The sequence below is a fragment of the Lactuca sativa genome, chromosome 7 (assembly GCF_002870075.4).
Source record: "Lactuca sativa cultivar Salinas chromosome 7, Lsat_Salinas_v11, whole genome shotgun sequence".
NCBI classification, from domain to species: domain Eukaryota; kingdom Viridiplantae; phylum Streptophyta; class Magnoliopsida; order Asterales; family Asteraceae; genus Lactuca; species Lactuca sativa.
The window spans coordinates 158,364,610-158,436,698 of NC_056629.2; the positions used below are offsets into that span (position 1 = coordinate 158,364,610).

The 72,089-nt window shown below is 39.4% G+C and overlaps 1 protein-coding gene across 1 annotated transcript; it reads left to right on the forward strand.

The window, feature by feature from the left end:
- The first annotated feature begins 11,364 nt into the window (after positions 1–11,364).
- LOC128127359 (uncharacterized) lies at positions 11,365–40,815 on the forward strand. The gene is made up of 2 exons (XM_052765832.1): positions 11,365–12,876; positions 40,738–40,815. The coding sequence occupies exons 1-2, from the start codon at positions 11,365–11,367 to the stop codon at positions 40,813–40,815; spliced, it is 1,590 nt and encodes a 529-aa protein (XP_052621792.1).
- The last annotated feature ends 31,274 nt before the right edge of the window (positions 40,816–72,089 follow it).

Genomic DNA, 72,089 nt, shown 5'->3' on the forward strand with positions numbered 1-72,089 from the left:
CATAAAGCCTCTCCGATCTCAGAACTCCTAGAATCTCCCTCAAATGCTCCTCATGCTTCTCTCTAGATCTCGAATACACCAAAATGTCGTTGATGAATACGATCACCGAGAGATCTAACATCGTCCTGCACACTCTGTTCATGAGGTCCATGAACACTGCCAGGGCATTGGTGAGTTCGAAAGGCATCACCACAAACTCGTAATGTCCATAACGAGTCCTGAACGCTATCTTCTGGATGTCCTCATCTCGCACCCTTACCTGATGATACCCAGACCTCAAATCGATCTTGGAGAACCAAGATGCTCCCTGCAACTGATCGAACAAATCGTCGATCCTCGACAACGGGTAACGGTTCTTGATCGTCAGCTTGTTCAACTCCCGGTAATCAATGCACATCCGGTGTGAACCATCCTTTTTCTTGACAAAAAGGATAGGCACTCCCCACGGCGAGCTGCTCGGCCGAATAAACCCCTTTCCCAGCAACTCCTGAAGTTGCAAGGATAACTGCTGCATCTCTGGAGGCGCAAGGCGATAGGGCACCTTGGCGATAGGCGCGGCCCCCGGAACCAAATCGATACTGAACTCCACTTGCCTCATGGAGGCACGCCCGGAAACTCCTCTGGAAATACGTCCGAGAACTCACGCACTATCGGAACCTCATCAACTGACCTCGGTCTCTCTGAATCGACCCACGTATCCATCACATACGCTACAAAGCCCTTACAGCCCTGCTGTAGACACTGTCTTGCCCTAGCGTCCGAACAAAATGCTGACCCAGCACGCGTACCCTCGGCATACACTGTAATAACTCCTCCACTAGGGTCTCGTATGGTCACCAGCTGTCGCTCGCAGTCGATAACCACTCCGATTCTGCTCAACCAGTCCATGCCTACGATGATACAGACATCTCCCATCGCAATAGGAACTAAATCAATCGGGAACTCAACACCGAAAATCTCGAGTACACACCCTCGGATCACCTCTGTGGCATATACCGCCCTCTCGGTAGCTATGGAAACTCTCAGAGGTCGACTTAACGCGTCACGACTAACACTGATGTGCTGATTAAAAGCCAAAGATACAAAAGACCGACTCGTACCTGAGTCAAATAACACCAAGGCAGGTACATAACTCACAAGAAAAGTACCTACACATAACATAATATAAACGCAATATCTCAACATCAAAATAAATATATGAAAGAATACATACCAGCCACGACATCAGGCGCTGCGCGGACCTCCTCCACGGTCAACTGAAAGGCTCTCCATCGTGCCTTCGGTGCCTCGGCCTTCACTGGCCGACTCTCAGTAACTCTGATAGCAGCAGGGGCAGATCCCTGAGATGCTCCCTATGCCGATCCCTGCAGATGCGGACACTCTGCCTTCCGGTGTCTGGTCTGGTTGCAATGAAAACATACTGCAAACCCCTTGGGGAAATCCTTGGCCATATGCCCCTCCTTGCCACATTTGTAGCAAGACCCTGCTGTGCACACCCCATCGTGGCTCTTGCCGCACTTGCCACAAGTGCGGCCCCTCTGGTTCCCTGATCTCGAATCAGCAGGCTTGGCCCACTTGGCTACCGGCTGAGACTGTACCGGTCGCCGATCCCTCCCCTGAGACTCAGCCTCTTCCCTAGCCTGGGTCTCCAGCTCTATCTCCCTCTTCCGGGCATTTGCCTGAAGCTCGGAAAACGACCGATACGTCGAGTTCGCCACAAACTCTCGTATGTCCCTCCTCAAAATGCTCAGATATCGGCTCATACGTGCCTGCTCGGAGGACACGTGCTCTGGGCAGAACATCGCCCGCTCATGAAACATCCTCGTAATCACTGTAACAGACTCGGTACCCTGCTTGAGGGTCAGAAACTCCTGGGCCAAACGCTCCCTCTCCACCTGGGGAACGTACTCATCTCGGAACATAGCAATGAACCTCTCCCAGGTCACTGCAGCAAGCTCAGCAGGCGTATAGTGTGCCGTCACAAACTTCCACCAATCCTTCGCTCCCAAGCAAAGCTGGTTCAGCGCGAACCGAACTCTCAAATGCTCTAGAGATGAGCAAGTAAAGAAACACCCCTCTATGTCTGAAATCCACCTCATCGCCTCAATCAGATCCTGGGTCTCGTCAAACTCCGGTGGTTTTGTGTTGCTGAACTCTCGGAACAGCAACACATCACCACCCTGCGGCCTAGTCGCAGCTATAGCTGCAGTGGCCGCAGCAACAACAGCCTCAGAAAGAGCAGCGTATCTCTCATCAAATGTATCTATCAGTGTGGTCTTGATAGACCCGAACATCTCTGGTATCTCTGCCCTGATGGCCGCAGCCACCTCCTCATGGATGATCCTACGGATCTCCTCGTCACTCGTACCGCTGCTCTCTGGTGTGTGGCGTGTCCCAACCATGATCTCCCTCTCTCTGAAATACAACATAAATATTAGGGACTCGCTCGAGTATACTCACGCTCGAATACTCCACCCTACTTGTTCCTTGGTACTCTAAGGATTCTTACTTGGACTGTGCACTGACCCGGTGTCTTCAGTAGTACGGGCCCAATACTACCGTCCACACCGCATCAGCATTCACCCCAAGTCCTCCTCCCAGAGTCCCAAGTCCCAAGTACTCTATACTCTCCAATCATGTGCTACTCACTAGCAGATCTCTAATAAGCTCCTTGCTGCTATCTAATTACTCTCAAGCATCTCTAGCAGCAAAACCCCTAGACTAAGGCATCACATATCAGGCCACCCTAGTCCTAATAAGAATACCTAGTCTACTCTAGCATGCAGAACATAATTCATCATACAGCATAACATAACATATCTTGTAACACTTATTGTAAGGCTATTTTGGGAAATCACCGTTCGGGCGCTGGCTGATCGTACACACGGCTCTACTCTGTTTGTCTCAAAACTCTTTTTGCTCTTTAAAAATTTTTACTTTATTTTCAAAAACTTTTCCTCAAATCCTCGGTTTGAGTTCAAATACGCCCGAAGATGCATCCGAATCCCTCAAACCAAGGCTCTGATATCAACTTGTAACACCGTAAAAATTAAAACAATTTTTCGCATTTTCAAACACATTTTTACAAACTCATTCATTTATAAAATGTCATAGTATCATGTCGTTGTTTCACAAAATATCTCCCAAGATCAAAATACATAAAATCCCATGTGTGTGTACGAATCAAGTCGGCGCCTTCCCGCGGTCATCACTGGTACCTGAAACACATAACACGTAACATTGTCAGCATACGCTTAGTGAGTTCCCCAAAATACCACTCTAACACATAATAGCCACTCGAGGCTGTAACTCTATTGACCCTCTGGTCAATGTGTCTCAGTGGGGCCCTCCAGCCCCAACTCTCTGTGGGCCCTCTGGCCCTAACTCTAGGGACCTGAAAGTCCCAACTCTGTAACTCTGAATCATGCATATCACATATCACAATAAATCACAACACATAAATAATGTGCAAATACACTGGCATATAACTCTATAGTACTCTGTCACATAACTCTGTTACCACACCGGGTAAAGTATAGTGAGAAGACTCACCTCTGGTATCTCGGTAAACCTCTGACTCGGTAAACGCTGGCCTAGCCTCCGCCTAATCATATGAAATAAATACTCTGTTTAATATAACTCTCAAAGGCTAGACTATGTCCTATTATGACACTCTCAAAAGGGTAAAAGACCATTTTACCCCTCTCATAACTCAAAGGCCCCACAATAGACCATACCCTAAAAGTCAACCAAAAGTCAACTTTCCGGGTTACGCTGCGCATACCAGATGTGTACGCTGAGCGTACCCGGCTGCATCTCAGAATCGGGGAACGCCACCTAGTACGCGGCGCGTACTCGGATTACGCCCAACGTACTCCCTAGCTTCAGCCCCTTAGCTCTTGAGGTCTTAAACAGTTAAGACCCACGTCCAATTTCTAGATCTGACCACATCTAAGCCTCTTAATCCATAAAGTTGATGACTTTAAGCCTTTGCATGGCTGAACAAGCCACCAACTCCCATAATGTTCCATCCTTTAACTCTAAAAGGCTTATTACACAAGCATGACCTCAAACCAACATCCAAGATGGAAACTTTATGGTTCTGAATCACTAATACCACTAAAAAGGGACATATCTCGGACCATGGAGCACTTTACACTCATAAAGTCTCCACCTTTGGGGTTTTTAGCCCTAGAAATGGCACATGCAAAAACAACCAAAAGAAGAGGAAAGTTTTGAACTTTATACCTCTAAGTGTAGCTCTTTTCTCTGTAGATCTCAGATCCAAAATGGCACCTCAATCTTTAGCTTCCAAGAGCTCCTTTCCTTCTTCTTCACTAAGTCACCAAAGCACAATTAGCTCCAACAACACTCTCACACACTAAGGACGATGGAAGGCTCTCTCTTAGGGTTTCACTCACTGATATGGAGGCTGAGAAATGAGCCTTAGTACCCTTTAAATAGTACACAAGACAGATTAGGGTGTTTGCACCTGGGCCGGGTACGCCCGACGTAACTCTGGGTATGCCCAACATACCTTGGCGACTCCGCGTCCAATTTAAGCGCATGAGTACGCGCAGCGTACCCCTCCGATACGCCCAACGTACTCACTTGCTATATTCCCTCCACTCAAGGACTAATGATGACCAATTGACAAAGAATAAGGGTCAAGGAAATGCACTTGAATCTCGGGGTGTTACAAGTCTTTCTAGAAAGAGAACTCATATTCAAAGAGGACAGTGGGAGTACCATTGACCATGAAGAGATTCAAGAGTTAACTACTGAAGGAACCTTAGATGACACTATCACTCAACTAGAGGAAATAGTTCCTTTTGAACAGTTGATAAATCATTACCTCTTCGAAGATCCACTAGGGTGTGTGTGCCACTTGAGTTGTATGGTTTTCATATTACATCAGACGGCGACACATTCATCAGTGATAGGACACTGGTAAATTTAGATGAACCAGTCTCTTATAAGGAAGCAATGGCAGGCCTAGAGGCTTCCAAGTGGAAAGAGGCAATGAACAGCGAGATAAAGTCCATGTGTGACAACCAAGTTTGGAATTTGGTTGATAATGCACCACGTCGTAAGACAGTTGGGTGCAAATGGATCTTCAAGAAGAAGACAAACATGGATGGGAATGTACAGACATTAAAGGCTAGACTAGTTACGAAAGGTTTCACACAAACCCTAGGGGTTGAATATGATGAAACCTTCTCGCCAGTAGCCAAGATTAAATCTATCAGGATATTGCTTGCCATAGCTGCCTTTCATGAATATGAAATCTGGCAGATGGATGTCAAGACTGCTTTCCTTAACGAGAAGTTGGCTGAGGATGTTTACATGAATCAGCCAGAGGGTTTTGTTGATGGAAAGTTTCCCAATAGAATGTGTAAGCTTGAGAAATCCATTTATGGATTGAAACAAGCATCTCGCAGTTGTAATCTTTGCTTCCATGAGAAAGTCAAAGAGTTTGGCTTCTCTAGGAGTGAAGATGAGTTTTTTGTGTATATCAAGGCTAGTGGAAGTATAGTGACTTTTCTGGTGTTATATGACGATGACATATTACTCATTGGTAATGACATTCCAACCTTGAAAGAAGTTAAGTCTTGGCTTGGAAAGTGTTTTGCCATGAAAGACCTTGGAGAAGCTGCCTATATTCTTAGGATTAGAATATTGAGAGATAGAAAGAAGAGACTAATTGGACTTAGTCAGAGCACATACTTGGATAAGGTACTAAAGAGGTTTAGTATGGAAAATTCCAAGAAGGGAGAGTTACCTATCCAGAGCAATACCAAATTGAGTAAGACTCAATGCCCTAGTACAGATGAGGAAATAGCTGACATGAGTCGTGTACCATATGCTTCCGTTGTCGGATCGATCATGTACCCTATGACATGTACTCGCCCGGATGTGGCCTTTGCTTTAAGCATGGTCAGTCGCGATTAGGGAAACCCGGGTAGAGCTCATTGGATAGCAGTAAAGAATATACTTAAGTATTTGCGATGAACGAAGGACTGGGTCCTTGTACTTGGTGGCAATGATACTTTGAGAGTAGATCTTTAAGTGATGCCAGCTTTCAAACGGATAGAGATAACTTCCGTTCTCAATCTGGCTGGGTATTTCTACTGAATGGCGGAGCAGTTACTCTGAAAAGTTCCAAGCAAGATACAGTGGATGATTCTACTTGTGAATCAGAGTACATAGCAGTGAGTGAAGCATCTAAAGAAGCAACTTGGTTAAGGAACTTCATCGGGGATCTTGGAGTTTTTCCAACCATCCGGGAGCCAATGGAACTGTTCTGTGATAATGAGGGAGCGGTTTCCTTAACTAAGGAACCCAGAGATCATGGTAAAACCAGGCATATTGACAGAAAGTACCATTTCATCAGACATAGGGTAGAAGAAGGCCATCTTGTTGTAAAGAGGATGTCATCTGAAGATAACCCAACAGACCCCCTAACAAAGGGTCTGAGTAGGGCTAAGCATATTCAACATGGTCGGAGCATAGCGCTGAAAGATGATATTAGTTTTAGTAGTTAGATTAGTCTAGTTCAGAAACTTGTTACAAAGTAAATGTAATTGAATTTTGGTGATTAAATAATAAAGTATTATTTATGAGTTTGTTTACTGCCTTTTGTCAATTATTTATTATTGTGTTTCATATTTTGCATTTTTTACTTTCCGAATAATATGATTATTCAAACTCCACAGTCACTCGTACTTTTGGAAGTAAGTAGTGAATTAAGACTGTCATGAATTGGATTGCAGATTGTCTAAGGATAGACATAGCAATAGAATTGCTGCAATGTTCATGAGTACTCAGAAAATCGAGATTTGAGTATTGGATAAACCCACGCTCAGAGTATTACTTCATGGAATTCATCACGAGTAATACTGAGACGATAATATATATGATCTTGAAACAAAGATACATGAGTTGTAATTTGCAAGTCGGCTATACATTGGTGATACGAAAACGCATCAGTAACTTGGTGTTATAAAACGTATTGTCATGTGTAATTTGATGAGTAAAAGATACAAGCATATGAGTCAATGTTTATTCGTTCCTTTTACCCTAACCGAAAAAGTGATATACATGGGCCCCTCGATGATTTGGTGTTGACTTATGTGTTGGGCCCAGCCAGGATTAAATTGAGGTGTTCAATTAGAAGTCCAATATCATCGCAAATCTGAAATAAGAAAACATAGATTCTGGACAAAGAGACTGATTATATTCCATGTCTTATGTCTAGGGATATTGTAACACTAGTCAAAATAGGTCAATAGATAATCACATGTGATTATGCCAATCATGTAATGTGATTATGTTAACCTAGTAATGTGGTAAGAATGTTATGTACTTCATGATAAATTCTAATACAAATATGAACTTTGTTTATGATACAACTCAAAGTATATGTCCATACGATTCCAAAAATATAGAGAACGTCTGAATCTTACTTCTCATGAAGAAGTTATGATAAACCGAACACTATAAATCTCTATAATAAGAGGAATTTAAAATAGACTTAGAATTAGCTATTTAAGTCTAAAAGAGAGTTGTAGTACTCGTAAATACCTACGCGTGCATATAAAGAAAGTCAAAAAACAGAGTTCGTATGCAAAAGTTATGGCCTTCCGAAGATTCAGCTTTCAGAAACCCTAGGCTAACTAAACTCACGACGTCAACAAGGGTTTATTCACGACCTGAGGAGTCACTTTGCCACATTTCGGAATCTAGAAGGTGTGACGAGGCTGCGAGGGGATAGGATCCAAACTCACGACGTGAACAAGGAGTTTTTCACGACGTGAGGAGTCACATGGCCACCATCCGAAGCTAGGGACGCAAATGGCAAGTCTACGGGGTGATCATGCAAGACTCACGACGTGAGCCTTATGAAACTCACGACGTGAGAGTCCAAAATCCTTACCACAAATAGCAGGTCCGACTTCAGCTATTCCTTACACCATTTCCTTATCTCCTCGCTCCCTTGCGGAAGCCATCTTGCATCTCGAGCCCCGACGATCTCGCACGCTGACTGTTTTGCTTAGATAACATAAAATCACGCTACTAGGGTGAGTTTCACGGCCCCACTTTCTATTATTTCGGGGGAAAACGCATGCTAGTTATTATATATATATATATGTTATTATTATGTCTATATGATAGTATATAGTTATGATAATCGAGATATGATTGTTCTAAATATAACATTTTGAGTACATACAACCATTATTAACTTATCAGTATGTTAATTTACTAATGTAGATCTTGAGTTATACTTAGGATTCTACATATATGTTGTGTGCGATATAATACCGAAGCAATATTCGAAAGTTCTAAATGTTAAGTTATATAGTATGTTGCTATTAATAGTTTTGATGTCAAGATAAAACTGGATATGTTATATGTTATTATTATTAGTTTTATGTCAAGATAAAATTGGATATGTTATATGTTGTTATTGTTAGTTTTATGTCAAGATAAAACTTGGTATTGTTATTGATAGTTTTATGTCAAGATAAAACTAGAAACGTTATATGTTGTTATTATTGGTTTTAGGTCAAGATAAAACATGGTTTTTACTTCAAGATATAGCTGTTATACTGGCTAAATATTATGAAGTTAGGAGTAATGTTTAAAAGCATAGTCTAGTAACTTAAGGTTTTAGACATGAAGATGCTTTTGTTGTTAGAGCTATAGGAAGCCGTCAAAGTCTACATGAGTAATTGTATTCATCAACTAAGATTGGGGATCTTAGCGGAAATCCTCTGAACTGTAACCGTTAATCCCGTGTGAGCAAGGAAGTCGTGTATAATTAGTATACGGGCTGACCACCCCACTTGTGACTATTAGCTATAGTCAACCAAAACAAGTGATGAACTATCCTTTTATTTGTTATTATTCCGGCGTCGATGAAGCGTACAGTGTTGTTTCTCATGGTAAATCATGAGTGTGTTTGTCTCTTATGGTAAATCATGAATGTATTCTATCAGAGGTATTATGTCATAGCAGCGGTTACAGGCTCATGGTAGCAAATTGTTAGAAACATTATACCTTGTCGTATACAAGTATTAATGTTAAGTATAAGTTTTCCCCTACTTATACCTTAAGATTAAGAAATGTTTAGGTATAACACTTAATTGATAAGTATACTATTATACCTAATGTTCGAGAGTCAAAATGATACTTTCAAAACTATACTTTTGAATGTGTAAAAATGTATTATTTTATGGAGTCAAAACATGTGGACTCACCAACTTTATGTTGACGTATTTTAAAATGCATGTGTTTTCAGGAACTTGAAAAGCTGGTATGTATTCGAACAGGAGAAGTTTTACTGTTATCTTTATGTTTATTAAGAAGTATGTCACAGTCGGATATTATGTAATAAATACTAGGAAAACTATAATGTAACTTTCAATCATCAATAAAGGTATGTATTTTCTTTAAGTATTGTTCAATGTATGTTATATAACCGTGATACGAAAAATGACGTTACACTACCCGGTGCTTCCGCCGACGGCCGGGGTGTGACAGATTGGTATCAAAGCTATTAACTATAGTGAACTAGTCCTTTCTTAGGAAATCACGTCTATAGTTTAGGACTTACTCTATTAGGTTTAGGTATATCCCTTAGCCTATAAATAAAAATTATTATTAATTATACTACTGAAGGACTACTTACGGGAGCGGTGACAAGGATAGACCTGTCGATTTGGGTTGCTGGATTTCAGAACGGCTATATGCTAAAATGATCCTGCCCTTTCGACAGTCCTGACTGGCCGGAGCCTTATCAGATAGACCTGAAGTAACAAACAATAGTAAAAGTGTGAATACAATAAATAAGAATATAGAGTCATATATAAAGACTCAGACCCACGATGAGAATACACCTTAATACCCGGAATGTTTTTGATCTCAAGGATTTAGATCAAATATTCCAACTAAAGTTTAAATGTGCATAGATCCTATCACAACTAGGTGTAGGTGCGCAACTACATTTTATTATGATCAGATCATATGAAATATTTAATTTGGGAGAAATATTTGTTAGACTAAACTCTTGGAGATCCAAAATGTATAGGAATCCGACATGGCACATTCACGAGAATGGATAATCATCGAGGATACGGATGAAGAAGAGGAACTTTCATTCCCTATGATGTTAGGCGATCCTTACTATCCTGTAACTCCAACCACCTTTCATCCAATACCTTCTGACGATGGAGCACTTTTACCCTCCAACGAATGGGAAGAGAGTGAACCAATGGAAGAAAGCGAATCCATGGAGGAGACAGAGTCGGTGGCATCATCTCTACCACCACTGAAAACTATTTACCGTAAAGTTCCAGGAGGAGTAAAAATGAAATGCACTGCACGTAAATCTATACCGATATGGCAAAAGCTTAAGAAGAATCAGAAGGCAACATCTTCAGGAAGTCATAGAGTTCAAGATGAACCTGCACGGATTGCACAAATAGTTGATAAATGGGTGGCGGAAGAAAAAGCTGCCAAGATGTATGAGACTGGTCAGTCAACTCGACCACATCTCCCACATTCTTCTGAAGATAACACTTTATCTCAATTGTTTGAGAAAAGTGTGAAAATTGAAGATAAGATGGAAATTGTCGAAGGGAGGGCTACTCATCTCTCTGGAAGAGTGCGAAGGCTAGAAGGACAAAGGACACGAGATCAAGAATCGGTGATGGATGTCCATCATCGTATAAATTTTGCTTATAATGACATGATTGCTCACGATGCCAGGATTGCAGAGTTAGAGCTCTACAATCAAACCTCAAGAAATGAAGAACGCACAGGAAGTCTTGTGCAGAGAACTCAAGCACTTGAAGAGCAAGTGGTTAATGTCACTGACGTGCTAGGTCATCACTTAGTTTTTTGGTAGATAAGCTACAACTAGTGGTTATGTAAATAGAGAAAATCAGACTAGTTAAGGCGAAAAGAGGAAATTTTATAGCAAGGATGTAGAAAACCTTGCAAATTTTGCAATGTTTATAGAAACTTTTCTCTTATAAACCTAAATAAACTGATGTAACCACTGGTAATAACATGAAGCATACGTTATAGTAATCATTATGTTGTCTATTATGTTTTACGTTGTGAATAATAACTAGAGTATTTAGTACTCGTGTATTAAATGATCAACAAAACTCATAAAAATTCTTATTATTTATAATCGGAACTAAAACAAAATGCCTAGTAGGAGTAATCGGCTAAACCCCAACTGACCATCAACACCACAACAACAACCACAACCATCGCCAGAAATAAACCCCTCATTAAGTACAATGCAACTTGAAGAAATCATAGCTCAAAGAATTGTTGCGGCTCTATCTAATGTCAAGAGATGGAGTTAGAAATGAAGGCCATGTAGGGACCGCTAGAACATGTACCTACAAAGATTTTATGAATTGTAGGCCAAAAATCTTTCATGGAAATGAAAGGGTAGTGAATTTGACAAGGTGGATAGAAAAGACAAAATCCGTCTTTCAAATAAGCTTTTGTCCAGATGATTGTAAAGTACGATTTACAGCATGTACTTTCGCTGACGCAGCACTTACATGGTGGAATATCCATGTGAATACAATGGGAATTGATACTGCAAATTCCATGAAATGGGAGGAGCTAAAAATGATGCTAGTAGAGGAGTATTGTCCTAGGGAGGAAATACATAAACTGGAGCAAGAACTGTGGACCCTAACCATGAAGGGTTCAGAGATAAAAGCTTATACCGCTAGATTTAATTATCTTGCTGTAATGTGTCCAGCACTTGTGACCCCTGAATATAAAAAGATTGAGCGATATATCTGGGGTTTAGCATCACAAATCAAAGGCATGGTGATCGCATCAAAGCCTACGACTTATGACAGCACCAAGAGGATAACTCATCAGCTAACCCTCACAGAGATCCAAGGAACAGAAGTGGTCTCAAAGGCTGAGTCTCCCAAAGCTAGAACAAACAAGCGCAAGTTTAATAAGAAGAATCCTAAACAATCATCTAAGAAAAGACAAGAAGTGGCAACCAACTACGCAGCCACAACAACAATACCTACTCAACCAAAGTCTGCATGGTGCAACCACTGCAACCGTCATCACCCAGGTGACTGTTTTGTTTGCACGAAATGCAAAAAGAAGGGGCATACTGCTAGTTACTGCAGGAGCACAACACATGCAACAGTCAATCAACAAACAAATACTAGAACAGGTCGTGGTGAAGAAAGAAAGTGTTATGAGTGTGGAGAGGTTGGACACATCAAGAAAGAATGTCCAAAGTTAAGGAGTCAAGGAGGCATAGGGCGTGGCAGGGCATTTGTGATCGGAAGCAGAGAGGCTATCCAGGACCCTTTGGTTGTATCCGGTACGTTTCTCATATTTAATTTATACGCTAGCATACTCTTCGACTCTAGAGCAGATCGAAGTTTTATAACTCCGACATTTAGAAAATTGTTAAGTCATAAGTCTAGCATATTAAAAGAAATCTATGAAATAGAAATCGCTAACGGTCAAACTGAGAAAACACATGAAATCCTAGAAAACTGTCTGTTAACTCTTAATAACTACCTTTTTCACGTCAACCTCATGCCAATGCCTATCGATAGTTTTGATGTCATAATTGGCATGGATTGGTTATCTTCACACCGCGCCGAAATTCTATGTCATGAGAAAGCCATACGACTACCCTTACCAAATGGAGAAGCCCTGATTATCTATGGTGATAAGTCTGGGAAAAACCTCAAAGTCATCTCTTGTACCAAGACACATAAATATCTATATAAGAAATGTAGCGCATTCTTAGCCCACATTGTAGATAAGAGAAGAAAGATAAAAGAAATCAAGGACATACCTCAAGTATGTGATTTCCCTGACGTATTTCCTAAAGATCTACCTAGAATACCTCCCGTCCGACAAGTCGAGTTTCGAATCGACTTAATTCCAGGAGCAACACCAGTAGTGAAATCTCCTTATCGGTTGGCTCCATCCGAAATGCAAGAATTATCTAGTCAACTACAAGAACTTCTTGACAAAGGCTTTATCCGACCAAGTTTTTCACCTTGGGGAGCACCAATCTTGTTTTTCAAGAAGAAGGACGGTTCCTTTCGAATGTGTATTGATTATCGGGAGCTGAACAAGCTAACGATCAAGAATCGTTATCCGCTTCCAAGAATTGATGATTTATTCGATCAACTGCAAGGATCTAGCTACTACTCAAAGATAGATCTTAGATCAGGATAATATCAACTCAGAGTACAAGATGACGACATTCCAAAAACAACATTTAGAACTCGTTATGGTCATTATGAGTTCTTAGTTATGTCTTTTGGATTAACCAATGCCCCAGCAGTGTTTATGGATCTCATGAATCGTGTTTGCAAACCATACTTGGATAAATTCGTGATCGTATTTATCGATGATATATTGATATATTCACGAACGAAGGAAGAACATGGTCAACACCTGCAAATAATCTTGGAACTACTAAGAAAAGAAAAGTTGTACGCTAAATTCTCCAAATGTGAGTTTTGGAATAGAGAAGTACAATTTTTAGGTCATGTAGTTAGCAAGGAAGGAATTCATGTTGACCCATCCAAAGTTGAAGCAATCAGTAATTGGGAAGCACCAAAGATGCCAACAGAGGCACGTCAATTCCTAGGACTTGCTGGCTATTACCACAGATTCATAGAGAATTTCTCCAAAATAGCCAAGCCACTTACAACACTAACCCAGAAGGATATGAAGTTCAACTGGGTAGACAAACAAGAAGATTCTTTTTAGAAACTGAAGCAAATGTTGTTAGGGATGAGCAAAAAGACCGAACCAGCCCAAACCAGCCCGAACCGGACCGGAACCTGGAACCGGCTTCGGCCAAAATCAAGAACCGGCCCGGTGGTTCTACCGGCTCCGGTGTTACCGGTTTCCAGTTCCTACCGGTTCTTGTCGTGTCTTCAAATGTTGGAACCTGTCCTCAAAAAATAGCATCATACGGTTCCGATTTTTGCCGCTCTACCGGTTCCCAGTTCCAAAAATCCATAAAAATAACGTCCCGGTCCCGCCCGACCGGTTCTATTGGGTTCTGGTTCCGGTACCGGTTCCGGCCGGTCCATATGCTCATCCCTAAATGTTGTGTAATGCCCCAATCCTATCCCTTCCAGAGGGGACAGAAGATTTCGTCGTATACTGCGACACATCAAATCAAGGATTGGGATGTGTGTTGATGCAAAGAGGAAAATTTATCGCCTATGCATCACGACAACTTAAGGTGCATGAGAATAATTACACTACCCATGATCTTGAATTGGGAGCTGTAGTTTTTGCACTAAAAATCTGGAGACATTACCTATACAGTACTAAGTGTACTATTTTTACCGACCACAAGACTCTCTAGCACATCTTCGACCAAAAAGATCTTAATATGAGACATCGAAGATGGGTCGAATTGTTGAATGATTACGAATGTGAGATTCGTTATCATCCTGGAAAGGCAAACGTGATAGCAGATGCCTTGAGCCGGAAAGAATATATTAAACCTCGTCGGGTACGAGCATTAACCATAACTATCCATTCTAACCTTGCCGCACAAATTAGAGAAGCTCAACTTGAGGCTCTAAAAGAAGATAACATCAAGAACGAAGCCTTGCGAGGAATGGAAAAGCAACTTATACAAAAAGATGACGGAACGCGACACTTTATGAACCGAATTTGGACGCCTGAGTTCGGTGGAGTCAGGGACTTGGTCTTAGAAGAAGCCCACAAGTCAAAATATTCCCTGCATCCAGGTTCTGACAAAATGTACTTAGACATACAAATACATTATTGGTGGCCAAACATGAAGGCAGAAATTGCTACTTATGTGAGCAAATGTTTGACTTATTCTAGAGTGAAGGCAGAACATCAAAAGCCTTCAGGTTTACTTCAACAACCGGAAATACCTGAATGGAAATGGGAGCAGATATCAATGGACTTCATCACTAAGTTACCTAAAAATCCTAGTGGGTTCGACACTATTTGGGTAATAGTCGATAGATTGACTAAGTCTGCCCATTTCTTACCAATTAAGGAGAACGACAAGATGGAGAACGACAAGATGGAGAAGCTGACTAGAGTTTATCTTAAGGAAATTGTTACATTGCATGGAGTTCCAAGTTCTATTATTTTTGACCGAGATAGTAGATTCACTTCATGATTTTGGCAATCTCTACAAAAATCCTTAGGAACACGTCTAGACATGAGTACAGCTTACCATCCACAGACTGATGGTCAGAGTGAGAGAACCATTCAGACTTTAGAAGATATGCTCCGAGCCTATGTAATAGACTTTGGAAATGCGTGGGATACTCATTTACCGTTAATTGAGTTTTCCTACAACAATAGTCATCACACCAGCATCAATGTTGCACCATTTGAGGCTCTTTATGGACGAAAATGTCGTTCCCCAGTATGTTGGGCAGAAGTTGGAGATACGCAGATGGCCAGAGAACATAGAGGCGATACCTTACGTACTGGACCAAAAATAATCCACGAGACAACTGAAAAGATCGTGCAAATTAAGGATCGATTAAAGGTTGCACGTGATCGTCAAAAGAGCTATGCTGACGTAAGACGTAAGCCTTTAGAATTCCAAGTTGGAGATAAAGTAATGTTGAAGGTCTCTCCTTGGAAAGGTGTAATTCGATTCGGTAAGTGAGGCAAAATAAATCAACGGTATATAGGACCTTTTGAAATTCTAGCTAGAGTTGGTTCTGTCGCATACCAACTCAAGTTGCCTCAAGAGCTAAGTAATGTACACGATGTTTTTCACGTATCAAATCTCAAAATATGTCTATCCGATGACACTCTTATGGTACCTCTCGAGGAGATACAAGTCAATACCAAACTCAACTTTGTAGAAGAACCTGTTGAGATCATGGATCGAGAAGTCAAACGATTAAAGCAAAGTCGTATTCCCATAGTGAAAGTTCGATGGAACTCTTTGCGAGGATCTGAATTTACTTGGGAATATGAAGATCAGATGAAAGAAAAATACCCCCAACTGTTTGACAAAACCCTATCCACAAGATAAATTTCGGGATGAAATTGTTCTAACGGGGGGAGAATGTAACACTAGTCAAAATAGGTCAATAGACAATCACATGTGATTATGCCAATCATGTAATGTGATTATGTTAACCTAGTAATGTGTTAAGAGTGTTATGTAGTTCATGATAAATTCTAATACAAATATGAACTTTCTTTATGATACAACTCAAAGTATACGTACATACAATTCCAAAAATATAGAGAACGTCTGAATCTGACTTCGCATGAAGAAGTTATGATAAACCAAACACAATAAATCTATATAATAATAGGAATTTAAAATAGACTTAGAATTAGCTATTTAAGTCTAAAAGAGAGTTGTAGTACTCGTACATACCTACACGTGCATATAAAGAACGTCATAAACGGAGTTCGTATGCAAAAGTTATGGCCTTCCAAAGATTCAGCTTTTAGAAACCCTAAGCAAACTAAACTCACGACGTGAACAAGGGTTTATTCACGACGTGAGGAGTCCTTTTGCCACATTTCAGAATCTAGAAGGTGTGACGAGGCTGCGAGGGGATAGGATCCAAACTCACGACGTGAACAAGGAGTTTTTCACGACGTGAAGAGTCACATGGCCACCTTCCGAAGCTAGGGACGTAAATGGCAAGTCTACGGGGTGATCATGCAAGACTCACGACGTGAGCCTTATGAAACTCACGACGTGAGAGTCCAAAATCCTTACTATAAATAGCAAGTCCGACTTCAGCTATTCCTTACACCATTTCCTTATCTCCTCTCTCCCTTGCTGAAGCCATCTTGCATCCTGAGCCCCGACTGTAGCACCTGGTTCTTGGTACGTGTTCTTGTTATTAAATCTTTATATATTTTGCATTTGGTCTTGGACTCGGCGAGTTGAAGGACCAACTCGCCGAGTAGAAGCGGGATGAGGAGCGGAGTTTAAGTTGTGGACTCGGCGAGTAGACCCTGTTTGGACAAAAACCGTAATTTAGGGTTTGCACCCTATTTAAACACCTTAACTCGGCCTCCTTAGTCCCATTTGCTCCCAGAAGACCCCCGTAGCAAACCCAAGCCATTATTGAAGCAATCTAAGGCTTTTGGAGTGATTTTGGTGCTTTTGTGATCCAAGGAAGGAAGGATCAAGAGGAGGCTAGAAGGATTCGGTTTTGAGCATCATTTGCTGACTTCAGAAGGTATAAAGTCTATACCTTGCTTGCTCTTTTGATAGATCCCATTTTGTGGAGTTTTAGGGCTTTTCTAAGCCATTTTGGTCACCAACCATGATTGCAAGCATGGTTTGAGGTTGATGTTTCGGATCTAGGTCCTTTGAGGGGTTACAAGGCAGAAAAGTGGCTTTTGCACTCAAAGAAGGCCCCATGCATTGTGAGAGCTTGTTTTAGGACCTTTTGACCTTAAAGTCCCATGCAAGCACGTAAAGGTTGTAACTTTACATGCTAGATCGATTGTAGAAGCATAGATCTACATTTTGATCAAGTGTTGTACATCAGAAAGCAAAGATTCAGTGAGTGGTTGTGACCAACTCAGCGAGTCCGTTCTTGGAATCGGCGAGTCCAAGGTTCTGTCCCATATCAGTTGAGGGTCATAAGGACCCAGTTGAGTAGGGAAAGGTTTTAAGGGGATCCCAAGGGGTGACCCAACGTTCTGGACTAAGCCATTGTTCTGGAAATTCATGGGACTCGGCGAGTGCATGAACAGACTTGATGAGTCCAAGGCAATCTTCTTAAGAATGAAGATGAACTCGACGAGTTGTTTATACAACTCGGCGAGTCGGATGAGGATTCCGTCGATGTTCATTTAGAAGGAAAACTCGTCGAGTCATCGCTTAACTCGACGAGTGGAGACGGGTATGAGGTCTAATGGAAGGATAGGGACTCGACGAGTTAGCGAGCCAACTCGGCGAGTCAGGTCAACTAGAAGTTGACTTTGACTTTGACTTGGTCAGGGGTAAAATGGTCATTTTACCCTAAGAGTAGGTGTCAGTTTCTGACTAAGTGTTTTGTGGGAGTTATAGCCGGAAGATTTTCGGAGCAGCAGCGGCGGCAGTTAGAGGATTCCCATACAGTTCAGCAACTACTACGAGGTGAGTTACCTTCCAGTAGAGGTCGGTCTACGGCCACAATTCCGGCCCACCAGTAGGGATCGTATGCTAGATGTTTGTCTTTGTGAAATGCATCCGTGTTGTTACTACCTGATATGTTATATGCTAGCGTGATATGGTATGTGATAGTGATAGAGTTCGGTTGTTAGGGCCGAAGGGTAGGTTAGGTACCCCAGATATGCCTAACAGTATGTTATGACATGTTTAGCTGCTAGCATGATATGTTACAAGAGATAGAGGTAGTAGGAGGGGGAAGAGTCCCTGAGATGCGGTTGTTAGGACCGAAGGGTAGGTCGGACACCCCATATATGTCTGACAGTAGATTATGCTATGATATATGTGATAGTAGTAGTAGGGGGTGAAACAGTCCCCGAGGTTCGGTTGTTAGGACCGAAGGGTAGTCAGCACCCCAGAATGGCTCGACATGGGTAGGCCAGCGCCCCAAAATGGATTGACACGGGTAGTACGGCACCCCAGACTGGCCGCATGGGTAGGTCGGCACCCCAGAATGGCCGTACCGGTAGGTTGGCACCCCCAAATGGTCGTACCGGGTAGGTCGGGCACCCCAGAAACGCCTGACAATATGTATGTGATATGATTGTATGGTATGTGGTACGATGGGGGAACTCACTAAGCTTCGTGCTTACAGTTTTCAGTTTTGGTTTCAGGTACCCCTTCAGTGAAGGGGAAGGAGTTGGCGCGATAGATAACATAAAATCACGCTACTAGGGCGAGTTTCACGGCCCCACTTTCTATTATTTCGGGGGAAAACGCATGCTAGTTATTGTATATATGTTATTATTATATCTATATGATAGTATATAGTTATGATAATCGAGATATGATTGTTCTAAATATAACATTTTGAATACATACAACTATTATTAACTTATCAGTATGTTAATTTACTAATGTAGATCTTGAGTTATACTTAGGATTCTACATATATGTTGTGTGCGATATAATACCGAAGTAATATTCGAAAGTTCTGAATGTTAAGTTATATAGTATGATGATATTAATAGTTTTATGTCAAGATAAAACTGGATAGGTTATATGTTGTTATTATTAGTTTTATGTCAAGATAAAACTGGATATGTTATATGTTGTTATTGTTAGTTTTATGTCAAGATAAAACTTGGTATTGTTATTGATAGTTTTATGTCAAGATAAAACTAGAAACGTTATATGTTGTTATTATTGGTTTTAGGTCAAGATAAAACATGGTTTTTACTTCAAGATATAGCTGTTATACTGCCTAAATATTATGAAGTTAGGAGTAATGTTTAAAAGCATAGTCTAGTAACTTAATGTTTTAGACATGAAGATGCTTTTGTTGTTAGAGCTATAGGAAGCCGCCAAAGTCTACATGAGTAATTGTATTCATCAACTAAGATTGGGGATCTTAGCGGAAATCCTCTGAACTGTAACCGTTAATCCCGTGTGAGCAAGGAAGTCGTGTATAATTAGTATACGGGCTGACCACCCCACTTGTGACTGTTAGCTACAGTCAACTAAAAACAAGTGATGAACTATCCTTTTATTTGTTATTATTCCGGCGTCGATGAAGCGTACAGTGTTGTTTCTCATGGTAAATCATGAGTGTGTTTGTTTCTTAGGGTAAATCATGAGTGTATTCTATCAGAGTTATTATGTCATAGCAGGGGTTACAGGCTCATGGTAGCAAATTGTTAGAAACATTATACCTTGTCGTATACAAGTATTAATGTTAAGCATAAGTTTTCCCCTACTTATACCTTAAGATTAAGAAATGTTTAGGTATAACACTTAATTGATAAGTATACTATTATAACTAATGTTGGAGAATCAAAATGATACTTTCAAAACTATACTTTTGAATGTGTAAAAATGTATTATTTTATGGAGTCAAAACCTGTGGACTCACCAACTTTATGTTGACGTATTTTAAAATGCATGTGTTTTCAGGAACTTGAAAAGCTGGTATGTATTCGAACAGGAGAAGTTTTACTATTATCTTTCTGTTTATTAAGAAGTATGTCATAGTCGGATATTATGTAATAAATACTAGGAAAACAATAATGTAACTTTCAATCATCAATAAAGGTATGTATTTTCTTTAAGTATTGTTCAATGTATGTTATATAACTGTGATACGTAAAATGACGTTACACTACCCGGTGTTTCCGCCGACGGCCGGGGTGTGACAGATATCTAGTAGAACGAAAGGTCATGTGATCACTTATCTTAGGACACGTAACTAACTGGGTCAGAGTTCGACAACAGCTTTTGGAAACTACAATTTGCTGTTCAAATTTAGAAGTCATACTAGCAATTATAGTTACTAAATTATGAAAGTGGGAGACTATTGGATTAGGTGTCTAAGCCCATAACTATAATTTGTATGTACTTGAATTGAGAGCAGCATAGTCCTTTTGGGTTTCCCTCAAACCTAGCAACTGGACAAGGAAATTATGAAATGAGAGATATGGATTTATGATAAGATTAATAAATTAATATAAATTATTTATTAATATTTTAAAAAGATTAATATATTAATTAGAAATCATAATATTTAATTAATAGTTAGCCTGAAATTAATTAGAACTGATTTTGGGGTTAACTGTGTTAATTATAAATTGTAGGGACTAGTTTGCAATTATCCAATTGTTGAGTGGAAGGTTCCAGATCTCCTTGGAAGGGGAAGGACGAAATCTACAGGGGAAACCCTAATGATTTCGTCCATGGGGCTTGGATAAGGCCTTTGGATAAGCTTAGGCCCCAAGCTAAGGAACATTAGGGTTTTCCCTTAACCCTAGATCCCTCAGCTATATAAGGAGCCTCCTGGCTCTCAAAATTTGCCACTCTTACCTTGGTGAAACCCTAGGGCCGAAAATTGCATACCCTACTCTCTCTCTCTCTCTCTCTCTCTCTCTCTCTCTTTCTCTCTCTCTTTCTCTCCTCACAAGTTTTCTTCTTGCTAGCTCTTGGGTGTGATTCCATTAGAGGCATTGCATTTGTGGTGCTAGGCTTCCAAGAAGATCAAGATTAAAGGATTACCAATTATTTGCTGTAACAATTTAAAGGTATGTAACTCTAAACCCTAATTTGTTATTTTCAAAATAGCCTCTCTCCTTAGGGTTCTTGTTTTGCAATTCAAAGTTATATGTTCAATAGTTAAAACAAAGATCCAAAGTAGGTTCCATGTGAACTTAGGAATTGTTTTCTAGTTTATTTGTTTTACCTAAAACCCATCATCTATCTGGGTCATTATTGATAGATTGACCAAGAGTGTTCATTTCATCTCTATAGGAACATGAATAACATTCTTAAGAAGAAGAGTTTTTCCAGAACTAAAACATAAAGAAACACAGCCATGACCCACAATAGGTACTTTGTTATGGTCTCCCATGTACAAAACGGATCCATTATTAAATACTTCATAATTCTTGAACCAAGAGTGATCTTTACAAACTATAATTGTCTCCCTGAGTCTATCCACTATGCATGATCATTGTCTTGAACATAAAATGATTCAGGAATACGTGTTACATGATATATAACATCAATAATTGTAATTTCAAAAATTAAATTTTAACCTTGTGGTTTTGGACCTTGATCATTAGATCCTTGTCTAGAAGCACTTGCACCATTTTTGTTCTTCTTTGAACGACAATATCATTTCATGTGACCAGGTTTGTTGCAATTCCAACGTATATGTTTTGCTTTCTTGTTTGAAACTTTGTGATAGACATCTTTTTTTTCCTTTTTCCTTTGTTATTTTTCTAATGTTTGTCATCTTCAACCATGTTCACTGAAGATCCAGGAACTTACTTTTCTTTTCCCTTTCCACTTTCTTGAGCCTGAAGATCCTCTTCAATTCTCAAGTGACTGCCAATTTGTACTAGAGAAAACTATTATTTTTGGCGTTTCAGTGTGTGTTTAATGTCTTTCCAGGATGGGGGCAATTTTTTAATAACACTTGAAACATAAATGGATTCATCCTTTGCATTTTGTGTTGTTCAAATTGTCCCAAAATCCTCATGAATTCATTATACTGCTCCGTGACAGGCCTTGAATCCACCATCTTGTAATTATTGAAATTACTAACAAGGAATTTCTTACTTGAGGCATCCTATGTCATTTCTTTGGTTTCAAGGGCATCCAATAGATCTTTTGTAGATTCTTGATTTTGATAGATATCAAAGAAAGAGTCAAACATACCATTTAAGATGTGACCATGTAACGCCCCAAAATCATGAATTAATTTTTTTTAGATTAATAAATCGTCAGTACACGCCTTTCCCATAAAAACCAAGGTAAATTAATTTTTAACATAGCATTGTCAATCAGAGTGTTTCACAGAAAACATAAACATGTGGTGTGTGCTCATCAATCATCTTGAGCCCTTCCATATGAAAACCAAAGTGCCTGAAACATAACTGAAAACCGTAAGCACAAAGCTTAGTGAGTTTCCCAAAACACCACACAATATACAACCACATAATATCAAGCAACGTACATATAGTTGCCATGGGCTACCCTATGGTCTTTATCTGATATGCGATGGACTCCCCCCATGGTCTTTACCTGCAATGTCATGGGCTCCCCCCCATGGTCTGATATCCAAATGCTACGGGCTCCCCCCCCCCCCCCCCCCCCGCAGGGTCTTCCATGCAAGCATCACAGAGACAACTAGCATACCACATATCACATAAACAACTAGCCTACCACATAACACATAATGGGCCGACAGTGGTGCCTTCGACCCATGGATATAGTAAGGAGACTCACCTCGAATGCAGAAGCTTTCTGAAAGAAATCCCTAGCTATTGCCCTGACAACTTCCAGAGCTAACAATACCAAAAGACACCCCAATTAGCAATTGGGTTCTAATCCATAACTATAACTTAATACCTGGGGTAAAAAGACCATTTTACCACTAACCTATCCTCGTCCAAAACTATGGCCCAAACTATAATCTGAAAGGCCCAAAGGCCACTTAATCAATCAATGGCTCAATTTTCCAAATTGGGCCCAAAACTCTACATGGGCCTTACCTTAAGGCCCAAACATTCTTTCTAGTCCAAACACTGGGCATTCTGATGTCCCATTAACCCATAATCATCAAAACCCACATATGGCCCACTTATGGCCCAATTTTCCAAATTAGGCCCAGACCTTTCCAATGGGCCTTATGCTAAAGCCCTAATAATTTCCTTAGTCCATAAATCTGTTTCCAATTGGTCCATGAAGGTCCATAGCAACTTAGTCCAAGAAATGTCCCAATCCGAGGCCCACAAATGCGAAGTCCATTTCTATATTGGGCCACAAGGCCCAATAGGCCTAACCATATCAACATTGGTGCAAAGATACTTTCTGGTCCAAACACCAGCAAGTCCAGGCCCAAAACCATTAGGGCCTAAAGGTTCGAAGTCCGCTAAGGCCCAAGTCTTCCTGAGAGCGTACTCTCAACGTACCTCTTCTGTACGCTTAGCGTATTGAGCAAAAGGGTTGTATGCGCAACGTACTACATAGTACGCCCAATGTACAAACAACTCATGCACAAAATCCATTAAGTGCTTAATGCATGCAGGCTCAACACTCAAATTCCAAAACTTGGTCAATTAAATGATTCTGAGGCATAAAGTTGGCAACTTTATGCCTTTACATGCTATGAAAAGTACCAACAAGTCATTCTTCCTCATTAACACCTTTCCAAAGGTCTTAACTCATGAGTGAAACCATAGAAGACATCAATATTGCATTTTGATACAATAAACAAGTCCAAGAGTTCCATATCCAGCCTTCCTAACCTCTAGAGTTGCCCAAACTCACAAGAGATGATTTATGGACTCACAAATGGACTCTAGAAAACCCTAACTCAACTAGCAAGGATGATAGGCAAGATGCAAGTTTTTTACCTTCAAAATATCTCGAAGAGGCTCTAGATGCAGGATCCAAAAGCTCCTTCCATGATCCAAACTTGAACACCACCTTCTTCTTCTTGAGCACCTTTAAGAAAGGCCACTAAACACACTTTTAAGCTCAAATCTCACACTTCCTTGCAAAACAAGGGTTTTAAGACGAACAGAGGTTATAGAGGCTGATTAGAGTTAGGTTCTAATGACATAAGGTTGTTAAAATAAGGTACAAGACATGAAATTAGGGTTTTACTATGAAGGCAGTATGCCTCACGTACCCCTTAGTACGCCCGACGTACTCACAAACCATCTGCGACCGTGCAACCCTCTACGCCCTGCGTTCCTCCCAGCTATGCTTCGTGTAACTTCTTTTCCTTGGTATGCCTTGTGTACTACCATTGTACGCCCCGCATACTAGGGTTTTCCTCTAAAACCCTAATTCTTACGAAGGCTATAACTCATTCGATACAGCCCCGATTTTGATCATTCATACATCCATAGAAAGGTATCGAGACGCTCAACACTATTATCAATTCATACTCGCCACAAGATATCTTGAACTAAAATCTACTTTCCATAAAAACCCGAGCTGAAAATTTACCGAAATACCCCTTTGACCTAAAAACTCAAACTGAATACCCGAGCAACCAAAATATATTAACCAACTCCAACTGGGTCCAAAACCCAATCCCTCGAAGATCCGAAGCCTGATAATAATTGGTCCTTGATTTCCATCCTCAAAACGGAACAATTCAAAACAAGATGTTATAGACCAATTCAAATGTAATCATCATTTTCCCATTTGCATCTTCTTTGGGTATGTTCAAGGGTTTCATCTTCAATTGGTTCTAGTATAGGAGTGCTCAAAACATGAACAACTTTCAGGGTAGTAAGAAGGAAATGCATCTTCTTCTGCTAGCGATGAAAATTTGTGCATTCAAACTTATCCAACTTCCCAAATTTGGAAGTGATGTCTTTCAGAGACTCTGCCATTGATATTCTTCACAAAATCATAGATTTTGAATGTAAGATTTTGGGGTCTTAGAATATCAATTAATTTGGATAATTTATGGGATTGTGATTGCAATCACTTTCCAAAATATTTGATTTCGACCCTTATGCCTGGGGTATCACAAAATTTGATTTGGGATAATCCAAGAAATGCAATTTGGAAATTAGGCCACTTCCAAATTTGAAACACATAAAAATATACCTTGTTGTTTTGTGTTCTTTGGAGATCGAGAGAACCAAAATTATAATTTTTGAGAGAAAGTTTTGTATATCCGTTTTCTGGAACATGCAATATGTTCTTATACAAGATGGACAAGAAGTTTGTGTTAGTTACATGCAATTTTGGCACCACAACAAGTGTTTGGATATATGGTTATAAGACATAACTGATTCTGACCCCACTAAGGGGTTGCAGCCCCTTGGAATCCTGCACCCAGGGGCGTTACCCCCGGACCACCGTATTCTTGAGTTCACAATTATCACACCGAGTGTGCACCTCATACCTCCAAGATCTGTTGGTAAATTAAACTCGATCTATCTCATTATTATTAATAATTACACCAAAATAAGTAAAATACTACTATAATAAACTACTCGTATCTCCGGGTAAAGAACAAAATGACAATTATGTGGAGCAGTAGAGTCATCAATATTGAGGGAGGTCAAACACCTCATAATTCCAACACCGCAATTAGTCTGACCAGGTTTACATAATTTCGACCAAAATCATCTCCAACTCATTAGTATGTGTATTCTTGGTAGTAATAGAAGGGATTTGATGGAGTCAAGGCAGTTCTTGAGGAAAGTATGGATAGATGTGGAAGGTAGTATGGGCCCGTAATAATGAAAGCAGAGGATCCGTACTCGAATCAAGGAAGGCTGAGATGACCCCAGAAAACTTGTAGTATGTAAGATCCCTTGAGTTATGATGTGTATACTGATGTTTGTTATGGTGTAGTTTGAGTATGGTGACACTACGCACTGGGCCAATCGGCGGTTCAGGTGCCGGTGAGGGATCAAGCTCGGCTCTGGAGCCGGGCAGCTAGACAGGCAAACGAGGGAGTTCATTTCATCTGAGGTCATGCATAATGTTCTGGACCAGACTCCTATGATCTCCGTCTCGATCAATTAGGGTATTTAAGAGTTGATGGATGAGAGGCTGAGTGCATTCCGCACGGAGGTGGCGGCCATGATGGGGTTGCGCACACGGAGCTTCAGGGAGTTCAGATCCTATGGAGCTCCTGACTATCATGGGGCTTAGGACCCCATTTCTAGCACTATATGGTTGGATGATGTCGCCAATGCTTTCCGCACCAGCAGATGTCCCGAGGGGGACGAGGCTCGACTTGCTTCCTGTCTTCTGAAGGACAGGGCACAAGACTGGCGGGAGGAGGTCGGACGAGCCATTGGAGATGATGCGGTTCTAGATGCGATGAATTGGAGTGATTTCTCGGCCAGGTTCAGGGGCCGAGTTTGCACCTGCGATAAAGGTGCAACAACTTGCGAGGGAGTTCCAAGACCTCCAGTAGACTACGAAGACGGTGGTCGAGATCACCACTATGTTCAGGGAGAGGTCCCTTCTCGTTCCGCAGTACGTGGCAGACGAGGAGATGAAAAAGGCCCATTATCATGAGATGTCGTGGAGTGATATCCACCAATTTGTGAGCCGATCCAGCTGCAAGACGCTAAAGGATATGATTGCTAGGGCTCGGGAGAGGGAGCTGGATTTGGAGATGGAGAGGAAGAGGAAACCAGATGGGATTCAAACAGGTAGCTCGAGCAAGAATCCCAAGGTATTATATAATAGATCGAGGAGCCAGCAGGGTCGCAGTTGGTGTGGCAAGTGCGGCAAGATGCACGAGGGGACGTGCAGGGTGGGGAGTTCGGGCTGCTTGGCCGAACTGGTCACATGAGCAGGGATTGTACAACTACCACCACCACCACAACAGTTTCAGATCTGATTTTCTTTCAGTGCAATCAGAGGGGACACAAAAGGCTCAATGTCTGAGCTTAGTAGCAATAGGATAGGTGGTTGTGGCTGCAACTGCTCCTGCCACGTTGTGGATTAGAGATGGTCGTTAGGGCCGGGCAGAGGCGCCTATGGCGAGGAGCAAGGCTTTTTAGCTTATTGCAGAGGAGGCACATGTTGCTACCGATGTTGTGACGGGTATGTATTTTATCCTTATCTCTTTATTTGTATTGATTATTGTTTATGTTTACTTTTTTTTTTGTTATAGGATCGTTCTTAGTGAACAATATATCAACTTTGGTACTGTTTGATTCGGGGGATACCCTATATTTTTGTATCCCTCGCACTCAGCAAGCGATTTGTAGGGGGTCCAGGGGAGCTGGAATGTGAGGGTGCATCGGGGGATGCACACTATAGTTGTTCGATGAGCAGTTTTCCATGGGTTTGGTTCCTATTCCCCTGCGAGGGAATAAGGTTATAGTGGGTATGGACTGGTTGAGCCTCAATGGGGCAGTGATCGACTGTGATCAGCAGATAGTGAGTGTTCAGACTCCTAGTGGGGGAGGGTTAGTGATCCAGGGTGAGAGGCTGCAGCATGGACCGACTGTATGTTCAACAACAAGAGTGAGGCGCTACCTTCAACAGGGTTGCGCGGGGTATGTCGCCTATGTTATGGACACCCGAGATAAGGGTAAGGTGACAGTGGATGATGTACTGGTCGTGTGAGAGTACCCGGATGTATTCTCGGAGGATTTTCCTGGGATACCACCGAAGAGACAGGTTGAGTTCAGGATTGACCTAGTCGCTGGTACGACTCCGATAACCAAGGCACCATATCGGTTGGCTCCTCCTGAGATGCAAGAGTTGTCTACGCAGCTGCAAGATCTGCTAGACAAGAGATTTATTAGGCCGAGTAGTTCACCATGGGGAGCCCCGATCCTGTTCGTGAAGAAGAAGGACGGGTCACATCGGATGTGCATAGACAACCAAGAGTTGAATATGGTAACGGTGAAGAACCGTTATCCCCTCCCAAGGATTGATACTTTGTTTCACCAGCTACAGGCTGCATCTTGGTTCTCCAAGATTGATCTACGATCGGGTTATTATCAAATGCAAGTCAGGGACGAGGATGTGCAGAAGACATCTTTTAGGACTCACTATGGTCACTATGAGTTTTTGGTGATGCCGTTTGGGCTTACTAATGCTCCAGCCGCGTTCATGGACCTCATGAACCGCATGTGTAGACCGATGTTGAATCGGTCTGTGATAGTCTTCATCGATGGCATCTTGGTTTACTCCAAGACTCAGGAGAAACATGAAAAGCACCTGAGGGAGGTGCTGGAGATACTGAGGAGGGAGAGACTTTTCATAAAGTTCTCCAAGTGTGAGTTCAGGTTGCGCGAGGTGCAGTTTCTAAGGTACCTTGTCAACCAGAAGGGTATTCTCACCGAACCGACAAAGATAGAGGTCGTGATGCAGTAGGAGGTTCCTAGGTCTCCAACTGAGATTTGGATTTTTCTTGGTTTAGCGGGTTATTATCATAGATTCATCCAGGATTTCTCCAAGATTGTTGTTCCTTTGACCCGACTGACCAAGAAGTCGGTGACATTCCGCTGGGAGCCTGAGCAGCAGGCATCCTTCGAGACTCTCAGACACCGGTTATACGAGGCACTGATCTTGACTTTGCTAGAGGGATTCGATGACTTTGTGGTTTACTGTGACGCTTCGTTCATAGGCATGGGAGCGGTTCTGACGCAAAGGGGTCATGTGATAGCATACGCTTCGAGACAGTTAAAGCCTCACGAGGCTAACTATCCGACACATGATTTACAGTTGGGGGATATGGTTTTCGCCCTTAATATTTGGCGGCATTACCTCTATGGGATCCGTTGTACCATTTACACGGAACACAAGAGTTTGAGGTACCTCATGGATCAGCTGAATCTGAACATGAGTCAGTGTCGGTGGTTAGATGTGGTGAAGGATTATGACTGCGGGATCCTTTACCACCCGGGCAAGGCCAATGTGGTGGCCGATTCTCTGAGCCGCAAGGCAGTGGCGGCTCTGATTCGAGATATATGTCTAAGGATGACAATGATTACTCTATTGCTGGAGCATATTAGAGAGGCGTAGTTTGAGGGCCTGAAGAAGGAGCGCCGGAAGTGCAAGCAGATCATAGGCCGGTGGCCTCATTTGATCATGAAAGTCGTGGGTTGTTTACCCTGCATGGGAGGGTCTGGGTTCCGTACTGGGGCAAAGTACGACAGGTTATGTTGGATGAGGCCCATAATTCGAGGTTCTCCATCCATCCCGGGGCGACGAAGATGTATCGAGATCTTCGCCCTGATTACTGGTGGCCCTGCATGAAGCAGGACGTAGCATGGTATGTGGAGAGGTGCTTGATCTTCAGGAAGGTCAAGGCCAAGCACCAGCGACCCCACGACAAGATTCAGCCGTTGGATATTCCTATGTGGAAATGGGTGGATATCACCATGGATTTCATCACCAAGCTTCCTAGGACCGCACGCAGAGTAGATTCAATATAGGTCATCATGGATCGGTTGACCAAGAGTTCTCATTTTATCCTGATCCAGGAGAGTATATCGGCTGAGAAGCTGGCCGAGATTTACATGCGTGAGATAGTGGCACGACATGGAGTGCCTGTCTCGGTGGTGTCAGACCGAGATGTCCGTTTCACTTCCAGATTTTGGAAGTGGTTTCACGACAAGATGGGTACTTGTCTCCACTTCATCACCGCTTTCCACCCTCAGACGGATGGGCAGAGCGAAAGGACGATACAGAATCTTGAGGACATTTTACGCGCATGTGTCCTATATTTTGGTGGCAGTTGGGATACATATCTTCCGTTAGTGGAATTTTCGTATAACAACAACTACCACGCCACCATAGACCGACCTCTCTTCGAGATGATCTATGGGAGGAAGTGTAGGACCCCAATCTGTTAGGGTGAGGTCAGTCATGGAGTCATGGGGAGTACTGAAGTAGTACTCAAGACTACTGAAAGGATCTAACAGGTCCGGAGTAAGCTCCAGACTGCTCAGCGTCAGAAAAAGAGCTATGCCGATAAGCGGTGTTGAGACTTGGAGTTTTAGGTGGGCGACATGGTCCTCCTGAAGGTGTCACCTTGGAAAGGTGTCATCCGGTTCAGGAAGCGAGGCAAGTTGGGCCCCAGGTACATCGTCCCTTTCAGGGTTATGGCCCGAGTGGGCAAGGTGGCGTACCGATTGGATCTTCCAGCAGAGCTCATCCATATCGACAATACCTTCCATGTTTCTCAGCTGCGGAAGTGCTTAGTGGATGAATCAGTGGTTGTGCCTCTAGAGGATATTCAGGTTGATGACAGCCTGAAATACATCGAGAGACCCGTAGCTATTCTCTACAAGAAGACGAAGGAGATGGGGAACAAGAGGGTTGAGCTGGTGAAGGTGCAGTGGCAGCACCACAAGGGTTCAGAGTGGACTTAGGAGCCGGAGGAGGAGATGAGGGAGCACTACCTAGAGTTTTTTCCCGACACAGCAGACTTCGAGGACGAAGTCTAACGCTTGATTCCTAGTATGCCTTTTACTATAATTTATTCATTTTTGAAGAGCTACTCGACGAGTTGGGAGCCCCATAATCATCGAGTAGAAATGAGATTGGACGCGAGATTTAACTCGCCTAATCGACGAGTTGAGAAGCCTCGACTCGACGAGTAGGGGCTGTCAGAATGAAAGGCGAATTTCAGGGTTTTTCACCCTATTTAAGCATCTTAATCCCCGACTTATGGCCTCATTTCCAGCTTCCAATTCCCAAACCCTAATCTATGAAACCCTATAGCTAAGTGTGAGTTTGTGAGCCATTTTTAGTGATATTTTGGTGATTTGAAGCTTGTAGAAGAAGAAGAAGCTAAAGGATTCCAGGAGAAGATTGTAGATCCAGAAGCAACATCTCGTCCTCTTCGTTTTCTGGTAAGCAAGCCTCAACCTTGTCTAATAGTTTGTTAGATCTATTCTTTCTCACTTTATGGGGGTTTGGGTCCAAGAAACTTAGTCCTTGGGATATGGACGTCCCAAGTGATCTACCTTTCAAATATGGGGTTTAGAAGGGGTTTCATGGCATAAAGGTGCAAACTTTATGACCATGGAAGCCCCATGCAATATTTAAGGTGTTATTATGGCCTTTTAAGCCCCAAAAGGCCATGCATGGAATGAAAGCTAGGAGCTTTACGTGCTCAAATGATGTCTAAGGCCTAGATCTATGTTAGTATGCTTTAGTTTGGACTATTATGGCTTTTGGACCAAGATCTATGTCCTAGAGAACTAGGGATTTAGCTAAACCCATTAAGAAGGACTAATAACGGGTAAAGTTGGACACTTTACCCTTAAAAGGGGATTTCCAGTATGTAGATGAAGTATGGAGCTTAGATCTTAAGAGTAGGGGCTTAATCCTTTAAGATGACCCAAACAGACTAAGGAATTCGGCGAGTCCAAAGAGGGATTCGATGAGTTGAGTCGTTTTGTCCCGATGTTGTACAAGGTAGAACTCGACGAGTATGTGAAGGGACTCGACAAGTTAATTAGCCAAATCACGACTATGAGTAACCAGGGAACTCGGCGAGTCAGGAGATGACTCGACGAGTTGGATCACGATTTTAGGGTTTTAGATTCATAGAACTCGGCGAGTTGGGTCAACCCAGGACGTTGACTTTGACCAACATGCTGACTTTGACCAGGGGTAAAATGGTCATTTTACCCTAAGAAGGATTATCAGATTTTGACTAAGTGTTATTGTGATAATGATAGCCAGGGAGTCGTTAGAGCAACCATCAGAGATTCCTCACGAGAGACTTGACAGCCAGCTTACTAGGTGAGTTTTCCTCCAGTAGGAACGGGTCGAAGGCACCAAGGCCGACCCGTTTAAGTATGATAGTATGTCCCAGATTAAGGTCCGATGTCGGGTGGGGCCTGATGTAGGTTTATATGTTTTTCAGATTTTGATCCAATGTCAGGGCGGTACCCGAAGAATGTTAGTATGCTTGATGTCTTTGTGATTCTTGCATGTATATGTATTTGTATGTTTCCAAACTACGGTCCGATGCTGGGCGGGGCCCGAGAAATGTGTATATATTATAGTTAACTGGTTATGCTTGTGTTGTGTGTATTAGGTATTTATGCTCGTATGTATGACGAGCTTTGCTCGATGTTGGGCGGGGCCCGATGCCAGATATGGTCTGATGTCGGGCGGGGCCCGATGCCAGATGCGGTCTGATGTCGGGCGGGGCCTGATGCCGGACAACGCTTGAGGTAGCAGGGTGGGGTCCAATGTATGTTATATGCAATTATGTGATTATCTGTATGGTATGTGGTAGTTTGGGGAGACTCACTAAGCTTCGTGCTTAAAGTTTTTAGTTTTGGTTTCAGGTATTTCCGCTAGTAAGGGGAAGAGCTCGGGATGACTGCATGGCACACACCACAGTTTTTAGCATGGGAGGATTCACTCTGATATTTTGATTATGATTTGGATAAAGTGTTTTGCCATGATATTCTAAGATATTACATTTATAATTTTTATATAATGATGACTATGGTTTTCTTAATAATTAAAAACGAAAATTTTGGATCGCATTTTTGGGGATGTTTCACCTAAAGATCATCGGAGGGAAAAGCTCCATTGGACTTAAGGGACTGCATGTCCTCGTCATTGAAGGAGCATACCTTATCATAAGCCAAAATGCCTTGTTCAACAAAATCATTCTCAGGAGGAGCAGTAATGTTGGCGCGAGACGAGTCGCCTTCTTGCCCATGATCAAAGAAAAGAAGAGAACAAAAGAAAAAAAAAGAGAAAGATATTACCTGTGAAGGTGTCCGGAGATGTGTTGGGGAAGGTAAAAGAAGTTAAGAGGATTATCCTATTTAACCTAATGGCAGAAAAGAGAGGGTACGATTTGACTACGTGATGATTAACATTGGGCGAATAAACCCTATCCGATTAGGGTTTAAAATTCAAATCTTTTATCTCTTTCATTTATTATTTTTAAATTATACCTTTAAATATGGGAAAACTAACCTTAATATTTCGCAGGTATAATTTGGGGACAATTATTAGGGGAAGAATCCCATAATCACATTCAGGATCCTTAAATATTTCTAAAGCTTTAGGATACTTAAATATATCTCAGGTTCCTAATTATTACCCCTAATATTTGTTAACACTTGTAACGACTATATTTTCTTTATTTTTCTCACATGTGTATAATTAGTCAACATATGACTTATTCTCAATGAAGAGTCATCTCAACCAGGCAAAAGACCCGGAATATCAAGTCAAATAACGTTCATATGCTGATTCCGGAGGATCCCAGAATTATCGGGCTTCTCGTTAATTAACTTAGACTATAAATAACACTTGTAAATAGCACACTACAAACACGATGAGCTCTAGCATGACACTTATACTCGTATTACCTTCATCATCTTTGCAATCTTAGATTTAAATCAATAAAACACTTCAAGGCAGGTGATCATTATCACCTCCCAATGTTTTATGTCGAAGATCCTATAAAGAATTAAGGGCTTTCCTTGTAACTCACTTATCTCACTTTGATCATTATTTTACACTTACATTGCACTAACTCAACAACCTCTCATATAATTTGGTCGAATTACACTTGATTAATTTTTGACCAAAACACACCAAAAGTATAAATTTTGGACCAAATTTGTAACAAAATTTAAAATCTTTCCAAAAGTATAATTTTTGAAAATGGATGACCTGTTGACCTGGTAACATGGTCAAACTGAATACAATTCACAGTTTTTGAGATTTAATTGAATAAGAAAAACATATAAAGACTAATTATAAAGTTAAAACATACAGACTTTTATGGAGTTTACCATAATTTATAATGTATCACTTTTTAATATGAATGTATAAATCAAAGTTTTATGGATTAGACGTGGTGTTGCTATTTGAATCAATAATACAATACAACTTCATGTTTGAAGGAGCTTAACAATGACTGTCCAGCTCCACATCGAACATATTCAACGACAAAGTCAAGTGCAAGTTGACCCGTAACACTAAACTTTAACTTCGTGGCATAAACATAAATGGACAAAATTATAAAAATGGTCCCTATGTTTGTCAAAAGTAACAATATCAGTCCCTACTAATTTTTTTTTATGTAAATGGTCATTGTGGTTTGCAAAACTTGCATGAATGACCATTTTTACTAACTTCATTAATATTCAGCCGTTAAGGACTAAATTTGTAAGAATATTTTCGTCTTTTCAAGTATAAAAGGACTGAATTCGTGGCATTTGATAAACCATAAGGACCATTTTTGTAATTTGTCTTAAAATAATATCAATGCTAGAAAATGAGAGGAGAAGGATTCGAACTTAAGACCTCTCCCCTCTCTCCCTAATCAGCAAAGCTATAACTAACTAAGTTAGCCTCAAACTTGTTTTATATTTCCGAAAGTTAATTAATATTATCTAAAATCGTAAATACATTAATAATAATAAAATAAAAAAAACATATTTTTAAAATAAAAAAAACAAAAAAACTTTTTTTAATAAAACAAAATATATTTTTAGCGTATTGTAAAAAATATATTTTTTACAAACAATTTATTTGTTTTTTTATGTATTTGTTTTACGTAAAATATGCTTTTTTATGTATTTTAAAAAATACGTTTTAATATAATATGTTATTACATTGTTATTATCCTAAATCATGTTTTAACGTTTTCATATAAAAACAAGTTTTTTTTTCTTTCATGTAGAAAAAAAAAGTTTTTTTTACGTATTTATTTCACGTGAAATACGTTTTTTATAAATTTAAAAAATAAGTTTTCGTATAAAATGTTATTACATTGCTATGATCTTAAAACATATTTTTACGTTTTCAAATAAAGTAAGTTTTTTTCTTTCACATAGAATTTTTTTACGTATTTATTTTATATATTTCAAAAATACGTTTTCGTATAAAATGTTATTACATTGTTGTAATATGAAAATATACTTTTAAATACATAAAAAAACATAATAACATATTATACAAAAACATAATCCTAAAAAAACGATAAAAAGTTTTTTGTATACATTTATTTTATGTGAAGTATGTTTTGTATGTATTTAAAAAATATATTTCCGAATAATACATTATTACGTTGTTATAATTCTAAAATACACTTTTACGTTATCTTAACGTCTTTAGTTGATTTAAATCGAATATGCAAATATTTTTTTTTTACATTTTCGTATAATATGTTATCACATTAACATTTTTCGTATAATATATTATCAAGTTAACGTTTTTATGTAAAAAAAAAATACTTGCATATTCGCTTTAAATCAATAAAGACTTGAAGATAACATAAAAGTATATTTTAGGATTATAATAACATAATATTGTATTATACGGAAATGTATTTTTTAAATACATAAAAACATACTTCACATAAAATAAATATATAAAAAAAACTTTTTTATGTTTTTTTTAGGATTACGTTTTTATATAATATGTTACTACGCTTTTTTATTTATTTAAAAGTATATTTTCGGATTATAATAATGTAATAACATTTTATACGAAAACATATTTTTTAAATATATAAAAAAAATATTTTACATAAAATAAATACGTAAAAAAAACTTTTTTTCTATGTGAAAGAAAAAAAAAACTTATTTTTATATGAAAACGTAAAAATATGTTTTAGAATCATAACAATATAATAACATATTATGCGAAAACATATTTTTTGAATATATAAAAAATGATGTTTTATGTAAAACAAATACGTAAAAAAACAAATAAATTGTTTGTAATTTTTTTTACAATACACTAAAAATATATTTTTTTTGTTATACTAAAAAAAGTCTTTTTGTAAAAATATGTTTTTTTATTATTAATGTATTTACGATTTTAGATAATATTAATTAGTTTTCGGAAATGGAAAAACTGTAATAAAGTCCCTACATATTGACATCATAATCGATGTAGTCCTTATATATATTTTTTTATTCAATTAAGTTCAAATACTGGTAATCGTATTCAATTTAACCATTTGACTCGGTCAACAGGTCATCTAACTTTCAAAAATTACATTTTTGGCCATGATCTCAAAATTTATTACAAATTTGGTCCAAAATTTACACTTTTGGTCCAGATTTTATTTTTTTTTACAAATTTGGTACAAAATTTACCCTTTTTGCCCAAATTTTAGAATTTTATTATAAATTCATCCTAAATTTAGTTTTTTTACAACTTTTTTTTTCTCAAAAATTTGTTTCTAATATGTTTTTTCTTTATAAACTCATATTTATACAAAAAAATATAGTTTCACATAAAAATCTTATTTTTTCTATATAAAAACGTTTTTTAAAAAGTTTTTTGTATATAAAATATCTAGTTATAAAAATAGGTTTGGATTATCTGTGTGACATCTCTAAAAAAATCAATTAAAAAATTAAAAGCAACCTTAAATTATAAAAAACAGGTTTGGATTATTTGTTCTTTAATCACATTTATATGAAAGTTTAAACTAGTACATTATATATATGAAAGTTTACAAAAGATATATAGTATAATAATATTATATTTTATTCGTAAGAATTTTTTTAAGAAAAAAGTTAAAATCATAACTTTGATATATTTTTATAACTTTTTAATAAATATATTATCTAAATAAAACATATCCATTCATGGCACGTGTCCGATCTAGGTTGTGATTTTTTTATTGCCGATCAACCTCTTCTTACTTGGATTATTTATAATCATGTATTTCCTTTATATTTTAATGTGTGTTATATGGAATACCGGTTGCAATTTATTATCGATAAACATGTTTTTAGGAGAGTGAGAAATGACCAAAAATACAATAGCAACATAAATATATAAAATATTATAACTATCAATAACACAATAGAATACTTTAACTAAAGTTCTAAAGAATTTACACATGAGTTTGGTTAAAAAAATTACTCAAACACCTGAAACATGCTTGAGTTGAGCTTCACAAGAAAAGTATCACAACCTATTCAAAAACATGATGTCAATTTTTTTAATAAAATGTATTTTTTATGAACTACAATTAACAACTGACATTATTTGTCCTATAAATGTGATTAAAGAACAAATAAATAATATTAAAATGAGTGTAACTAGTTTTTGACAAACTATAATTTGATAGTATAATTTAGGGTTACTTTTAATTTCTTAATTGATTTTTTTAAGAGAAGTCACACAAATAATACAAACCTATTTTTATAAGTAGATATTTCATATACAAAAACTTTTTAAAAAAAGTTTTATATAGAAAAAATAAGATTTTTATGTGAATATATGTTTTTTTGTATAAATATGAGTTTATAAAAAAAAACATATTAGAAACAATTTTTTGAGAAAAAAAGTTGTAATAAAAGCTAAAGTTAGGATGAATTTATAATAAAATTCTAAAATTTGGACAAAAATGGTAAATTTTGGACCAAATTTGTAAAAAAATTTAAAATCTGGGCCAAAAGTGTAAATTTTGGACCAAATTTGTAATAAATTTTGAAATCTGGGCCAAAAATGTAATTTTTGAAAGTTGGATGACCTGTTGACCTGGTCAAAGGGTTAAATTGAATACGATTATCGGTATTTAGGACTTAATTGGGTAAAAAAAATATAAAGACTAAATCGATTATGAGACCAATATATAAGGTCTTTATTGTAGTTTCCCTTCGGAAATATACAAGTTTGGGCCTAACCTAATTGGTTAGAGCTTTGGCTGATTATGGAGAGGGGGATACGTCCCAAGTTTAAATCTTCATCTCATTCATTGTCTAGCATTTATATTATTTTAAGAAAATTTACAAAAATTGTCTCTGTGTACCAAATGACACGAATTCAGTCCATTTATATTTGAAAAGACGAAAATGCCTTTACAAATTCAGTCTCTAACGACTAATACTAATGGAGTTAGTGACTGACTAATACTAACGGAGTCAAATAAATGTTTTCTGCACATATGTTATGCCCTGATCATTGAACATATGTTACACCCTATGCTCCAAACATATGTTATGCCAAGTGCATATAACCTAACTCACGAGAACGTTACATCAACATATCACCACCTTTGTTTCCTTGACAGTATTTTGCATTAATTGAATATTTGTTGTGACTTGTGCATCGAACATAATTTAAAGAAGTTTATAACCGCATATTTTTGTTTCAGATTCCAGATATATTCCTCTAGTGAACGACTTTTTGCACCGAATATATATTTTGTGAGACGAAGTTACAGATGGTAGACTACAATCATTATTGTAATGTAAGGTTAATTTAAAATTAAGACAAACACTCATTTGAATATAACAATCGTAAAAATAAGATACTATTTACCGTTTGTTGGCTTAACTATAAATACTTAAATAGTAAAAAGGTCTGCCAAAATATAAGTAGTAGAACTGCACGTACAAAAGTGTAATATGTAACTAGTAAATTAAAAGGACAATTAAACAATTTATTTTTAAGATACGAGTCTATCCCCTAGTTTTTAATAGCTTTGTTACATTACACAAATATTCATATTGTACACATTCACTTGATCACTTCCCTTTTATGAGAATTACCTTGCACGGTGTAAGTCGATTACTTGAAAATCTGGCATTTGTTTATAGTAGCAACCAATTTTTTAGAATTTTAGGCAACCAAATATGTTTTTGTCTTTTAAAGGTCCATAAAAATGGGAGAAAACTCATGTTTTAGAGATTGTCTTTATGTACATTATATATTTATGTAACAAAATTATCAAAAGACGAAGAGCTACCCTTGATTTCAGGGAGTTTGATGCACAACATGGGTGTACGTGTAAAGAAAATAGTGTAAGTTAAAACCAATCAATCTGGCCATGCCCACGTCACCATCTATCCCATTCCTTAGGAATCCAATGCCCCTAAAATATATGTGGATTTCATGCATACCCACATGCAAGATTCTTGCCCATTTCTCATTTTTTGGCTCACTCGGTCTCCTTATTTTATTTTTTTGCGTATGGCTGTATGGGGTTTGGTATGGAGATGTACTGCATGCATACTTATGTGTACATCGATTATCGGCATGATAGTTAACTATGTATGGTCGATAATATCTTGCTTCATCTGATTTCGGTGTTGCAATATATATTTTGTGCTCGACTATATAAAGAATTTATAGGTAAAACATTTCATAAATGGTTTGTTCAATCTGGTTAGTTTAAGTTAATTGAACAAATGAACAAACAGAAGCTGATAAACAATCGAAATTTCTTTTTCATGTTCGTTCGTTTAACAAATTATTTTTTTCGTGTTCGTTTGTTTATAGACTTTAAGGTGCTAAACGAACATAAACAACCACAAATAAACGAACTTAAAAAAAAAAGAGTAAATTACTGAAATCTTTCCTATGGTTTGGTCAAAATTTCACGTTTGGTCCCTAACTTTCCTTTTGCACTCGGATTGTCCTTGTGGTTTGATTTTGTTACATTTTTCGTCCTTTACATATATAAAATTAGGGACCAAACGTGCTATTTTGACCAAACTATAGGGACGAAAAATGCAACGAAATCAAATCGTAGGGACGATCCGAGTGAAAAAAGAAAAGTTAGGAACCACATGTATAATTTTGATCAAACCATAAGATGATTTTAGTAATTTACTAAAAAAAAAGTGAACTTTAAAATTGCACATGTGGTTTAGAAAATAAACATAAAATATATGTCAAGACCATCTCCATGTCATCGTCCTAATTAAATTAAAACACGCTCAAAGTGAAACTTTTATTTCCATGAACATGTCCACAATGATTTTCAACAAATATTACACTTATTAACAATAAGTTAAAAATGTTTTACATGAGATCTAAAGTGTGCTATTATAGTATTATATGAAGTATAACATTGACAATTTTCCTACGAGAATTCATTATTTATAACACGGTGTCAAGACGAGAGTAAAAGAAGAAAACTTTCAACCAACAAATATTGAATGGGGAACAATATTATTTATAACAAGCTTAACTGACTGTTTTTAAAAACAATTGCTTTGATATTAATTCCATGAAGATGGTGGGAGAGTTTTAAAACTAGTGATTGCAACAACTTTTAGTGTATCAACTACAATTTCAACACCATAAATAAAATAATAAATGATATATGAGTCATGAGTGGTCCAATGCTACCACAAGGTTGATATGTCCGTTCTATCATTCAAGATTGTAATTGGTAATTTCGGGAAAATATTTATTTGCTTATTAAGATTTGTATTTTGATGTTTTTGCACTTTGATGTTTAATTAACTTTCAAAAGAATTAAATGAAATTTCACTAGATCATATATATGCACCTAAGCTTGAGATTCGATATGGAGATATTTAAGTTATGCTTCTAAAAATTGTTTTATGTTGGTACAAATCAAAAGTATAAGATATCTCAAAAACACTCTACAAAGTTTGGAAATTACACAACAGTTAATACAAAAAATTACAAATTTAGCAAAATCTTCTAAATACTTTTAACAAAATAGTAAAAAATAAGAACTTTTTTCGAAATAGCCTTACAAACTGTAAAGGGAATCGGCTTTATCCTTATCCTTTATGATTCTTCATATATATCTCTTAGTTTCCTATTTTATTGATTGTATTTAGCTGTTAATTGCTGTCAATTGTTTTACTCCTCATTCACGTATTGTATATATAGCCCCTTCGGGTTTTCTTGATGAATAAGATAAGAAGAATATTTTAACCAACATATTCAGTTTTTATATGGTATCAGAGCAGGGATACCTCACCTGCTGAACGACCATGACAGGAGGAGAAACACCCAGCAGCAGCTCTTCGACCAAAAATCCATCATCGGATCCTGCTTCGCCCTTCTACATCCATCCTACCGACTACCCTCGACAGATTCATGTCAATGAAGTTCTTAGCGACAACAACTATGTCGATTGGGCAAGAGAGATGAAGGACTTTCTCTTGGCAAAGAATAAATCGGGCTTCATTGATGGAACCTTTATCAAACCAATAGAAAATGGCGTGGAACTACGAGCTTGGGAACGATGTGATGCTCTAATACGGGGGTGGATGACAGCTGCGATGGAGAAGGAGATACGAAATAGTGTTAAATATGCTAACACATCCCAAGAAGTTTGGGAAGATCTTGAAGAGCGGTTTGGAAAAGAGAGTGCGCCTCGCGCGTATGAACTAAAACGGGTACTAACGATGCTGAGACAAGATAATACTACTATATCGACTTATTTCACTAAATTGAGAGCCATTTGGGATGAGATCCATATGGTTTCACCAATTCCAAGATGCACTTGTGGTAAGTGCACATGTGATCTTGGAAAACGACTCGTTGAGTCAAGAGAAAAAGAGCGTGTCTATGAATTTCTTATGGGACTCGACGAAGTATTTGGAACCATTAAGACCCAAATCTTGAGCACCAAACCGATGCCGAGTCTTGGAACCACATACCACCATGTAGCAGAAGACGAGCAACAACGAAGCATATCTGCTTCAAGAAGAAACATCACCGAAGCTGCAACCTATCAGGTACGTAACCAAGCACCTGACAAAACGAATTCAGAAAGACAACTCAACACCCGTGAAGGCCTGAAATGTAAACACTGTGGAAAGAATGGACATACCATAGATGGGTGTTTCGAAAAGATTGGATACCCAGAATGGTGGGATTCTCGCAACCGAAAGCAAACAGGAGACCAAAGAAAACCTGTCAAACCAAAACCAAAGGCATCCAATGTCAAAGTTGAGTCTAGCCCGATACCTGGACTTAATTTTGAACAATACTCAAAATTAATTAAGCAATTGAGTGAATCCACAATGAAACCGGAAGCCAACATGGCTGGTAAGTATAATTTTAAAACCCCTTGGATCATTGACTCAGGTGCTACCGAAAATATTGCATGCAACAAATCCGTTCTCTCAAGTATTAAAAGGTCTAACCAAGAAGTTCATGTTAGCATACCAAACGGTGATGATGTTCCAGTTCAAGGAATTGGGACTGCATGTCTTCCTAATGACACAAGAATTGATCGTGTTTTATATATTCCAGACTTCAGATGCAATCTTCTTTCTGTCAGCAAATTTACGAAAAATTTCAATTGCTTTGTGACGTTTTTTCTTGATTTCTGCCTCATACAGGACTTACATTCGAGGAAGCTGATTAGCACGGGGAGATGTGAGAATGGTCTATATCAACTAGAAGGAAAGGAAAAAAGAATTGCAGTAATGACGGCAAAGTTTGATTCAAATGTTTGGCACAGAAGGTTAGGGCATGCATCCAACAATAAGCTTCAACACATTAGTTCCATAGGAAAAACAGTTAATGTTGAACATTGTGATTCTTGTGTAAAAGCGAAGCAAACTCGACTTCCTTTTTTAGATAGTTATATAAAAACTACTACATGTTTTGATCTTATACATTGTGATATTTGGAGAGGTTATCGTGTACCCTCTACTTCCGGTGCTCATTATTTTTTGACAATCGTTGATGATTTTAGTAGATGCACATGGGTATATTTGATCAAAAACAAATTTGATGCAAGCAATAGTATGATAGTTTTTTGTAAAATGATAAAAACTCAATTTGGGAAGCAAGTCAAGAAAATCCGTAGTGACAATGGAGGGGAGTTTGTCTCCAATCAAATGGTACAATTTTATGAAGATAATGGAATCATTCATGAAACATCTTGCATACACACACCTCAACAAAATGGGGTAGTTGAGAGAAAGCATAGACATTTGTTGGAAGTAGCACGAGCCTTACGGTTTGAAGCAAACCTGCCAATAAAGTTTTGGGGAGAATGCGTGTTAACAGCCACCTACATCATAAACAGATTGCCATCCAAAGTACTGAAGAACAAGACACCATATGAACTCTTATTTGATCGAAAACCAACTTATGATCATATGAGAGTTTTCGGGTGCTTGGTTTATATGAAAGAGAACAAAGCGTCAAAAGATAAATTTGAAGAACGGGGGAGGCCCTGCGTTTTTCTTGGCTATCCACCAAGGCAAAAGGGTTATCGTGTCTATGATTTAAAAGAATTTTTTTTTGTGTTTCAAGAGATGTCAAATTTGTAGAGTGTCAATACCCTTTTCATGACACACATCTGGAAACCAATAATGGTTCTTCCAGCCCCGATCCTTGGCTAACACCAGCTGATTACGATCAACCGCCTAATCCAAAAATAAGTATTGAGCCATTGGAGTCTAGTATTGATTATGCATCACCCACAGAAACAGAAAATCAAGAAGATGACCTTGGTCAAACTCCTACTGAGAGAAGCTCACCACAAGATTCTCATTCTACTACCATCCCAACACAACAACATCGACCAGAACGTGTTCGAAATCTTCCTCAACGATTTGGAGATTACGAAGTGCAATTGCCACCTTCCTTAGATCATTCTCTTCCCGGCATCAATTCGGCAACCTCAACGGTACACCCCTTATCTCATTTTATATCATATAAAAATTTCTCTAACACACACAAATCTTTTTTGACTGCCATCTCAATGCACGATGAGCCCAAACACTTCTCTCATGCTGTCAAAGACATCAAGTGGCGAGAAGCCATGAAAAATGAAATTCAAGCACTTGAAACCAACAATACTTGGATCTTGACGGATCTTCCGTCTGGAAAGAAAGCCATTGACTCAAAATGGGTTTATAAAATAAAATACAAGCCCAATGGAGAAATTGAACGATATAAAGCGCGATTGGTGGCTAAAGGTTTCACCCAGATCGAAGGGGTGGATTTTCATGAGACATTTGCACCCGTTGCTAAGCTTGTGACTGTCAGAACGATATTGGCTGTTGTTGTTCAATGAAAATGGATAATCCATCAATTAGACGTTAACAATGCTTTTCTACATGGTGATTTGGACGAAGAGGTATACATGAAAATTCCACAAGGTTTTGCTAAAGATGGTGACAAGCGAGTCTGCAAACTACAAAAATCCTTATATGGATTACGACAAGCCTCTCGTAATTGGTATAAAAAGTTCACTGATGCGTTGTTAAACGTTGGCTCCCGACACTCAAAAGCTGATCATTCTCTTTTCATCTTCCAAACACAAACTACTTACGTGGTTGCTCTTATATATGTCGATGATGTTATTCTTCTCGGCAATGACATCGATTGTATTAACAAAACAAAGGCATATCTACATAAACATTTTAGCATAAAGGACTTGGGTTCGTTAAAGTTTTTCCTTGGAATTGAGGCAACCAGAACTCCAGATGGGTTGGTTCTTAGCCAACGAAAGTATACGTTAGACATTTTAGCGGATTGCGGTCTTCAAGGATGTCGGCCTAGTGCATTTCCAATGGAACAAAATCTACATCTTGACAATGCAGATGACACACCCCTTACAGATACAAGCCAATTTCGCCGGCTTATAGGGAGACTCCTATACTTACAAGTTACTCGCCCGGATATTACTCTTGCTGTGAACACCCTGAGCCAGTTTTTTTCGTCTCCTCGTCAACTGCACTTTGATGCAGCCGTCAGAATCCTTCGTTATCTCAAGGCCACACCAGGTCAAGGTATTTTTCTGCCCTCCACTGGTAACTTGACACTCAAAGCCTTTTGTGATTCTGATTGGCTTGGGTGTTCCTTGACTCGACGCTCCAAAACCGGGTACTTTATCACTCTTGGTGATGCACCTATTTCCTGGAAAACAAAGAAACAGTCTGTCGTCTCCCGGTCATCCGCTGAATCTGAATACCGTGCTATGGCCTCTTGTGTTAGTGAAATCTTATGGTTAAGATGGTTGCTGCACGAACTAGGTGTGTCTCAAACTGGTCCCACTTCTCTTTATTGTGACAATCAAGCTGCTCGCCACATTGCCAACAATCCTGTCTACCATGAATGTACAAAGCACGTCGAAATGGATTGTTATTTTATACGTGAAAGCATTGACTCTCAAGAAATTAAGACATGTTCCATCAGCACCACTGAGCAGGTTGCTGACGTTTTTACTAAACCACTTGGTGCCAAGCAATTTCGTTATCTACTTGGCAAGTTGGGCGTTCGTAATCTTCACGCTCCAACTTGAGGGGGAGTAAAGGGAATCGGCTTTATCCTTATCCTTTATGATTCTTCATATATATCTCTTAGTTTCCTATTTTATTGATTGTATTTAGCTGTTAATTGCTGTCAATTGTTTTACTCCTCATTCACGTATTGTATATATAGCCCCTTCGGGTTTTCTTGATGAATAAGATAAGAAGAATATTTTAAACAACATATTTAGTTTTTATAAATTGCAAATGAGGCTAACTCGCTTGAGGTTTTGGCAATGACTTTCATAATCTTGACTGCGATCTGGTGTATTACGTTACGGTTTCGTGTCCCGCTTGCAGAATCGAGGCCCATTAATCCATTATATTCAAAGGTTCTACTAGAAGAAAATTGGTTATTAAACAAGTTAATGAGATGTGAGAATGAAGTAACAGAGTAAGGAGGAACGTTTAAGACCCACTTTAGTACATATCCTGTAACGATTGAACTAAAACTCTTGCATAGACAAACGTCCTTAAAGATGCTGAGGGATTGGGTCAATCTCCATATGTTCCATGTATTGGGCTACATGCTCTTCAGGATTCGTGGTTCAATCATACATCTTCATGTTGGAGATTTGGAACCTTTTCAGGACTTCGGTATCACATATGAGACGTGTTGATATTGCTAAAATTAGTCATAAAATATGGTTTATTATATTAGTATTTTAAATGAATAATTTTAAAATAAAGATAAATATGATTTAAAAACGTTCGTATTTTATAAATGGAGTAAAAATCTGGAGATAACACTAATAGAAGGAAAATGAAGCTAAATATCGATGAGATAATGAAGAATTTCGAAGATGCCATAAAAGACGGGGTTAGCGCCGCGAAAAAAGATAATTAGTGACACGAAGATAACCTTTCCTTCGGGAATATTCGATACTGATAACGGTTAGCGCTGCAAAGACGAAGGCTTAGTGCCACTAAGTTTATTTTCCTATAAATACATGATTTTCACATCTTAGAAAAATGTGCTAAAAAGAAACTTTCTTAGTTATAAAAAACAACCCTTTATTTCGTCCTAGAAGGCAGAAGAGTTGCATACGTGATCTATTGAAGGATTGTGAAAGAAATATTGAAGAAAAGTAATAGGTTTGCAATGTTTAGAATTTGTTCTATTTGTTCTTTCTATTTTTCTGTAAACATGAGAAGCTAAAAATATTTTCTTTCATTCATTCATTTTTTACACACGAAAACCATAGCTCCCACATACTCTCTCATATTCTCTCTTGCAAAAGAGTGTTAAAAGATTACTTCTTTACATTTTGCTCTCTTTAAGTCATATTTGGATATGGACTTAAAACTTAAGAGTTTTGACTAACATCTACATCAAGTTGGATTCATGTTGGTGTCTTAAGGGTTCCACATTCTCCATCAACTTCCTAGCCTCCCAAGAGGACCTACAGAACTACAATGGTTGTTATTTCTTCATCGATTCTTTTGTTGATGTTTTAACCTTTCAATAACTTTCAAGATGATACCTGGCGGATATAAATTAGCTTATGTTATTTTCGAAAAATCAAGTCTTTTGTTTTCCAATTTATCTAGTTAATGAAACTGTTTTTTAAATAAAACCCAACAACTAGTATTAAGAGCAATCTGGCAAGTTTGGTTAGATTTTTTGATTTTTGAAAATCTTAGTTTTTGGAGAATATGGATAACTTGTTTTTGTATAAAAATAAGTTCATATATATTTTTTGACAACTTCTTAATTATTATTTTAAATGACAAAAATTTACATGCATTTTTTGTCACTTGAAGTTGCCTTAGAAAAACAAAGGTTGTTTTATCTTTATATGTATTTTAGAATGCATAAACAAGCCTTGGATCATTTGTGTTATTTTTTGTGTGATTTGGTTGAAAATGGTTTGTAATATTCTTTTATTTATAAAGTTTGTAATAAAAGTAACTAGTTTTTATTCTTGTTATTTTTATGTAATAGATTAGTTTTAGACTAGATTTATTTTATAAAATATGTAACAAGATGAAGATGGAGGCCAATATATAGTTAGATATAATTGATAATCGATATCTATCGAGTTGGGTTCAAATGGATGTGATAAAGGATATCTAACCATTCATTTATTTTGCAACTTGGATCATAGACTTTGATAATTAATGCTTTTGGAAACTAAAGGGTATTAATTATTAAAGAGTTTAAATATTAAACATACTAAATGAATTTTGTTAAAATTTTGAAGACAAATAATCCATTCTTATAAACATGAATTTTCATTTTCGTTAATGACTTAATGAAACAATAACATTCAATAGATACAACTTCAATTGTAACATCCCAAAAATACAATCAAAAAATTTCGTTTTAATTTAATAATAAAACCATAGTCAGCGAGACATCATATAAAATTCATAAACAGTGTATCTCAAAATATCGTAACAATCGTCAAAATATTAGAGAATAAACATCCCAGGCTGAACATATGGTGTGTGCACTACAATCTTCCCGAGCTCCTCTTTTGAAAACTGAGTACCTGAAACCAAAACTGAAACTATAAGCACGAAGCTTAGTGAGCTCCCCCAAACTTACCCATACCATACAATAACATATAAACCACATACTGGGCCTTGCCCACTGCATCGGACCGAAGTCTGGAACTGCCTAGGGCATCGCCCACTGCATCGGACCGAAGTCCGAAACTAACTAGGGCCTGCATCAGACCGAAGTCTGAAATTGACTATGGCCTCGCCCATTGCATCGGACTGAAGTCCGGAACTAACTAGGGCCTCGCCCACTGCATCGGACCGAAGTCCGGAACTAACTAGGGCCTCGCCCACTGCATCGGACCGAAGTCCGGAACTAACTAGGGCCTTGCCCACTGCATCGGACCGAAGTCCGGAATTGACTGAACATAGCATAACATAATCATAACATCAGAACATATAACAATAACACATATAGTTCATACTACATCAGACCGCAGTCCGGAACACATAACACACAGACATGCCTGAATCACAAAGACATCAAGCATACTGAACTACTTCTCGGGACCACCCCGACATCGAACCGCAATCCGGAACTACTGCCATCTAAACGAGACGACATTATGGCCGTACACCCGTTCCTACTGGAAGGAAAACTCACCTCACACTGCCGAAGTCCTGCTGACAAAACCCTAGTTGCTGGATGACAGAGTTCTGAATCTGTCAACATCAAAATAACACCCAATTAATAATTGGGTTGTAACACATATCCATAAATCCATGCTTGGGGTAAAAGACTACTTTACCCCAAACCTAGCTTGACTCAAGCCCAAGGCCCAATCCAAAGGCCTAAAAGTCCAACTGTGGCTCAAAGCCCAATATACGACCCAATTTTCCAAATGGGGCCCAAATCTCTACATGGACTTCCCTTAAGGCCCAATTGTTCAGTCCAGTCCAATCATGTCTTATTCTAAGGGCCCAATATCATACAACCATCTAGGCCCAAACTATAGCCCATCTATGGCCCAATTTTCCAAATTGGGCCCAATCCTTCGTATGGGCCTTACCCTAGAGCCCCACTAATTACTCTAGTCCATTTGATTATTCTTGGATGACCCAACACAAATCCCAAGTGAAATTAGGGTTTCACATAAAATGATAATTAGGGTTAAGTGTTTCTTACTTAACCCATTAAGGACTTAATCCATTAAGTCCTTTACTCTACTAGATAAGTTATATGGAGTGATTTGGGCTTCATACATAATTCCATTTCCAACGGCCCAAATGTGGGCCCAAATAAGTCCAAGGTCCAATTACTCAAGATTAGGGTTTTCTAAACCCTAATTAGGGTTTTCACCCAAACATGGCCCAAAAGGCCTAAAATAAATCTTTAAGCCCATTAGGGTTTTGCTAGGGCAATTAGGCTTTGCTAGCGGGGCACCATCCACTACCACCTCGGGTAGTGGTGGTCAATGGTGGCTCACGGCGGCGGCCACCACCCTAAGGTGGTGGTTTTCCATTTCTTTCCATTAATTAATTAATTTTTACAATTACAATGTAAATCTCCAAAATAAACACACACTATGATGCTAGATATATACACACATAGCCACCCTAGTGGCGGCCGGTGGTAGCTCGTGGCGACGGTGACTTTTTCGGCGACATAAAACACATCATTCAAACTCAACGGAAAAAGAATACACACCCCCAAGCTATAATCTTGCAACCGGATCTAGCCACCTTCCTGGTGGCGACAGGAGAGAGTAGTGGCAGCAGCTAATGGCAACTTTTTGCGGTGATAGCCATCACCGCGAGGTGGTGGCGGCGGTTCTCTTGCTTCCTAGCCGAAGATACACACACACACACACACTCACACGTAATCACGATCTAGAGGCTGAAACTTCCCGACTAAACCATCACAGGTAGTGGACAATGACCAACACCCACCACCGGCTTGCACAGTGACGAACACTATTAGCTTTCTCAGACTCGACGATTTTCCAGCAGCAACATCACAAAGGCGACCCTCCATGGCAGTGTAGCGGTCGTCGGTGCTCTAATGACACAGTAGGTGGCGGTAGAAGAAAGCGGAAGAAGAAGGAAACACGGAGAGGCGATGGAACAGTGGCGGTCACACTCTTGCCGGCAGATGGTGGCTGTTGGTGGCTTCTGACCTCCATGATGATGATGGTGCGGCAATGGGAGTCCATAGGGGAAAGGTGGTGATCGACATAGGGGATAAAAGGGGGGGTTGTGGCTGCTATGGCTCCTAGGGTTAGGGTTCCCGAAGAGTGATGGGCATTTATACCTTGGTTTCTTTTAACTTTCCATAAAATACACTTCCAGCCCTCCCTTCGCTTATTCCTTTCAATCTTGCTCCTTTATTTACACATTAGACCCCAGCTCCTAAATTCTTTTCAAAATAATCCCAAAAGTTACTAAAAGCCCCTCCTCCACAATTTATTCTCAATTTGAGTCCAACACTTACACTTTTAGCCCCTGAATCCATAAAATCTTTCGTAATAGATCCCAAAATTACCAATAAACCCTTAAACCTTCACTTCTTTTCAATTCACGTCTCAAATGTACACTTTTAACCCTTGAGTTTTAAAAATTCTTCACAAATTAGTCTGGGACTTATATTTACTAATTTATTTAAATAAACAGGGCGTTACATCAATGAATGGGTTCATGTCTTGAGAGACAATCTCGTGAGATATATGAAATTGTATACACTTAAAGGTTCTAATCCAAAACAACTTGCTTTGAAAAATAGACCCGAACATGATACCTAGTAAAGGCATCATTGTGATGCTTAATATATTTCTAAAGTCAAACTAGGAATAGTTATTCCTGACTTCCAGGAAGTCTTGGATAATTTAGATATATATCTAATAATATAACGGGTTAACCAATATTTCAATAAATATAGTGATATTGTAACACTCCAAATCAGGTATTACCTTGAAGCCCTTGAAGAATTTTGAATATAGCATAATAGGTCCCTTAAGTACGCTGGACGTACTTATGGGTACAGTTAGCGTACTATGCAAGGGTGATCACGGAGGGGCAACACGTACGTTGGGCGTACGTGACAAATGACCAAACCCTAATTTTCCGGACTTGCGGCCTATTTAAACGCCCTTAAGCATCTTGGACCTAACCCCTAGACAACCTCCATATCCTTATTTCGTCATTCTACTTCAGAGAGAGTTTGTAAGACCATTTTTGAGCTTAGAGAGTGCATTTGTGGCCATTTTAGTGTCCATTCAAGAAGGAGGAGTTGTCAAGCAAGTTTGGAGTGACATTGGGCTTCAAGAATCTGCACCTAGTTCACCTTGAGGAGCTTCTGGAGGTATAAAGATTTGATCTTTCTATCTTATTCATTATATCTAGTTAGGGTTTTCTAGTTTTGCCCTTGTTGGTTTTGGGACCTCCTCTTGTGAGTTAAGCAACTCCAGAGGCTGGAAATGTTAGATATGAGGTCCTTTGGTCTATTCATGTCATAAAAATGAAGTCTTAATGGGTGTTTTGATCTCATGCATGGATTAAGATCCTTAAAAAGGTGTTAATGGGATTATTTGGAACATATGAGACATGCAAAGGCATAAAGTTGCCAACTTTATGACCTAGGACGTCTTAATAAGCTTAGATCTGACTTTTGGACATGAGAAAATCGAGTATTAAGCACTTAGTGGAGAAAGTGCATAATCTGTTAGTACGATGGGCGTAACCTAGCGTACACAACGCGTAAGGCCCAAGGACTCAGTACGCTAAGCATACACACATCAGTTGGACTTGAATTTGTTTTGGGACTTTGACCTTTTGGGCCTCAATTAGTCATTGGGTCTGGTCATGTTTTTGGTTAGTGGGCCAGTTTATCTGTTTTGGACCATGGATGTTATGATTTGGCTTTACTAGGCCATGAGGCCCATTAACTTAGGAAGACCTTTTGGGGCTTTGTGAAAGGACTTGGGGATTTGGGTTCCCCACTTAGATGGTTTTTGATCCTAACATTGAGTAATATTATTATTGCTCAGCTCGGGTGTCTACGGACTGTTAGGAGAGCAGTCTTCGGATTCTACAGACAGAGGTGAGTCTTCTCACCATACCAATGGGTCTAAGGCACCAAGGCTGACCCATTTAATGTTATTTAGCATCCTAGTTGTAGCTGTATTATGTGGTAAGATAGTTTGTTGAGCTAGGAAGCATGCTAGTGATATATGGCATATGTACGTGTGGAAGACCATGGGAGAGCCCATGCCACTTGGATGTAAGACCATGTGGGGAGCCCATGGCTTTCCTGTCGAAGACCATGGGAGAGCCCATGTCACTTAGGTGTAAGACAATGTGGGGAGTCCATGGAATCCCGGAGTAAGACCCTGGGGACGAGCCCACGACATCCCTATCCATTATATAGATGGCTTATGTGATATGTGTAGTTGTTATAGCTAGTATGATATGTTGTATGTGGTTTGTGTGTGGGTATGCTATGGGGAACTCACTAAGCATTAGCTTACAATTTGTGGATTTGTTTTAGGTGCATCTGAGCCCAAGGGCAAGGGCAAGGCTTGATGGCACGGAGTGCACTCTCTCACTGATATTTTATGGGGCACTCTGATGTTTTTAAATAAAGTTTTAATGAATGTGGATTTGAAAACAATTGTTTTGGGTTTCATGGTTTATGGAAATGTGTTTGATTAATTAAAAATGAAAAAATTTCTTTTGAAAATTTGGGTCGTTACAAGTTGGTATCAGAGCCTTGGTTTGAGGGATTTGGACACACTCTCGGGTGTGTCAGGATTCAAACTAAGGAAATGGTAAAATGGTTTTCAAAAATAAAATAAAAGTTAAAACTTTTGAGACTGGAAAGACGGAGAGTGCAACATGCGTGATCAGCCGAGCCAAGTAAGTAGTTTCCCCAATGTGTTAGACATGTTATACTGATATTTGAGCTTTGATGATAGTATGGAATTTGCTATGTGTATGCTTTTAAAATTGTATATGGTTAGGAGCTTATGGCCCTAGAATGATTGATTTGACCTTATTTCCTGTTCCTTGTATGTTTGTGGTCCTAGGTTAGAATATTTTATTCGAAAGTTTGTTTGATCCTTTTCTGTGTATAATTTGCTTGCGTAAAGGCAACCTATTATAATTGATTTGTTTGATGTGGGTAGAGCAAATCTTAGGACAAACTAGGATTTGAGATATGCTGTAGTATGTGGGATATGGTTTATTATGGGACGAATTGGAGCTATCAGTTAGAGCCTTGGGGAAAGGTACAAGTAGGTGTGGAAGGTAGTGTTGGGCCCGTACTACTGAAAGCACAGGACCTGTACCCGAACCAATGTTAGGCCTGGGAGCTCTAAGGAGTATCGGTGTGGGAAGATCCCTGTTATGGACATCCTGATCATTGTGTTTTATGGTATTGCAATTCAGTATGGTGGTGACACGACACGGAGCTGGGGGATCGGGATCTGGATCTAGGTCGGGCGATGGTACCGAGCCCATTGACGAAGGTTTGTCACACCCCCAAACCAAGGATGGCAGAAACATCCGGGGGTGGAGGACTTCATGTATAGTATCACAACAACGAGTATAGTAGTGCTCAAAGTAAATACAACCATCATAAATATAATTGAAAAAGTTACATCATCGTAAGTTTACATGTTTCAAAATTCAATTACATTATGATGACAAAATGAACTGTTTGGCGATTTAACATCCCATCCTCAAAATGCTGTTGTTTTCCTGTTTCACTGATTTCCTGAGAATACAAGTTGTTTCGAAAAAGTTTCAACAATTAAGTTGGTGAGTTCATAAGAGTTTTGTTTGAGAAAGAAACCATTTTCCTTGAAAAAGCGACAAAGTATGTTTCTAGAAAATCCAATATTTTCTTTATCACGAGTGAAATGAATGTTTTTATGTTATGCGATAATGAACTCTAGAAGAACCCAAAGATTTATTCTATAAGCACTCAACGTATATAAGTTATATAAAAATTTAGTTAAATAAATCGTTGAATATAATGGGTCTGCCCTAGGCCCACAACCAAACAAGGAACAGGAGATAAGGCGGGCCCACCAATTTTAAGTCGATTATGACTAAATTCTTATATAACTCTAGCATATACACTTAGCAATTATAGCTAAAGTCTAACAATTCTAGATGAATTATAGTTTTAACAGAGATATGATTCCATAGAAAATCCCACATTTTCCTTATAGAGTTATGTGGTCCTAAATCCCAGGACCAAAAATAAACAAGTATTTGCCATACTTAAAGATATAAAAGTGGTTTTAAATTGGCATAAAACCCTTTTTGATATAAAAGTGTACAAGTATTTTCCATACTTAAAGTAATTCATGTGAGTTAAATCGACATAACTCGCTAGTTTAAGAGTAGAACCCGTAAATCTTATGATTTGTTAAGACCACATGTGAGCTATTATAACCATGCTAAGACTCAGACGGCCTCATAATACAACATTCTTCAGGTGTCGCACGTTAAATGACACTTGTCACCCCAGACCTGCCGGTCTAGCTGTTGCAAGCAGCTCAGGCGCGGGTTTGTCAGACCCAATATAGATCTATACACAACTATCACGCTCTCCTTACAAGAGACTCTGGTTACAATTTACAGGACTTTTGACTTTGTTACCATGGAGGCAACACGAAGAGAATGTCTCACAAATTTATTCATTAACAGATTTACATGAACTAAACTGAAAACCTTCGGTAAATAAGTTTGAAATGTAAATGATACATAAACTATACCTATTATAGTTTATCCAAAACGTTTGTAATGTAAAAGAACTCTTTTATGAAAATATATTTGTGCTATGAATCCATAAACTATGCTTATTATAACTTATTATATGTGTTCTAAATGAATGAAGAATCTTATCATGAATGACTAGATTTCAGTTTATGATGATAAACTAACAAGAAAACACATTCAATATTTAGAACTTCTTGTATTACACTTTGCTCGACATAATACAAAGTGTTGTGAAAGTTATAAGCTGATAACTAGTTTTTAACCTTTCTGCACTGTTTTAGAAAAATCATACCAAATCGAAAACTGAGTCCGTAAATTCTGAGAGTTCATCGAATGTGTCTAGTTTATCCATCATTTTTATTATGATTTTTAGAAGTCTTTAACTTAGGTTAAAATGTCCATATTCACAGACTGGTCCGAATTTGTTCTTGAAATAATAGGTTGTTTTGTAAAAATCACCATAAATCGTAGAAAAATTGTATGGAGATGTGCAAATAGTCATTTTAAAGGTATAAACCTGAACTATTTGCATATAATACAGTTTTGAAAACTAAAATGTTTAAGTTGACCAAACAGTCCGTGAATGGAGTTAAACTTTCTTGATGAAAGTTGTTAGGAAAGTTTAGTTGTATTCTTGGTGTTTTAACTTGTATTTCCCCCCTTAAAACTTAAGAAAACATGAAAAGATAGGGGTATGAACTCACCTTATATGATTTCAGTGGGTGAATGTTGAAGGAGAGAAGTATTCAACTCAAGAACACTTGGAGGATTGATTGAAGATTCGAGAATCTAACACAATTATGATGGAGTTTGTGTAAGAAATCTATGATTTGAGTAAAAGGAAGTGTAATGACCATATGAAGGGTGATAATTCTTACCAAATGTAGAAGGAAAGATTGAAAAGTGACTTGGAAATCTCGAAATTGTGAGAGAGAATTTGAGAGAAAAGATGTGTTTGATCTTTGGTGGAGAAATGAGAAAATGAAGGGAGAGTGAGGAGAGAGAGGGGTTGTCCAGCTCTTAGGACGTGCGTATGAGTGGGAAAAGTACCCTTGAAAGACCAAGTATGGTGGGGAGGGGTGTGGGTTAGTCATGGAGTGGGTATGGGGGTGGTTGCTTGTGTCTAACACCATGACAAAGTCAACACTCCACCACAAGATCTTATTTAATGGATTTTATTCTTAAATAGGGATTTCCTTAAAAATATGCTTAATTTATGAATATATGGGGTCTTATATGTCAAAATATAAATTTGGGTGAAAATCCCTCGTTAAAATAATGAAAAACGGGCTTAAAACGGGGTCGTGGTCGAAAACCGGGTGAAAAAAATGGAGAAATCGGAAGTCAGGAGGGTGATTCCGGTCTTAACAGCCTTAGGTCCGAAGTCGTTGAACTATGTCTGAAGGGGAAGGGGGGCTGCGGTCCGAAGGCGAGATTCGATGCGGGGGCTTGGTTCCGGGTTCGGTGGCTCCGGGCTTGGTGGCTGCGGGCTAGACGGTTGCGGCTCTGATGCTTCGGCTCGGTGGCTGCGGCTACTCAAGGGGCCTCAGTCTCGAATCTTGTGGCCTCGGCTCTAGGAGGACTTGGCCCCTATAGAGAGGCTTCGGCCCTAAGGGGCTATTTTCTAAGATTTCACCCCTTTTCGAGTGGTTTTTCACCAAGTCAAGTGTCGGGATGCCCCAAATGATTAAAAATAAATCAAAAGAGGTTTTGAGAGAGATTTGGGAGAGATTTGACATACTTGGAGAGATTTACATACGGAGAGAGATTTGGGAGAGATTCCACATTCTTGGAGAGATTTGGGAGATATTCCACATTCTTGGAGAGATTTGAGAGAGATTTGACATACTTGGAGAGATTTCTCATACGGAGAGAGATTTGGGAGAGATTCCACATTCTTGGAGAGATTTGGGAGAGATTCCAAATTCTTGGAGAGATTTGGGAGAGATTCGACATACTTGGAGAGATTTCACATACGAAGAGAGATTTGGGAGAGATTCCAAATTCTTGGAGAGATTTGGGAGAGATTCGACATACTTGGAGATATTTCACATACAGAGAGAGATTTGGGAGAGATAGAGTGAAAGAGGTTGAGAGAGACTTCTTTTGAGACCTTTTGAGTGTTTAGCTCTGTATTTCAAGGTTCATAAACCTCGTTAAGTCTTGTTATGACTGTCATATGCCCTGAGGGTTAAGGAATAATGTTTTATCGAGTAGTTTCATCACTTGCCCTAATTAGGTTTTAGAGTTTCCGAACACGTGAAAACTCTAAGTGATACTTTGCATTAAGAGTGCGAGTTGTTTAATAAGAAACATAATGAAAACCCTAGTACACAAGGGTTAGATGAGTTGATCGGTTTAACTTGTTGACTTTGACTTGACCGAAAATTGACGGTTGTCACAAGGTTGCGCGAGCTCATCACATCCGAGGTTATGAGATACATTCTTGATGCTACCCCAGTTATATTTGGAACGGTTAAGGAGGGTATGATGGAGATTATGGAGGAGAGGCTCAGGGTATTCAGAGTCGAGATTGTTGCGGGCCAGGCAGGGCCCGAACTCCCTTGTTCTGGGAGTTTAAGGCGTGCGGAGCGCTGGAGTTTTTCGGGGTCAGGGACCCCATTGATAGCCGACGCTGGGTGGCGGATATTGAGAACGCCCAATGCACGAGTTCTTGCCCTGATACAACCAAGGTGGGTTTTGCTTCATGTATGCTAAGAGACAGAGCCCGAGATCGGTGGGGAGAGGTGACCAGCCAGGTGGGAACAGCCAGTGTGGCTAAGATGACATGGGCTGAGTTTGTTCGGTGATTCGATGCGGAGTTTGCACCATCTATTGAGGTGCAATGACTTGTGAGGGAGTTTCATGACCTTCAGCAGACCACCGAGACTGTGGCGGAGATCACCGCCAAGCTTCAGGAACGAGCTTTGTTGATCCCACAGTACGCTATGGATGAGAATATGAGGAGGAAGAGGTATCATTCCATGCTGAGGGATGATATTCGGGAGTTTATAAGTTTCACAGGGTGCAAAACCCTGAATGAGATGGTGGAGAAGGCTCGTAAGCGGGAGATGGAGTTGGACTTCCGCAACAAGTGGAAGCCTAAGCAGGTCCAGACAGCAGTAGGTCAGGATAAAAAGACTAAGACCCCAGACACTTCCAGCAGGGGCCAACAGGGTCGTGGCCGGTGTGCCAAGTGCTGTAAACCGTACAGTATAGTTTTTCGGGTGGTAGGCTTGGGATGTTATGCTTGTGGCCAATCAGGCCACGTGATCAGGGGTTTCCCCATGAAGGGCTTGATTTGTTTTCACTGCAACCAGACTGGCCACAAACGGGCCGACTGTCCAAAGTTGCAAGGAGGGGGAGGAGCAGTGGTGGCGCCTGCGCCCACCACGATGAGGATCACAGATGGCTGCCCTGCCAAGGCGGATGCTCCATGGGTGAGGAGTTGCATGTTTCAGTTGAACACCGAGGAGGCTCGGTCAGAGCTAGACGTCGTGGTTGGTATGTTCTTATCTACCTACTCTTTATTTATTTATTTATTGCATTGCTTATGTATATATCATGCTTATGTATAGGGACCTTCTTGGTCAATGGTATGTCTACTCATGTATTATTTGATTTGGGGGCTACCCAATAGTTCATGTCTCTTGCGCTTAGCAAGAAGTTTCGATACGCATTGAGAACTTTGGATTCCCCGCTCGAGGTAGAGATTGCAGATGACCGCACTATGAGTGTTGCGAGGGTGTATCGAGACTGTGTCCTGAATGTGATTGGTGAGAGGTTCCACATTGATCTAGTCCCGATACTGTTATGAGGACTAAATGTGATTATTGGGATGGACTGGTTGGGGGCCAATGGGGACATGACCGATTGCGAGCATTAGTTGGAGAGGGTTCGAACCCCACGTCGGGGAGAACTGGTTATACATGGTGAGAGGGCCTCGCAGGGGCCAACTCTCTGTTCGGTTGCGAGGGATAGGAGATTTCTACAGCAGGGATGTATGAAATTTCTGTCTTATATCTCAGATACAAGGGTTGAGACGATGACGGATGTGGGCAGTGTGCCAGTTGTATAGAAATTTCGGCATATCTTACCCGAAGAGCTACCAGGGGTGCCTCCGGAGAGGCAGGTGGAGTTTCGCATAGATTTGGTGTCGAGTGCCGCTCCGATAGCAAAGGCACCATACCGGTTGGCACCGCCTGAGATGCAGGAGTTATCGACGCAACTTCAGGAGCTACTAGACCGAGGATTCATCTTTCCGAGCAGTTCCCCGTAGGGAGCACCGATCTTGTTCATGAAAAAGAAGGATGGATCATACAGGATGTGCATTAATTATCGAGAGATGAACAAACTAACAGTGAAGAACTGTTATCCGTTGTTGAGGATCGATGATTTGTTCGATCAGGTGCAGGGTGCGTCTTGGTTTTCCAAGATCGATCTTCGGTCGGGGTACCATCAGATGAGGATTCCGGATGAGGACATACCGAAGACAGCTTTCAAGACTTGATATGGGCATTACGAGTTTGTGGTGATGCCGTTTGGGCTCACTAATGCCCCAGCAGCGGTCATGGATCTCATGAACAGAGTGTGTAGACCGATGTTGGATCGGCCGATGATCGTTTTTATTGATAATATCCTGGTTTACTCTAAGACCAAGGAGAAACATGAGCATCATCTGAGGGAGGTATTAGAGACCCTGAGGGTGGAGAGGTTGTATGCCAAGTTCTCCAAGTGTGATTTTTGGCTGCGGGAGGTACAATTTTTGGGGCACATCATCAGCCAGGAAGGTATTTCGGTTGATCCAGCTAAGGTAGAGGCAGTGATGTAGTGGGAAGTACCGAAGAATGCTACTGAGATCCGTAGCTTCTTGGGCCTAGCGGGCTATTATCGGAGATTTATCCAGGATTTCTCCAAGATTGTTGAGCCCTTGACCCACTTGACCAAGAAAAATGTGACATTTTGATGGGGTACGGATCAACAGTTGCCTTTTGAGACCCTGAGGCAGAGGTTATGTGAGGCTCTGATTCTAGTACTACCCGAGGGGTTAGATGATTTGGTGGTGTACTGTGACGCATCGATTTCGGGGTTAGGTGTGGTATTGATGCAGAGGGGGCATGTAATAGCTTACGCCTCAAGGTAGTTGAAGCCTAATGAGGCGAATTACCCCACTCACGACCTGGAATTGGGGGCAGTGGTGTTTGCCCTAAAGATTTGGAGGCATTATTTGTACGAAGTGAGGTGCACCATCTATACTGATCACAAGAGTTTGAAGTATTTGATGGATCAACAGAACCTCAACATGTGACAGAGGAGGTGGTTGGACGTGCTGAAGGTATATGATTGTGAGATCTTATACGACCCTGGGAAGGCCAACATGGTTGCCGACGCTTTGAGCCTCAAGGCGGTGGGTTCCCCAATTGGGAACATTTGTTTGAGGATAATTGTGATCTCTCCATTGTTAGATATGATCAAGGAGGCTTAAGTCGAGGGGGTGAAGAAGGAGAACTGGAAGATAGAGTGGATTCGGGGACAATATCCTTTGTTTGTCAAGGATAGTTGTGGCCTTTTGACATAGTGTGGCCGAGTGTGGGTATCAGTGACTGGAGGAGTGAGATAAAAGATATTAGAGGAGGCACACAAGTCCATGTTATCTATACATCCAAGGGATATAAAAATGTATAGAGACTTGAGACTGAGTTATTGGTGGCCCTGCATGAAGCGGGAAATCGCCTGGTTTGTGGAGCGGTGCTTGACCTACATGAAGGTCAAGGCCGAGCATCGGCGGCCTCATGGCAAGGTTCAGCCGCTACCCATTCCCATGTGGAAATGGGAAGAGATCACCATGGACTTCATCATAAAGTTACCGAGGACGACGAGGGGTGTGGACGCCATATGGGTGATCGTGGACAAGTTGATGAAGAGTGCCCACTTCATTTCGATTTTTGAGAGTATATCCGCTGAGAGGTTGGTGGATATTTATGTGCGGGAGGTGGTGTCTAGACACGGGGTGCCAGTGTCGGTAGTCTCTGATACAGATGTTCGGTTTACATCTAGGTTCTGGAAAAAGTTCCACGAGGAACTGGGGACTCAGTTCCATTTTAGTACAACGTACCATCCCCAGAAAAATGGACAAAGTCAGAGGATGATCCAGACACTTGAGGATATGTTGCGAGCATGCGTGTTGGGTTTCGGAGGGAGCTGGGATACGTATCTCCCATTGGTATAGTTTTCGTATAATAACAGTTACCATGCATGTATCGACTGACCTCCATTCGAGATGTTGTATGGTAGGAGATGTTGGACCCTGGTCTGTTGGGGCGAGTTGGAAACCGGGTCATGGGGAGCACTGAGGTAGTTCTCAAGACTACCGAGCTGATTCAGCAGGTGTGCGACCGGCTGTGGGTCGTGCAGAGCCGTCAGAAAAGTTATGCTGACTGGCGGCAATCAGATCTTAAGTTCCAGATGGGGGACTATGTGTTGCCGAAAGTTTCTCCCTGGAAGGGGATCATCAGGTTTCGGAAGAGGGGGAAGCTAGGGCCTCGTTACATAGGCCCATTTAGGATTACAACCCGGGTGGGCTAGGTGGCATATCGCTTGGATCTGCCGGAGGAGCTTAGCTAGATTCACAACACCTTCCACATGTCTCAGCTTCAGAAGTGTGTCACTGACGAGTCCACAGTCATTTCACTTGAGGATATTCAGGTAGATCAGAGCCTGAACTACTGTTGGGTTATGAGCATTCTAACACCCTTAAGTATACATGTAACCCTAAATACCTTGGATCTATGTTTTATCTATTATACATGAAAATATGAATATTCCAAGGTATTACCCTATCTAGCATACAATCTTTTGATACTTAGGTAATATAGCAAGTGAGAATATATACCTCTTGATGTAGCTTGACTCCATGATGCTTAAGAGCCTAGTGCCCCAAGTGTGACACCTCAAATGGTTCACACAACATCAAATGCACTCGGAATAACTTATAGAGAAATGATACACTTCATGAAATCGGCTAGCCCTAACCATTCCTTCATATCTCTCATGGTGGCCAATTTTGACAAAAATAAGATGCTTATATAGTGTGTCACAATTAGGGTTACACCATGTAAACCCTAATTGTCATGGCCTTCCATTTCCATGATCCATCGGTATAAAAACACCATGGAGCATCCTATGGGTTTTAGCCCAACTTGATAATCCATGGAGCATTAGCCCACTATACAAGTATGGATGATTTACACAATCAACCCATATATTTAATTAGTCTCCTTTTGATCACTTAATTAATTCCAAATTAATTCTTGATCAATACTAATTAAATAATCTTATTAATATATTAGAACTTATAATATATTACCAAACCTTAAGTGTTATTTATCTCATTTTAGTCTATCCAAATGCATGATGCCATGCAACCCAAATGGACCATGTCGAGTCGGGTCAAGTACATACCAATTATAGTTATGGACTTAGACACTAATCCAATAGTTTCCCACTTGGATAAGTCTAAAACTATTATTGAGTATGAATTCAAAACCTAACTGGCAATCCTAGGTTTCAAAAGCCGCTGTCGAACACTGACCTTGTCGATGAACTCTGACCTTTGTCAATGACTTGTTCATTAGACAAGGGATCATATATTCCTCCATTCTAGATATCATATGGACTGAGACATGGATTATAAATCATTCTCTCTGTCCATTTGTTGTTTCCCGATTTCAGATTCATGATGATTGACTGATTGAATAGATCAAATCAGTCCTGGCTTGGCCAAGCACTCACATGTATCATCATCAAATCATCGAGGGGCCCATAGATATCGCTTTTATCCCGAAGGTAAAAGGAATGGATAAACTTCGACTCATATGGATTGTTCTACTACTTGTTGAATCATACACAAAGGCACATTTTATAACATCGAGTTACCAATGTGGTTTCGTGCAATCAATGTATAACCAACTCATAGTAACAACACATATCTCTAGGTTTGACGAATATAAGATATTATCGTGTCATGACCACTCGTGATAAAATCCATGAAGTGATTCTAATAAGCGTGGGTTGAATCCAATACTTAGAACTTATGAGCACTCATGAGTGTTGTAGCACCACTTTGTCCAACTTCTTAAACCTCTATAAGCCAACCCATGACAATCTTGATTCACATTTACGTCCAACATATGACCGACTGTGGATGGTTTGAATAACTTAGTCAATCAGGAAGAACGACCTATTTATTCTGGAAGTCAAAACATGCAAAGTGAAACACAAGAATAATCGAATCCAATATGGTCTCAGAACTTATAAATATAAATAAAACATCTTTTATTTATCACCATATTGATTACCCATCATTCAATGCATACTGCTTCAAACTATCAACTTTATACTTGAATTAAAACAATAGTTGTCCCATGCTCCAAGCATGTACACTAAGTTTTCTAAACACTAGTCATGCCATACTCCAAGTATGCACACTATGTTTGTCTAAACATTAGTTATGCCATACTCCAAGTATGCATACTAAGTTTGTCTATGATCTTTACTTTGTGAAATAGATCGATTGCACATAACTCTAATGATTCTCATTTCACAGTCCCGAATCCTTACTGTAAATGCAGGAATTCCAAATTCATGCCATTTACCGAAATCTGTTAGATTCTAAACTTATATGCATTGATCCTCTTGTAATGATTATGCACAAAGTCACAAAGACTTCACAACAAACATTATAGAGCATTCCAAAGGAGATTAACTCCTTGGAAACATCCTTCTTGCATTAAGTTTCCTAATCTTACACAGATTTATTGAAAAACTTCCACCTTCCCATATTCCCATTTTGAATATCACTTCCGAACAAGAGTTGCCTCTTTTCAGAATATGTCAATATAGTCCTTCCAAAAATTAACATTATACTTCCAACTGTCCATGAGCAACCAGTCTTTGGTAAACCTTAGATTGACTTCGATAATTGCTTTATCATTTTAGTCATATCCAATTCTAGACCTTTTCCCTTCTTAATGCCCCAGGCATTTGGAAAATTTTAGAAAGGATGAATATTATAGCACATGTAATCGATCCTATATCCGAAGCATATGGGACACGATTCATGATGTCTCACATAAATACATGATTCTAGACCAGTCTTTTGCTACAATATTTCTATTTGCCAAGTTCTCATAATTCAGATTATGAAAAGGGATGTCGTAATTATAATCAAATTTTAGAATGCAAATAATAGACCCATATATAGAATTTCCTTATGTTGAGCCATTCCAACAAAAAAAATCATATATATCCTTGACTAAAGATGATTAAAACCTCAATCTAAGCTTTTAGAATTAAAATGAAGTATAATTTCCTCTCCCTTAATTATAGCAAAACAACTTTTTCCCAATTGAAACCTTTTGTTTTCTATAATTAACATTTCTAACTTGCAACACTAACAATAATTATCATGCTCCCATTAACATGATGATTGTTAGCATAACACATATGCTCCCACTAGCTTTGACATGTACTAAGAAATCAACTGGACTTCTAGAAATCAATAGTTTATTGACTTTCTTACCAAAGTTCAAACTTCTGATACAAGATGCTTTGATAAAAACTTTATCAAAATCATACACCTTTCCTTAGATAGCATGCATGTGTGTCTAAACAATTTCATAACTATGAAAAGGGATGTCGTAATCATAGTCTCAATTGTTTAAACCTTTTGCCATCTGCTTCAAATCTACTTGGTGGAAGTGTTTCCTCACTATCATTTTCTTGAATCAGAGAGAAACCTTATGACCCTTAGATTTTATAGTGCATGTGTTCTTATCCATATGAATTGTCAAAACCATAATCACAAGACACGGTTAATGACAAATCCAAACTCATATGGATTGAACTTGTGCAGTCTTAACTTCTTGTCACTTGGCAGCACAAGGGCCTGTCATTGCTTCCAAGTTGTTATGCAACCAATTGAGAACTCTCAGAACTCATATGCAAAGCCAACTTTCATTAGAATGGGCACAGAAGTAGGAATATGTCAACACGATAGGTTATAAACCTCACGTCGTGTGCTAGCGATAAACTGTTGGATTAGTGTCTAAGGCTGTAACTATATTTGGTAAGTACTTGACCCGGTTGTGCATGGTCCTTTTGGGTTGCCTTCACCATAGCAACTTGACACTGTGATTTAGAGAGAAGATATATTATTTATATATTATAAGAATAACATATTAAAAGAATAACTATATTATTTGATTAATATAAGTCATAAATTAATAAGGAATTAATTTAGTGACTTAAAGAGATTAATTGAATAAAGGGGTATAAACTGTCAAATGTATGAAAGTTGTATTTTGAGCTGATAATCCTTATGGATATAGGGTTGGACGATTTTAGGGATATGGATCACCTAGAAATCGTCCAAGGCCTTATCTAGGAAGGGATTTGGATTGCTTTGAGGCTAAGTTATCCAATTAGGGTTTAAGGGTGAAACCCTAGGAGCTCACAGTATAAATAGACCCATAGGGTTGAGGAAATCGGCCACCATTGTGATTGGAGAAACCCTAGAGCCGACTTCCCTCTTCCTCATCTCTCTCAAGTCACCTTCTTGCTAGTTGGTGTTTGTAATCCATTAGAGGAGTGACATTTGTGACTATAAGCTCCAAGAAGAAGAAGTTTTTCAAGCAAGTCACTCAAGGTATCATTCTAGATCTGTTTTCATATGGTTTAATTGTTAGTATACATTAGATCTAGCCATAAAAGTCTTGGATATGTTGCATGTTCAATTAGTGAAACCTAGATCCAAGCTATAGGGTTGTATGTGCACATAGGTAAAGTTCTTATGTCCAAAACCCATCAGTGGTATCAGATCCTGGTTGGTTTCAATTGAATATGATGCTTAATTGTTTTACTTGCTGAAAATCGTTTTTCTTGCCCTCTGTTGACCCAACTCGGCGAGTCAGTTTTTGGACTCGGCGAGTTGGCCCTACTCGGTGAGTCCCAAAGCTTGACTCGGCAAGTCCGAGCGCCAGAAAGAGGATAATTCGGGATTTTGTTGCTGTTTTGTCTTAGATTGATACCTAAATCGTTTTATTATGTAAAAATCCGAATTTTAACTTAATTTAATGATTATCCTTGACATAAATAAAGATAATTTCAAATCTTTTAAATATTGATTATTTATATGATAAATATTGGACTATTTAAGATTATTTGGTAATTATCTAATGACTAAAACTGGATTAGGTCAAATATAGATAATTGTGAAATTAATTGTTTAATTTGAATTATTTGTTATTTGATCCCTATTGTTTGAAAAGTTCAATTTCTATCACAGAGTTTTGAAATTTGAATTTTGTGATTAATAGTTTAATTTAGAAGAATTTAAATTTCAACCCCTAGAGTTTTACAAGTTTAAAATTCAACCCTATACTATTATATTATTAAAAGCTTAATAAATATATAAGTAAAATTAAAATGCTAGTCTTACCGTTAGTAGGCCTCATTCACGAAGCCGGTCTATAAGGTGGGTATAAGGTTGCTGCCTATAAAATGGCGCTTAATGGGTGTACACTCACACCCACCGCTTGCTTGACCGATGGAGGGTCGTTAGCCAAACGGGTAGGATAAGGCAACTCTCTCTCCTCATTAATAAGTATAATGAACCTATAAAAGTAACTAAACTATTTTATAAAATTCCCAATCTTAGTTACTTTAGGAAAAGTGAATTGATGCAATCCCATGAAATTGCACTTTGCACCCTTGCTAAGAAGTTAGTGGAGCGTGTGTGGTTTACCGGAACACTAATTGGTTTTAAGCAAAGGTGGCAAAGGGTGATTCATTGTTTATCATAGTTCGATGGAGCATGTATGGTTTACCAGCACATCGAATAGATGATTGTAACAATGAAGGCACCATGTAGATTTGCATGGTAATTCACACACGCTTTGTGATCCTCGGTATCCCAGTCACAAACTAGAGGGGCATATCGAGATTTAAACATGTCATTGAAGAGTTCAATGAATCTCTAAAATCTAGGAATTCTCAATAAAACTTAAGGTTATGTTTTCATGGTGAAGAATTAGTGAATCGTCATTCACTTACCTCAAAATTATTTGCATGATTGGATTACGGCATCCCTTTTCTAATATGTAAATAATGTTGTTGGGTCCTAGCCCTAAATTTTCATTTTGGGTGTTTAATTAGGGATCCAAATTCTTATCAAACTTTGTCCCTTCTATTTGTAGATGTCGAACGCAAACAACGTTGCTGCCAACTTATTCACCTTAATGAGTCTTTGCCAAAAGGTGACCTTCGATGGTACCAACTTTAGCGAATGGATAGGATACATTCGCACCATTGCACTCTACGAGGACAAAGAGTATGTCCTCGACGAAAAGCTCGAGAAGGTCAACCCGGAAATCGCTACTCCCGAAGAGATGGCTGTCTTTGAGACACACGAATGTGATGCAACGAAAGTTCATTGCATCATGATAGCCACTATGAACCAAGAATTCCAAAAGTCCTACGAGGACATGTATCCATATGAAATGCATCAAGATTTGATGGAGAGGTACCACCAAAGCGCGAGGCAAGAGCGCTACGAGATCATCACTAATATGATCACCGCTAAGATGGGAAATGGAGAATCGTTGACTATGCACTTGCAAAAGATGCAACGATATGTTGATCGTCTTCGCAAGTTAAATGTTAACTTTGGGGAGGATCTGGCCATCGACATTGTTCTTCATTCCTTGCCTTCATGCTACAACCAATTTAGGATGACCTACCACATGAACAAGGAAGAGGTCACCCTAAGCAAACTCCAAGGACTCCTAAGGACTACTGAGAGCAACCTTAAGGACAAGTCTGTTGCACCAACTCCTGCACCAACCGTTGCTCCTGTTTTGGCTATAGGGCAGGGAAGGGGCAAGAAGAGGAAGGCTCCTTCAAAGAGCCACCGCAAAGGAAAGTCCCAAGATGGTTCCTCTTCTAGTGGGACCAAAGTTGATCCCGCTAAGCCCAACCCTAACCCGAAGGAGGCAGAGTGCCATCATTGCCACAAGATAGGGCATTGGAAGAGAAACTACCCGGAATATTTGCAAGCCATCAAGGATGGAAAGATCAAGCCATCTTTTGTAGGTATATACACAATTAAATCTAGTAATTCATCTCATGCTATTTCTTGGGTTATTGACACAGGACGTGGTTACCACATTTGTTCTGATTTGCAGGGACTAAGAAGAAATAGAGATGTGGAGCAAGGAAGAATAAATCTAATCATGGGAAACAGAAGATCGTCGCCTGTCACCAAGATAGGAGTGTATTCTTTAGTGCTTAGTAATGGATTAGGTCTAGATTTAAATAAATGTTGCTACTCGCCTGATATGGCAAGAAACATCATTTCATTTCATGGTTTGTTTAGACAAGGATTTAGATATTCGTTTAATAATATGAATGGTTCTATTTATGCTTATCTAAATGGTGTTTTATACTTTGAAGCAATGCCTTGTAATGGAATTTATGAGACTGTTATGGTTGTAGATAACCTAGGAAATGATGTGTTGTATATAGATTCTTCCAATAGTATGGATAAGGCATCTTTGTGGCATTGTCGTCTTGGACATGTCAACAAGAAGCGCATAGCCCAACTCCAAAAGGATGGAGTGTTGGAGTCATTCGACCTTAGGGAAGATGACACGTGCGAATCTTGTTTACTTGGAAAGATGACCAAGTCACCCTTCACTGGCACTTGTGAGAGGGGTGAGGGTTTATTGGATCTCATACATACCAATGTATGTGGGCTCTTAGATCCACCACAAAGGATGGAAACCGCTTCTACGTGACTTTCACCGATGATTATAGTAGATATGCGTATATTTACTTAATCAAGCACAAGTCTGAAACGTTTGAAAAGTTCAAAGTGTTCAAGAATGAAGTGGAGAATCAATTGGGTAGGAAAATTAAGATGCTTCGATCCGATCGAGGAGGAGAGTACCTAAGTCTTGAATTCCACGACTATCTCAGGGAATGTGGAATAGTCTCACAATTGACGCCACCTAGGACACCGCAGTTAAACGGTGTAGTAGAAAGGCGCAATCGAACCTTGTTGGACATGGTTCGTTTTATGATGAGTCGTGCTTCACTACCTATCTCATTTTGGGGGTATGCCTTAGAGACTGCCGCCCATATCCTTAACCGAGTCCCTACAAAGAAGGTTGCCAAAACACCTCACGAAATGTGGACAGGGAAAGCTCCCTCGTTGGCACATATCAAGGTTTGGGGTTGTGAAGTTTTCGTAAGACAAGAAACTCATGACAAGCTCGAACCTCGTAGTGAGCGATGTATTTTCATCGGCTACCCGCAAAAATCCTTTGGATATCTCTTCTATAGAACGAGTGACAATGTAGTCTTCGTTGCGAGGAGAGGGGTTTTCCGAGAGAGAGAACTCATAAGCCAAGGAGACAGTGGGAGGCAAATCGATCTTGAAGAGATTCAAGAGTCGAGCGATGAAGGAACCTCTACCGCTGGCGCTCAACCCGAGGAGGAAACTCCGGTTGAACCAATTGACGAGTCGTTACATCTTAGACGTTCCGAAAGAGTTAGAGTTCAACCCCAGTTGTATGGTTTTCATATTACTACCGAAGGGGACACGTATATTAGTGATAGTACACTAATAAATCTAGATGAACCTAATTGCTATAAGGAAGCCATGGTAGGCCCGGAGTCTGCAAAATGGAAAGAGGCAATGGACAGCGAGATTCAGTCCATGTATGACAACCAAGTTTGGAATTTGGTAGACAATGTGCCCGGACGTAAGACGGTTGGGTGCAAATGGATCCTCAAGAAGAAGACTGACATTGATGGGAATGTGCACACGTACAAGGCGTGATTGGTTGCGAAGGGATTTACTCAAACTCCCGGAGTTGAGTATGATGAGACCTTCTCACCAGTTGCGAAGATAAATTCTATTAGAGTGATGCTAGCTATTGCCGCATTTCATGATTATGAGATATGGCAAATGGATGTCAAGACCGATTTCCTTAATGGGAAGTTGGTTGAGGATGTTTACATGGCTCAGCCAGAGGGTTTTGTCGATCCAATGCATCCAAATAGAGTGTGCAAGCTTGAGAAGTCCATTTATGGACTTAAGCAGGCATCTCGCAGATGGAATCTTTGCTTTGATGAGAAGGTCAAGGAGTTTGGATTTGTACGAAGCGAAGATGAATCATGTGTATATGTCAAAGCCAGTGAGAGCATAGTTAGCTTTCTCATTTTGTATGTCGATGACATACTGCTCATAGGAAACGACCTCCCGACTCTGCAGGAGGTAAACTCCTGGCTCGGGAAGTGCTTCGCTATGAAGGACCTCGGAGAGGCTTCCTATATTTTGGGAATAAGGATAATGAGAGAAATAAGTAAGAGACTAATAGGACTTAGTCAGAATTCTTACTTAGATAAGGTACTAAAACGTTTTAGTATGGAAAACTCGAAGAAGGGAGAACTACCGATACAGAGTAATACCAAGTTGAGTAAGCCTCAAAGTCCGAGTACCGGAGCCGAGATAGCTGAGATGAGCCGAGTACCTTACGCTTCCGCAGTTGGCTCGATCATGTATGCTATGACTTGTACTCGACCTGATATGGCCTTCGCTTTGAGCATGGTCAGTAGATATCAAGGGAATCCTGGTAGAGTGCATTGGATTGCGGTCAAGAACATCCTTAAGTACCTTCGGAGGACCAAGGAATGGTTTCTAGTCCTCGGAGGGAGTGATGACTTGAAGGTGCGAGGATATAGTGACGCCAGTTTCCAGACCGACAGGGACAACTACCGTTCGCAGTCGGGATGGGTCTTTACCCTTAATGGAGGAGCAGTAACATGGAAAAGTTCCAAACAGGAAACTGTAGCTGATTCAACGTGCGAATCAGAGTACATTGTAGCGAGCAAAGCGTTAAAGGAGGCAATATGGTTGAAGAACTTCATTGGCGACCTTGGAGTTGTTCCTGCCATAAAGGAGCCCATGGAAATTTTCTGTGATAATGAAGGAGCAGTTGCCTTGACCAAGGAACCCAGGGATCATGGTAGATCTCGGCATGTCGACAGAAAATATCACTTTATTAGGCATCGAGTAGAAGAAGGACACCTCGTGGTTAAGAGGATATCATCAGAAGATAACCTAGCAGATCCGCTTACGAAGGGACTGAGCAGGGTTAAGCACTTGCAGCATGCTAGGAGTATTGGGCTGAAGGATGGTATTAGTTTAGATTAGATAGTATTAGAAACATGTAATAGATAAATGTAATTGACATTTGATGATTAAATAAAGGAGTATTATTTATAAGTATTGTTACTGTCTTATGTTAATTGTTTAGCTATTGTTTCACTTTGCATGTTTTGACTTCCAGAATAATAAAGTTTATTAAGAATAATCGAATTATTCAAATAGTGCACAATCGTTCATATGTTGGAAGTAGGTATGAATGAAGATTGTCATGAATTGGTGTGTAGATTGTCTAAATGGTATTAGACATAGCAAAGGTTTGCTGCAACGTTCATGAGTGCTTATGAACAAGTTTTGAGCATTGGAATAAACCCGCGCTTGCTGGAATCATTTTGGAGTGATCGCAAGACGATAATATCATATGGTCTTAAAACCTAGATATATAGTTTATTATTTACTAATTGGTTGTACATTGATAATGCGAAACCGCATCAGTAAATTGATGTCATAAAACGCATTGTTGTGTATAGTTGGTTAGTCGATAAGTAAATGCATATAAGTCGAAGTTTATCTGTTACTTTTATTCTAAGAAGGTAAAAGAGATATCACGGCCGCTCGATGATTTCATTTGACTTATGTGCCGGGCCCGGTCAGGACTGAATTGATGTGTTCAATTAAGTTCTATGTCAAATAAATTTGAGAACAAGAAAATAGTTGCTGGACAATGAGTATGGTAATGTCTCATGAAATCGTCTGCATGATCTCAAAACAGAGGGCTGTACGATCCTTTATCTAAAGGACAGGTTACTAATAAGATCAGAGTTGACAATGTCTTTGAGAGCTACGATTGCTAATCGGATTGTGTTTGCGTTTATAGTTACTAGACTTATCCAAGTGGGAGACTGTTGGATTAGTGTCTAAGGCTGTAACTATATTTGGTAAGTACTTGACCTGGTTGTGCATGGTCCTTTTGGGTTGCCTTCACCATAGCAACTTGACACTGTGATTTAGAGAGAAGATATATTATTTATATATTATAAGAATAACATATTAAAAGAATAACTATATTATTTGATTAATATAAGTCATAAATTAATAAGGAATTAATTTAGTGACTTAAAGAGATTAATTGAATAAAGGAGTATAAACTGTCAAATGTATGAAAGTTGTATTTTGAGCTGATAATCCTCATGGATATAGGGTTGGACGATTTTAGGGATATGGATCGCCTAGAAATCGTCCAAGGCCTTATCTAGGAAGGGATTTGGATTGCTTTGAGGCTAAGTTATCCAATTAGGGTTTAAGGGTGAAACCCTAGGAGCTCACAGTATAAATAGACCCATAGGGTTGAGGAAATCGGCCACCATTGTGATTGGAGAAACCCTAGAGCCGACTTCCCTCTTCCTCATCTCTCTCAAGTCACCTTCTTGCTAGTTGGTGTGTGTAAGCCATT

Bases quoted from the DNA above. Each gene is read 5' to 3' on its own strand.
- LOC128127359 (XM_052765832.1), top strand. From the start codon at position 11,365: ATGTCAAGAGATGGAGTTAGAAATGAAGGCCATGTAGGGACCGCTAGA. The intron at 12,877-40,737 runs GTATGTGATTTC...GATTGTATTTAG, and splicing joins AAATCAAGGACATACCTCAA to CTGTTAATTGCTGTCAATTG.